The sequence below is a fragment of the Uloborus diversus genome, chromosome 6 (genome assembly GCF_026930045.1).
Source record: "Uloborus diversus isolate 005 chromosome 6, Udiv.v.3.1, whole genome shotgun sequence".
Taxonomy (NCBI): Eukaryota; Metazoa; Arthropoda; class Arachnida; order Araneae; family Uloboridae; genus Uloborus; species Uloborus diversus.
In genome coordinates, this window is record NC_072736.1 from 71700692 (window position 1) to 71772780 (window position 72089).

The window sequence follows — 72089 nt, forward strand, 5'->3', positions numbered from 1 at the left end:
GGTATTTGCAAGGCAGTGGTGGAATTTTACGAACAGCCACCACTAGGTCAGCTGGTATTTCATGTTCATTTGAATTTAATAAGATTTTAGCTCTAAAAATAAAAAACTTTTACTCATTTTGAAGAGAAAAAGGGAATTTAGCATTTTACTTATGCTTTCCTCATCCTTTCTGTTGCTGGGTATCCGGAGATTTATCGTTGTCTGTTACTAGGGGTCGAACTCTTAGCAATTAAAAGCAAAATTAACTAAAGGAGAAAATCCAGAAGTAGGCAAACATTAGATGAGATGGCGTTGCATGAGAGAAAAATAATTTAAAAAGCCTAAATGCACTAAAAGGATCAGAAAATAGAGTTAACCTGAAAGCGATATCTTAAGCATGTCTGTGACTGGTGCTATTACCGTATATTGAACTTTTATGTGCATTTTATGTTTATCACATGATTTAATTTTTTTGAATGATTTTTTTTAAATGGTTTCAGATTACATTTGAGGCATTCAACCGATCGCATGCGAACTATCGGTCACTGATTGAGAATTGTTGGTGTTGTACTTCTTAAACTTCTAAAATATTTGCACCTGTTACGATGCCCACATAGACCTTATAGGAAAATAAATCATTGATATCATTTACCCCTTAGTCTATTGGGTAAAAGGAAATACTCTGCATTGTAAACATAAATCAGACACGATCTTGGAAGATAATGGGCAGCTAGCTAATGTGCCTAATTTCTGCCAGTAACAAATCTGGCAAAAACCAAGAGTATTTTCCACTACAATTCAATTTTTTTCTGAAATTAACCTGGAATATTTTTGATGAGTTCGAAAACCTTCCCAACAAAAGCCAATTACGTTTCTCGAATAAATTAAGAACCTTACGAGAAAAACTAAATATGTTTTTAGTATTAGCATGGCATCTTCCTGACTTTTCGGGAAAGCGCCTAAAGCAAATATGGCCGAAGCTAAGACAGAAGTGCAAGCAAATACTGAACAACGTGTTAGCCAGAAATTCTTACAAAGCTACAATTTACAGAGACTGTAGTTTGTCCTCGTTTGAGGCACAATCGATCGGGAAGGATCATATTAGAGCTGAAGCTGAAGCTCGTACATTTATTCAATGGTAGCTAAAAATGTTCTTCACAACCGTGAGAAGTTTATATTCAGTAAACTTGTATAGGTTCAGTACACTTTTCACAAATATACTTGTTTTTCTTGGAAAGTGATGGAAACCAGTGAAATCTTGGAACGTTGCGCGGAAATAATCAGTGACATTTTGGAATTTTCTTGATGTGGGGTGAATGTGAACGGGGTTTAATTGGCTAACAAATGGTTACAAAGTTTTTCTTTTGTCCCAGCTACTCTCAGACAGAGTTGCAGAAACGGAGGGAAAATGACCAACTCTGGCTCAACTCCAACTCAGGAAATTTTAGAGCTTTTGACTTTGACTTCTACTTACACTTCTTTTCCCCAAAATCAGTTTAACTCCGACTCCGATTTCGCAAGCACTGGCAGAGTTTCTGACTTTGGGAGAAGATGACCAGCTCTGACTCTTGGGATTTTAAACCTTCGACTTCCCTCTCCGACTCCAACTACCAAAACTTAAGTCAGCCAAAAGTCGGTTAACCAAAGTCGGTCAGTTAAACCAAAAGTGGGACAAACTTATACCAAAATCAGTCCGACTCTGAATCCACAGCCCTGCTCTCAGAGTGTAGCTGCTATGGTCTCGTATACGATGCACTATAATCTTCGGCGCAGTGCCCAAAACTTTACATCTCAGTTAATCAAGAAGTTGAAACACTGATTTTGTTTCCATTTAGGGTAGGTTGGGATAAAAATGAAACAGGGGGTGCACGAATGTAAACACTAGTTTTTGACACTAATTTAGAACCTGAACTGATAGTGAATGAAGAATTTGTGACATACAGAAGACATTCTCAGAAATCCGCGTATTTCCAAAATAAATAGCATTAAATGCCCTCATTGCTTGAATATGTGAAAAAGAGTTGCATTTTGTAGCTCAGGTCATACATTTTCCTCTACAGCAGGCCTACAAATGCGAAGTAGCTGGTTTCAATAAGTTTTATTCGTATAGTGCAAGGTTACTAATATCATTTATTTGTAAATTTCATCTTCCCAACTGTTTTTGATGTGCAATTTTCGGTGTTTCGATTTACTCCGTAAGTGCTGTACTATGGGGTAAAGTAAAACAACTAAATTTGTCATTCTTTCTATATTTTAGAAGATTAAATTTTGATATAAATTGCACTTTTGTACGTATTTTATATAAATTCATAGCATAATTTAATGTTTTGAATAATTTTTCGTTTTAAATGATCTCAGATTATATTTGAAGAGTTCTGACGGCTTCTTGCGACCCACGGGCCACAAATTGACTTTGTTGGTGTGAAATTTCTTAAGGGGGTATTCTAGTCTAGAGGCTGGAATTCGAGGCGATTTCGTGGGCTTATAGAAAAACTGTAGCCATTTTTTGTATCAATTTTTTATCAGTTTTTTATTGAAACATGAGATGTATGAAAATGTATAATAGTGGGAAAAAAAGTTCTAAAAAATTTTAAAATATTGTTTACTTTTTTTTAAAAATTCAAAACGTTTAAGAAAATTTCAATTTTTTAAAATCCCTAAGGCTTTTTTATTTTTTAAACTAATGTAAAAAAAGCTTTTTGCTAAACAATCACAATCATCATCTCTAAAAATCTGTGCATTTATTTGCTTTTGTGTTTACTAGAAAATTTTCTGTAATCAATTACATAAAAAATCGTAATTTTTTTCAAAAAAAATTGATTTTTATAGGTTTAACATGCTCTAAACATTTGAATAATTTATGAAATGCTTATCCAATGCACAGTTTTGTTAAATATATTATCATAATTGCAAAAAGTATGACTTTAAAGCTGTATCTTTAATAGAAAAAAATCCTTAGGGATTCTTATTAAACGAATAAACACAAAAAAAAAAAGTATCATCGAGAAAAATCAAGTGAAAGTTTTCTTTTTGCATAAGAACACATAGCGAGCATGACCTAAAACCACTCATAACTTTTTAAATATTTGAACTAAAGCAATGAAACTTTTCCCCTGTGTTGGGACTGGTGTTTAGTTTCGAAATAAGCAATAAAACTTTTTTTGATCGTTTGGTCACTTTTGAGGTACTGTAACCCCTTAAACGAGGATGTAGAATTATCTAGACGTAGCCGATTTGGAAAAATAATTGCAAAAAATGGCGTCTTTTTTAGAAAAAAAAAAAGGTCATTTTGGCTCCTTTTTTCAATTTTCGTAATTTTTTAAGAATAGTAAAAAAACAAAAAATACAGAAACCCGTAAGTGGAGAGAATTTTAATAGTATTAAAAAAGTCTGCCAAATTTCAAATAAATCAGTGCACTAGAACTTGAGATATATTTTCAACCGTATTGAATAGTTTCGAGAAAAGCGTGGTTTAAAGTTTGCAGTCTCATTTCAGGCAGTCTTAGTGGTTTAATGGTGTATGCTATACTCATATTTTTTGAGCAGCTATCCCTGCCTCATTCATTGTTTCTTCCTATCCCTCAAAAGCCACATTTTTTGCAGATCTTTCAGCCATAAGAGCAGTTCTGCCTTCTGTTGATCTCATCTGCTGACTTTTTCTTTACCTTAACAAAATTAACTACAACTCCAAAAATAATTTGAATTTAAGTAAACCGTCTTAGAGGCTTATTCTTAAAGGTCTAAACTTTGAAAATATGATTTTTTTTTTTTTTTTTTGAATTTCTAGACTAGAATGCCCCCTTAAGCATCTAAGTTGATTGTTATATTGTGATTACCTACCTAGATAAAATCCATGGGGATGGTGAAATAAATGGTGTGTTTTCGTTTACCACTTAGACTCTGGGGTAAAAGAAAACCTGAGTTTATATGCTAACAGCCATAAAATCAATTTTTCAGAAGCAGAGTTACTTTCAAAGAGAGTAGTGTTTAACACAATGCACGAAACTTTATCTCTCAGGCCATCCAAAAGAAAAGAAAGGTTCTAAAGTTCAAGTATTAAAATTCTTTTTTCCCTGTACTCCAACTGGCCCTACTAATACTAAACCTACTGAGTAAAAACGTGTTTAAAAACGTTCAGGGGTGCCCCGAACTTAAATTTTTGAGAGGGCAGAAATTCTCAATTGTCGAATAGAGCTCCAAATTTTGCCAAATGCTGATAATTTTGCCGAAAGGATCTCCAAATATCCAAAAATTATGATACTTTTGCCGAATGAAACTCCAAGTTTCGCCGAATGATGATACTTTGCCCTGATAGAACTCCAAATGTTGCCGAATGATGATAATCTTACCAAATCGTGAGACAAAATTTTCTGAATAAAGAAATTTTTGGAAGGTCACAGTGACCCTCCGTGACCTTTGAGAACATTCTCTTAACTAGAAGTTTATCTACCAAACAGAAGAAACAAATCAAAATGTGAAAGATCTTTATTGTCACATCAACACTTATAACAAACAATGCACATGAGATTCAAAACAGCTCAGTTAATTTGGAAGCATAAAACATTGACTGTGTACTTATGTATGAATAATATGCTACAAAACGTCCGAGTTTCAACAAGGTAAGATAATGGTAGTATTATAAACAAACAAGCATTCTAATCAATATCAATCAAATGAGATATTTGTTACTTTCAAGTTATCTACTTGCTGAGTATCTACTTCGTCACACAATTTCTTAAATGTACTTAATTTCACAATTTCTTAAACATATTCAATGACCAACTTCGTCACATTATCTGTACTTCGGGGCATATTTCGACTTGCGAAAATTGCTCGATATCGTGATTTATACATTGATAATGTTTAGGAAAAAGCAAATCTCCACCAGTCACACATTGGTTAACAGTTATTCTTTATTAAGCTGAAATATGCAACATAAATAAAATAATATATTAATATTTATGTTTACGTCATGGTGGTTAAATTCTTCATAAGCTGAATCTCGCATGAAATTATAAAGTTTAGTAGTACTTATTTTCTCGAAAAGGATTGCTGAATTAAAAATAACTATCTGTTCAATGTTCTTAGAATTTTTTCTGTAGTTTCCTCTTGAATTCGTGGTTTATCATGACAAAACTCAACTCCTGATTCAAATGACCGATGTCTTTTCTATTGATACTTTTTTTAATCAGCTACTGATGTAGAAAGAACTGCAAACTGAACCATGACTTTTTAATATTGCAACGTGTCAAAACAACTTTTATTCCGCAGTAATAAACCGAATGTTCCTCTTACTACTTCCATTCAAAGAGCGTCGCGTTCTTCACCAATAATTGTAACCTATATATATTTTTAAATCATCTTACAACGAGTACCAATACAGCGAAATTTCCGTTTCAATGAAATAAATTTTAAACCCGATTTAATTTCCATTACAGTACTTGAATTCTAGCACAACGAAGTTCCCGTTACAGCGAACAAAATTTGCGGTTCCCTTAAGCTCATTGTATCGGAAGTTCACTGCATTAGATCAAAGGTATTTTTAAAAATACAAAGCTGCCCTTGTTTTGAATTCTTTTTTTTTTTCCTTCAACTCCTCACCAATCCTTGCAACTTATGTATTTTTTAACTTGGTTTACCGACTCATCGTTCAATATTAAGAATCTGATCTAATTTTCAACCTTTTTCATTATAATTTCATGTAAAAAATTAGGAATGTTTCTAAACATTTACGTGACATATTAGTGTCTGTTTTTATAGAGATAAAAATTGTGCAATTGTGATGTAAAACGAATGTGGAAAAAAATCCGGTTTGGACTCTCTAAACCCCCATCATCAGAAGTCTTGAATATATATGCGGTGCTTTACGATGGAATAACAGCTGCATTCAAACTTATGGCAAAATCGTCAGTCAAATGAAGAACATGTACCAAGAATTTGAATTGTGAGTAATTTCCTTTTCTCAGACGATTGTTTAACAGACGGGTGAACCGAGTTGTATACAACACAGCATGTAATGTACCATCCATTTTCACGAATGTCCTGTGCATAGTACTGTATACCACTTTAGACTTGAAAATAATCATTCACCATTTCCACTAGATACCGGGCGACTAAAAGTCTTACATTGAGACCAACTAAAATTTCAATCCGCCGCACTGCAATGATCCAACCGACCACAGATAGTTTTTATTTCGTCGATTTTTGTTTCTTATTTATTAATTTATTTTTATTTATTTATTTATTTATTGTTCAAAAGAATTCATTTTTATTTCATTGCATTTAGTTTGTAGTGTAAAAAGGATCCTGTAAGTTCTCACATAGAATTCCACATTGCCAACGGATAAGAAAAACCATCATCCTTTTCATTCTTCTTCCCCGAAGAAAACCAATAACTGGCAAGGTCAAACTCGCGGTCACGTAAAAAAGTTTGAACGCACTTTGAAAGGAATGTAGTGTAAATAAATGAAATTGCAGTTAGGTCTCATATACCAATATTTTCTTCTGTGACTAACATTTTTACATCCAGATTCCATGCTGTTTTCGTTAAAAAAACGTCCCAGGACAACGTGGCTTCTAATGATAAAAAAGTATGTACTAAACTAAATGTCCTCGCCGGCTTTCTGGCGACTAATTAAAAACTTTAATTTTCAGGTATATACCGCATACCTGTCATTCAAATTTTTAGTATTTGTAGATAATGCTTTCTTTTAAAAAAAAATGTTTCTTTTTAAAAAGTAAAAAAAAAAAAAGTTCATTGATTATTTTTAAAACGTGTGCTTTTGTGGAGAAAGAACTGTACCAGTCAATCACAGACTTTTAAACAAACATAATTCTTAAGTAAACGAATGATTTATTTATAGCTTATCAGCAAAATTAAATTAAATAATACATTAATTTAATCTTAATTTTAACTATGCATGAGCTTTATGCAAAGCTCAGTATGCCTTTCTACAGAAGTGCTTAAGAAAAACCATAGGAGAAATTCAAGGAAAAGCATAAAAATAAATACATATTTAAAAGGCATATGGAGCACAAAGGAGTGGAAGAGTGTAAATACCAAAATTAAAATGTGTAGATAACGAGTGCAAATGGTAAGAGAAATTTCTGTCTGTTTTGTGCAAAGAAATGGAAAAACTCGTAGTAGCCCAAGAAGGAACTGCTGTGTAGCATGGTTTAGAAAAACTTTTCAATGAAAGTCTACCTACTTATGGCTAGAATTTTGCACGTGTTTTATATTTAAAACTTTAAAAGTTCACTTTCAACGTTTTGTTTCTCACTACCTCTTGTGCGTGCAACACAAAAAAAAGTTTTTAATAGAGAAACAATTGATATCTTTTCAAATTCAGCTATTTGTAGCATATCATTTAGAAAGAAATTTATTGTTTTGTAAAACGTAAAGCATAGTTTTTATACATAGTAGGCCCACATTGCAGTGAAGTATTGTATTGTCATCACACATGAATTACATTTTATTTCATTTGACTATATACAAAGAAAAAGATGGTATTTCATTCAGCATTAATAAAACATTGGATAGTATATTGTATTGAAGCATCAATATAAATTGATAATCAACCGATATAAGGGTATAATTTTATAATCGAGAAATAATTGAGACTTTTTTATACTCGGCAATTTGTAGCACATTATTAAGAAAAAAAATGTTTTGCATAGTACGGGTAATGCATAGTTTTCATATATTGTTCCACATTGCACTGATGTATTGCATTATCATCACACGTGATGTGTAGATTTTAAGTGCCATTTGATTATACAAGGAAATAGAATGTGTTTGAATCTTAGATGATACATAGGATATTGCAATAACAAAGCATTAGACAGTATTTTATATTAAGGCATTAAAAGAAATAGATAATCAAACGGCATATGTTTACAACACCTGTTGCGTACAATATTATCATTGAGAAAAAATGGAAATATTTTCAAAACTCATTGATTTTCAGCAAATCATTTCTCCAGCATATCATTGTTTTGCAGAATGTAAAATGCAAAGCTTTGCTGCTTGATGGGTCTAAGGACCTTTAACCTTCAAAATTTTCAATTTTCTGAAAAAATATATATATATAATATGTATAGTTTACTTTTGAACAATTTGATAACTTATTTATTACCATACGCAAAAACTTTTCAAGTTGTCGTAAAAATGCGTTAACTTTCCCCATAGAGATTTATGTTAACAGCAGCTGTTTAATATATATTCTTTTTCTCAGGTGCCGGTTTCTTCGCTTTTCTCGTTTTGCTCGCATGATATTTCAGAAAGTTTCTTATATATTTCCGTAAAACTTTAATGTATGTTTATGTGGTTAAAATTTATGACCTGAACCTAAATTTATTTATTTTTTAAAAAATACTTATTTATTGTTTTGAAATTTTGTAATTTAATATCGAAAATTTCCAAAATTTTGGGCAAAGTATTTTTTTTTAAATATTAACTTTCATTTTTAGTTGAAATTTAGGTTCAGATCATTAAAATATACGAGAAAAACATGCATGAAAAGTTTTACGAAAATATATAAGAAACTTTTTGAGATATCATGCTCGCAAAACGGGAAAACCGAAGAACCCGGTACCTGAGAAAAAGAGGCTTAAACAGCTGCTGTTAATATAAATCTCTATGGGGAAAGTTTACGCATTTTTACGATAACTTGAAACGTTTTTGGCGTATGGTAATAAATAAGGTATCAAATTGTTCAGAAATAAATTATGCATAACATATATTTTTTCCAGAAAATCGAAAATTTTGAAGGTTAAGAGTCCTTATACCCCTTGATTCCACATTGTACCTATATATTGAATTTTCGTCAAGATTTAATTAGATTTTAAGTGCCATTTGATTATGCTAGAAAATAGAGTATACTCGTGTTTCAGTCGTCAATGACACATATGATATTGCATTTCTAAAATATTAGATATTATATTACATTGAATAAAAGAAGTAGATAATCGAACGGCATATAAAAGAAGTAGATAATCGAACGGCATATGCTTTAAACACTTGTTGCGTACTATATCATAATCGATAAAATAATTAGAATTATTTTTAAAAACTCATCGATTTTCAAAATATCATTTCGTCAGAAAATAATTATTTTGCATAATAACAAATGCATTTTTTTCCTGCATAGTTCCACATTGCACTGATGTATTTCATTGCCATCTCACATAAAGTCAAGTAGATGTTACGTTCCACTTGAGAGTGAATAGATCATACATTTTTTATGGATAGATATTACATTTTTAACATATTCCTCTACGTTAAAAATTCTAAAAATATGTAAAAAATGTTGAATGAATATTTCAGCAAAGTACTTACCCAGAAAAACGAATAAGTAAGAGCTTTGTATTTGTTTTCATATTTTTGGAACAGCACATGTGTTTTGTTTATAGTTTTTTCTAAGCCTTTGTCTTAGTAATACGCACATTTTCCCCCTTAAAATTAACCGAATTGTATTTTTTTCAGTAAGTTACAGAAAAACATACTTTCGTGAAATAATGGAAAAATCTAAATACGGCTTGTAAATTAAAAACTTGTAAATAACACTTTAAGACATGTAAATAGAACAAGAAAAATCAACGGGATTTCGACGCATTCACATCCAATAACTTGGCAATGTAATGCAAAAATAATCAGTCAACAGTTACATTTAATTCCTGATGAACATTTAATTACAAACACAAATTACCTTTTAGATTAACAAACTTAAATGTTTTTTTTTTTTTAAGTTTGTAAAAAAAGTATATATCCGACAGCATATTGCGGAACCTCAGCTGAATTTGCAAAAAATGAATCAACAAAATGAGAGAGAGAGAGAGAGAGATTGCGTCCAATTTAAACAGCGTAGGAATCCTGCGTCTATATCGACTGTTTATTTATACCTGATTTGCCTAAAGTTTTAGAGTGGTCTACGAAAGAGGAATATTGAAAAAATTCGTATGCAGTGTAAAATATTAAAAGAAAAGTTCCTCTAATTAACTAAATATCAGAATTTATTTTCAAATTTAAAGTAAGTAGGAAAATATTTATTTTACTTCTGGGAAAACATTTTCAAAATATTTTTTATTGCTTATTGCAATTTTTGTTTTATAATTTAAAGACCGGTGCTAATTTGTTATGACTATAATCCTGAAGAAAAAAACAGGCAAGACTCTTGGCTGTTTTTTGTTCACAGGTCTTGGCTCAAGAGCTCTGACAGAGCAGTGAAAATGAATGTAGGTGGAACAAAAAGTAGGATCCAGTTGCTAAAATACTTTCGGAAACAAAGAATGTCAAACAGTCTGTAACTTAGACTTCAGTTGACTATGAAAAATAAATGTTCAATCCAACTTTTTTTTTTTTTTTACAGTTCTTAGTTAATGCATCATTTGCCGAAAGTTTTGCTTCAGAGGAAAACCTCAGTATCTTAAATTAGTTGAAAGAATTTTTATTTATATTTTTTTTTTCTTAATTTATTTATTTATTTTTTATTTTATTTTATTCTTTTTTTTTTTTTTTTTTTTTGGATATGAAGATTTATTCAATTAAAAAGCAATTTTCTGAATAAAAATGTATTCTGTTTTAACGTTACAACTTTACAGAATTCAACTAAAAGCATTTTCTTAAAAATTGTATGACAAGCGTTGAAAATATAATCACAACAATTTTCAGATATTTTGATGAGTTTGTTCCGAAAAATTATAACTTAAACATTTAGTTTATTTTCCTGTTAGGAACGGAAGGAAGTTTCTAGGTATAAGTTAGATTTATCGACGCTGTTGTTAAATGCTATTTCAGACACGTCCTCCGAAAAAGTAAAGTATTTCTTCATGCCCATTTCATTACTTTAATTTGATTTAAGTGTAGTCCACAATCATTTAAAAACATCAAATATCAAAATATGAGCTTATGTAGAATGTTTTGGATATTTCGCTTCCGTTTCACTCTACAAAATGTCTCAATTTACTCACTAAACATTCTCGAATGGTGAACAGAATAAAATTGTTGATTTTGGATTGAATTCTCCATCTAATACTGTTTCTATAAAAATATTGTACTAAGATAAGACGGGGAAATTAAATATATTTCTTCATTGTACTGCATCTCGTATGTATACACTGACTTAACTTTTTTAACATTAAAATAGTTGTCCGATTTTTCAAATTAGATTATATACACGCAGAAACCTTAAGTTCTATCTATAGGCCATTTTCATCAATGTTTATTCATTTAAAACTGCTTTGACCCGAAAAAATAAAAACAACTGACCAAAGAGCATTTTTTTTTTTTTTTTTTTTTTTTGAAACGATTCAAAGAATGGAAAAAAATAGATGATGTTCATTTCATTTCTGATGGTTTTCTGAAATTGAAGAAAAGTAATTTAATATGCTCTAATGGGGTTTTTCCTTTCAGTCAAAAGTACTATTTTTAGTCACAGAAATTGATAAATTAAGCAAATAATAATAATAATAACATGGAGCCAGAAAAAAGTTTTATTTTACCAACAGTTATTTTTTATTTAATTTTTTTAAATGTCCGATTTTGGGGGTAAGGCGTGTCCTTTATGACATCACAAGTGATGCACTTTGGCGCGATATTTTTATACCGCGCTAAATGTTTACGCATTGCTGTCAACCAGCATGCTCTTTCAGAAAAAAAAACATACTTTTAAAATTTCGGAAACAACCCCATTATTGGCAATGGATATTTGGTATTTGGATCACATTCTTGACATCGCATTCTCATACTTTTGCATTACCAAAATTGCCGCAAAAAACTAAAGGTTAGATGAGATAACAACACACATAGGTAGATTCCTATCTCTCTGCACAACATTAGTAAGTCACACGTACTAATTTCTGTTTTTACATTCAACTGTAAGCTCTTATCACAATCACGAACGTTTTTCGAAATTGAAGAGTTCCTCCCAAGGCTCCCTTGGCATTAATATTTCGAATGAGAGTTCGTGAATTCTCCAGTGTTGTTGCAGCAATAAAAATCTGAAAGAAAAAAAATCAAACAGTTAAAATGTTTTAAAAAATTCATATAACTTCGATATTTTTCATTTGGGTAAATTTTTAATCAAACTCTAAACACAATCTTTGGGGGGGGGGGGGGTGCTTGTAGTTTCCATCAAGTTAAGCGAAAAACTTCTGAGCGATACACAGTGTTTCGCCGTACACTTCTTCAGTATTCGTGATATTTTCTCTTTTGGAAGTAAAATTCACCATCCAAATAGTTTTCAATATCAATCTTATACTATTATATCTTCCGTTTCTTTTTAATGCAATGTTTTATGTAGACTAAAATAGTTTGTTGTGAAGAAACAGAGGATTTGCATAAGCAAAAGCACTGAAGTTGAAAATTTCTCCAAAATCAGCTAAGAAAAGATAATTTGAAAGAATTTTCATTTTATTCTGAAGAATATATACCAAAGATGACGCATCTTTTTCCAGAGATATGAAATTTTGCCTCTATATTTAAAGTGTAAACAGATATTCAAAAATATTTTTTTAACTTAACGCAGTGGTGTAGTCAAGGGGAAGGTCCAGTGAATGAGTATACCGAAATGAGTAAAAAAATCAAAAATTAAAAATGCTTTTTTTTTCACTCTTAGTTTTCCCACTCGTATGATAAAAGGAAACACGAATTGTAAAACACGTTTTCTATTCCAGGTATGATATAAATAAATTGAATTTGAAAACATACTTTTACTTTTCTAAATTAAGAAAAACGAATATTATTACACAAAAAATTGCCGTTACGGCAAAATACACCTTCAATGTAGTTATTAAGAAAAAGCAACTTAAAGCCAAAGCATGGTTTAAGTCCTTTTTTTTAAAAGTGAGTTGAGGTAAAAATTATTTTTAAAACCAGAATTTGAAGTTTGTTAGAGGATTTTAAGCAAAATCAGATTTGAGGACACCTGTATGGAGCAGTTTTTCCTTCATATTCATATTAATTTTCAATGTTAATTTAGTATTAGTTTTAGACAAATTTTATACATAAAGTTAAAAAACTTTATGCATAAAAATTGTCTAAAATTAATATTAAGTATTTTCGATACATTGATACAGAAAAAACCTCATCTAAAATCAAGTAATGTCTACCTCACTGACTTATCAATATATTTAAAAACAATTAAAACATAGAAATTGAAGACATTACTTTCGTTTCTGACATTCTAAAAAAATTAGATTAGATATAAACAAAATTTTAAAAAGTAAATTATTGATATTATACAGTGACTAATCTAACGCGCTTGTCACGAATTGTAATTAAGATCTTAATGGGGTCATTTACAAAACTTTAAAAGTATTTTTTTTCTGAAAGAGCATACTTAAAAACTTAGGAACTGACCATTTTTTAATAAATTTGTTTGAGTTTAATATTTAAAAAAAAAACTTAAATCGGAGCCCTTCCATTGTTTACATTTCTTGTCGATGACATCACAAATGATGAAATGCCATTCTGTGTTGCCATTCACAGTGCAAAATATTTAATTCGCATCTTTACTCACGTGTATTGGCAACGATATGGTTGATAGGAAGCGTAGAGCGCAATTTTAATTCGCTGCTTGATTATCATAACGTGGAAACGTAGTGGAAAGATGCGACAAAGTGCATCATTTGTGACGTCATACAGACCACGCCTTGTTTGAAGAATCGGACATTTTAAAAAAATTATTAAAAAAAAACTTTTGAGGAAATGAAAGTATTTTCTTGGTCCATGTTTTTTTTTTTTTTTTTTTTTTTTTTGCTTATTCTATCCATTTCCATGACTAAAAGAAGTACTTTTGACTGAAGGAAACCACCCCATTGTAATTAAAATCTTAATTGTGTTAAAATTGAAATCCTGTATTAAAGGAAAGATGTTAAATAGTTTAATATTGCTTTCAGGGTACGTTAATGTGGAACAAAGAAGATTGTAAAGAACGGAGAAAGAAATTTTCTCAAAGAAAGTTGAAGAGGTACTTTATCTCGGAGATTTATGCAAAGCTCAGGAATTTTGAAGCCTTCTTCAGTAATTTAAATACCCAAAAAGTTATTTTTAGAACTGGATTAAAAGAAGAAAGTTAATAGAAATTTTCTTCTGCAGAAAACTATATTGAACACACCATTTTCTCCGAAATTTATGCTTCCATCACTTAATGAATAATATTAGGATTTGTTTTGCATTTTGAAGTTGAAGTACAAGATAAATTGAAAATAATATGAAATGAAATTTTCTAATTTAGAAACAAAGATGATTTTTTACCAAAACTTTAACAAATGTTTATGGTCTTAGATGTGCTTCAATTTTTGGTACCCAATTAGTTACAGATTCAAAGCAATTTCTTTTCATCTTTTATTGTAGAGTTCTGCAGTCAATTCCTCTCCAATATACGAATAAAAGCTTATTACAGCTTGTTAAAAGTGATTACAAACTTTAATCCTCAGCGCTTAGTTACATGGCTTTTATTATGGAAGATGAAGAGTTGCTTAAATTTGCATTAGGTTTAGAAAACGTTGACCTAATTACATTTACTTTTTGCAATTTTGGTCAAGTTTGTTGAAAAGTTTGAGGAATTTTGTTATTGTAGAATGGAATGAACTCAGGTTTCCAGGGATAGCTGTTCTTGCGAGAGAATAAGGAGCTAATGTTGAGAGCATATAACGCATCAAACAGTTTTGGAAGTGTCCGAAAATTTAGGACCCTTTATTTTGCGAATGGTGATATCTTAATAAAATTATTAAACCTCTGAAACTGATGAAAATGAGAATGTTTTCCGTCGGGGTAATTTCTGAGACAGTTACTAGGTATGCACATACATTTTTTTAAATTTAATTTTCCGTAAAGCAAATAGTATGTGTGACTCAAAATTCTTGTAAAAAAGGTATCTTTCTTTCAAATAAATAGTTTTTCCAATGAACACACGTCTTTCTTTGGCTCTAGTTAGTTGCACAATAAATTTAAATTGGAAAAACCACTTTGGGCCAGGGTAACCCAAACGTAAGGGTAACATTGGCCCAAATTAAAAACAATTAAAAAGGGTAATAATGCTTTCAAACAAAGTGATCAGTATTCAAAAATAAATTAAGAGAACTGTACTGAATTTTGAGAAAAAACCTTTTCTTGTTAGTATAAGAAACAGAATTTGTTGTCACTGGTAATAGCGTGCTGTTTTGCTTCGCTATTCAGCTTTATAACAAGCGATGTAATATATATAATGCCTTGAATATTTGCAAAGAAGTAAGGCATAATCACTTGGAATATATTTTCAGATATTTACATTTTTGTAAAGAATTTCGAAAAGAAAGCGAAAACAAATAAAAGAAACTAACTATATATTAAAATAAAATAGTTAAGTTTATTGTTAATTTCAAACCAAGGAAATAACAGAAAGCAAACAAGAACCTATTCTGATTAAGAGGAAATCGTTAAAGATGATGTTAATAGTGGAAAATAATTGTCGTTTGAAGAACAGTTACAATTAGGCGTAAATAATAATGATTTTTAAAAAAACTACAAACAACACGCGCATTGACAAAAATTATTTTATGAAAACCAAAAAGGACCGAATTTTTGAAGATGAAGGACTTCCAAGCAACTACAGGAGGTGTATCTCGCAATATTAACAGTACCACCGGCCTGCGTGAATTCAGAAAAAATATTTTCAACTGCAGAAAATTTTTGCGCTAAAATGAGTTCCAGGCTTAGTGAGCATTATGTATCTTGTTATTATTGATTTATTATTGTAATATTTGTACCTTCACTTTGTATTTGTTCACACTAAGTAAATAATGCCTTTTTTGCGCCAAATAATAAAATATGGCAACGATACACTTAGTTTTTATTTTGAATGTTTTTTTAGGAAATTTCTCATACCAGTATTAATACCGGTATTCCGGTATCACGTTAAAAAATATACTGATTACCGGTATTGCAATCCCTAATCCTAATTTATATATATATATACAGGGGCGGACTGGCTGACTTTGGTCCAGTCGGCAAAAGAGTATTTTGGCCCACCTTTGTAAATTAAAAAGGTTGAATTAACCAGTACCGGATCTCGATTCTTCCGAGCCGAGCAAAGACATTAAACTACCGCTATAGTTCCTATTTTCCTTTAAGTTTCTAAATCAAGTTTTAAAGTTCTAAAAAAAAAGAAAAGAAAAGAAAATTGTGAAACGTAAAATAAAGCTAATACTGACTCATTTTTTATGTGCCTTCAAAGGATACTAATGGTTATAAGTCTGAAAAGGCACATTTCTAGGCTTCTATACTGACAACATATGAAGGACACGAGGAAAGGGAGGAATCAGGTAAATTCTCCCGGAAATTTTTCGAAATTGGTTGATCTGTATAGGCATAAGGAGAAAAGAATCGGAAGAAGGGGTTCTAGTTCCCTTCCAATTGATATTTTCAAAGTTGATGTCAAAAAGGATAATTTTACAATTTTCGATAACGGTGAAGATAGGAAAAAGAAAGGGTTCTCCCCCACGATTTTGTTTTCTTATCTTTTATTATTATTTTTTTTTCAAAATTGAAGTCTATTTTTGGCTATCTTTGTTTACAATAGAATGTCGAGGGCTCTTCCCAGAAATTCTCCGAAATGGAAAGTTTTAGAATTGCAATTTTAGGTTACCCTTGGTAAAATTAATGAAACAGGGAAGCATCAGTAGCTCTCTACGAAAACGTTTCGACTTTGAAACGAAAAATTATCATTTGTCACGCTTGAGAGAGGAGGAGGCTCAGTGACCTCATTTAGAAGCATTTAAAAACTGAAGTATACTCCACCCAATTTTAATCTGCCTTTAGTTACTATAGGGAATCCGGCGACTTTCCTTCTCAATTTTTCGACACTGAAATTTTAAAAACATAATCTTATAATGTGTTTGAAAACATTAAAAGGAAAGCGGACAGATTTCTCGAGTGTTTCTCCCCACATTTTTTAGGAAGAGGCTGTGCCCTTCCGCTTTTAAGCTTATTTTTCAGCCTTAACTTGATCAACCCTCCTTGCCCCTTAAAAGTTTAGACAAAACTGCACAAAAGCTTTTTTTTTTCAAAAGGTAAAGATTTACATAAGAATGTCCTTGAAACGTCACTCTTTCGTTTCAATAACTTATCTACAAGAATCTGGTTAGAATATATCTGAATATTTTTTATATTACCTTTAAAACTAAACATCAAAAAGCTTTTCAATATTTTGAAAATAATTACTATATTGTATGGTACCTAGAAAACCAAAAAGTAAAAAAAGCACCTTTTCTGTGTTACAAAACTTCTCTAAACAGTACCCTTTTATCTGAAAGCGCACTGGCTCTTTTTTTGTTCTGGGGGAAACACTGGTTCCCTCAGGGCATTTTTTTTCTGAAACTGAAATCAATTTTTGGCTATAGTGCTTATAAAAGGGTTACGGAGCTCTCCCACGAAAATTTCAAAAAATGAAATTTTAGGCTATCTTTAGTGACTTTAAGGGAATGACGAAGGTTGGAAGACTTCGTCTGGCAATTTTTCGATATTTAAATCCAGATTCACTCATTTTTGGTAAGACCAACAAATAACATCAGTGTCCGATAAAAAGGCTAATATCTTTCCCACATTATTTACTAGAAAGCAGAGGGCTGATCTTACATTTGTGTCCCGTTGTAGCATCAATCGGAACTTCTGTAGTATCGGCCACACGCAAAAATGAATTTAAAAAAAAAAAGTTTGGACTGAACTGGTTCTTGCATCAGTCGTCAATTATAGACTTAAGGCAAATATCGTTGGTGACTTTTAGACTACAAAGGAACCTCATATTTGAAATACCTTAGGTACCCCGTTAAGTATAAATCTAGCCCTGATTACAACTGAGGACTAATTTATCAAAGGGAACATATCCATTTTCCAAAAATGTTCAAGAAGTAAGAAAAACGAATTAAGGTAAGGGAGCAAAATAGTTTTATCATCTTTTGTGAGTAAAGAATTGAACACAAAAGCACAGCAAATCATGAGCCACAGTAAGAAATGTTTGTGTAAAAAACCAAGGAGATATCGCCATCTTAATTTTGGATATGTGCCCTTTTGAAGGAAAACCTGAATGTTGAAAATTCCAATTTCACCAAAACTCTAATATTTCACCTTCATATTCTCCTATCTAAGTACATAAACCTAAAAGTAGTGGATTAAAATTTGAGGATTTTGGACATGTGTTCCTTTGGATATAAAAGTCTTCGTACTACAGATTCTTTCAGAATCTGTCCCCTTTTGTTCAAAATAAAACGTCAGAGGACGGATTTGTTACCTTTTAATCAAAAAGCTACACTTTACCCCTAAAAAAAATAGGATTTTCCACGTTTGAACTTCTTGAGCGTAGGTGATTTGATAAAGTTCGTGTGAAAGATTTAGAAAATATCAAAAGAATTTTTCTAAAAATTGGACATGTTCCCTTTCGATAAATTTCTCCTCAAATAATGTAGGTCAAAAAAAAAAAAAAAGAAACCTTGCCCTCCCCAGCGTGCTGAATCTGCCTGTATTCAGGAGCTCTCTTGAAGTCGAAATTTTGTCCTGTTTCAGATTCAGTTTATCGTAGTCCACACTTGCTTTAGCTTTCCGCTTGAATCTCTCCCAACCAGTGAATACCAGGGGCGTGCACAGAAATTTTGGTGCACGGCACAAATGACTTTTACGGGCCCATCTCTCTCTTGTTTACCCCCTACGTCCCTACACATATTTCACCCCTCATTTAAAAAATCTCGGGCCTTCAAGCTCGGAATCGGGCCAACAGATGTACCTTCTTTCTCCCCCCCCCCCCCTGTGTTTGCCCCTGCTCGTGCTAATGTATCAACACCCCAAAGCATGACCCACACATTTATAGCAGTGCCGGGGCCTCTTTGTCTAATGGTGCACGCCCCTTTAATTTTTGTTAATAGACGTACAAATATGAGTTTTTAACTCGCTTTTTTCGTCGCGGGCCCTTTTCCAGGCCACATCGGACCCCAATTTCTTTGGCCCCCTCCCGTTTCCTCAATGTGGGAGCCATGGTCCCCAGAGCTCTAAAAACTAGAGAGAAAGTTGATAAAAGAGGAAAGCATTCGTACGTTCTGAACTTCGGCTATTTACTTTGGTCGCTGCTTAGGGTGGGAAAAAAAACTGTTTCCAAACGCTTTTTTCACATAGATTAAACGAATTATATGTTTTTATTTACTTTTTAATGACACTTTTAAAATATTAGGTGTGAATTTAAATGTATTCAGTTCAATAAAAAAATTGCTTGAAATGGCCCACTCGGCGGTTGGCCCAGTCGGGGAGCCCCGACTAGCCGATCTGGCCATTCCGCCCCTATATATATATATATATATATATATATATATATATATATATATATATATATATTCCCCCCCCCCCTGCTTTTTCCCACAAAATAAAAAAAAAGTTACAGTTAAGCGATGGAAAGAAATTCTCTTCCTACGCAACGTGTGGTCAAAACGTCAAAAAGTTATCCTAAAGTTTTAAATTGAATTAAATGGTAAAAGAAGTGTGTGTGTGTGTGTGTGTGTGTGGGTGAATGTAAATGAGTTTTATTCTGCATTACATTTGTATTTAACTCTTAACATGCTTATTGCTGCTTCATTGTTTTATACTACATATTTTTTTTCCATTGTGGTCCAAATTTACTAATAGTATTTACTGCCCAAAAAAATCATGTAATATAAACTTAATAATGGTAGTAATTGTTACCTCGTTTACTTAACAATAAGATTCCACCTGAATAGCTTACTCGAGCTCTGTTATGTTGAAATATGTAACAAAACGACCGAAAATGTTGAGAAAAGAAGTCTCTTTTAATTAGTTTTCCACTTGTTGTTGTTGTTATTTATATCACTCGGGAACCCGAGCCCTAATAGCAATGTTACTCGATTTGAAGGCAAAGGGGTACGGCTTCCGTTCAATCGAGAGCCTATTTCTATGTGAAAGTCCGATTTAGCTCAGACAACACGATAGATGGCAGCACCATTTATGGACAGATTGATAATTTAGAACCCGACCAGAAGCCGATTAACTTCTGGCCTAGCACCCCCAGAGGATTTGTTTCATTTGAATGACGTTGTGACTAGACCACGAACATATTTAACGTCCCCCAGTCACCCTTAATGAAGACGGTGGAACTTTGACCGGTTAGGATCGAACCAGGAACCCTCCAGTCACAAGTTCGATGCCTCATCGATCAGGCCACACGGCCCAGTTTTCTACTCATATTTACCATGATTTCTTACTTTATTTAAGAGTACAAAAAGCATTGCTAATGCAGATTTCTGTAACTGTTTGAAACTTCCAATTCATTTTGCAAATCGACCAGATTAATTCCCTCCCCACTGTCTCAAAAAATAATTGTTCATATACAGTGTTTTCCATACAATGTGAATGTATTCGAAATTAAAATATACTATAGGAGTCAAAAAGAGGTAAAACCGCTTTTGTAGGATGTGACCCGTCCAATGAGGTCCAAGCAAAATTAAAATGTTTTACCTCTTTGACTAATTTCTTAAATAGCCGCAAGGTAGCGTATTTAAGCTCAAGAGGTGCGAATGAATCTTGTATAGTGATTCAGTTTGTAATTAAAGTGTGCAGCTGCAAAAGAAAGCATCTCCAATTTCAACTATTTCACAAATGCAGATGTTTTTTCCACACCTTTTTTACAGTAATGCTTAAGAAAACCAACAACCTGAGACAGACATAAAGGTTCAAAAAATATCCTCTAAATAAGGGATTCTCAAACGGTGGCTCGAGACTCCTAGGGAGGTTGCGGGATGTGTCCAGGAGGGGTCGCGAGATGTGGAAGAAAAAGTTACAGCAAATTATTTATAGTAATTATATTTTATTTATTTCATTGCAACAATTAATTTTATTTTTTGTGTTTTCATTAAAAACGCGCAGGAGCGTCGATGTCAAGAGTCATCTTTGTTTCTTTTTCGTACTGCGTGCGATGATAAAACTTAAAGGAGCGCAAAGTCCATAATTATCATAAAACAACTGCCAGATTATAAAATCAGTTAGGGCTACTACTGACTCTTATTATAAAATAATTCAAGTGACAAAAATTCATGTTGTTTTTTCTAGTTACTTGCATTTATAAGGACAAAACCCAATTATATGTGAAGTTTTTAGTTTTTGTTTTAGGATTTAGACAGAGTTTAAACTTTGGGGGGTCGCCAAAATACTTAATCTCAAAAGGGGATCGCAATGTCTAAAAGTTTGAGAACCCCTGCTCCAAATTGTTTAAACAAAACAGGATAAGTTTTTATTACTCATATCTATTTGCAACGATAGAGATGTGAGCAGTTCTGAAAAAGAAAAAAAAATATTTTTTGGAGATTCCTACTGTTCCAGAAATACGCACGGTTCAATTCAACGCCTCCTTTATACTAAATGCCAATCACGTTCGCCTCAAAAAGTGATCCTCTGCCGGTACTCTTTCAACGCTACCTGGCGGCAATGTAAGGATAGCGCTGCTATGGCGATCGATCTAAACAATTCAAATCCAATAGTTAATTGGCTAACTTCCAAATTTAAATTTAGAAGCTATCCAATTGTGTTCTCCTCTATTAATTTCTAATACATTCGACCTTCGATAGATGACAGTAGCAAGAGTACCGAAATTTACTTATTGGGTTCACTTTTGCGCTATGCTAAAAGCGAGAAAACGATAGGCATTTAGTATTAAGGAGGCGTTACTTCAACTACGCTATTCATGACTTCTAATGCTTACCTCGATCATCATCGCCGAGATGAGGCGTGAAGTACAAAGTCACGACAACTAGCAACACCGCAAGTACTATGATACTCGTACTAATAACCACTACGACGCACGTGGCTTTGCTCCGTTCTTCCTCTCCTTCATCTTCCACGCCAAATCCATCCTCAGCATGTCTCTTCTTCCCTCGTTTCCGCTTGTGCCGGCCTTCGCTGGAGTGATGTGAAGAGCGCGATTCGGTGTCCTTGTTGTGGGAATGGCGACTTTTACTACTGGGTGAGGAACTCTTCTTCGACCTGAAGTTTCAAACGGAAAATCAGACATACAGTTGAAATCAATTAATACGAAATGTCAAAAATCCATGAATTTGTTCGTATTAGCCGTTATTCGTAACAACCATGAATCTGTTAAATGGGGAAGAAAAAAAGCATGTGTATAATTTACTATGTATGTATTTGTTATGTAACATAATACATTGCCAGTAATTTATATGACGAACGTTTCACGAGCTGATAGTGCTTTTCTTTTTATGCCACCCATCATTGGTTTGTAAAGGATTGCCAAAAAATGCAGCACCGAAGTTAGAAGAAACGTAGATTGTCAGGACAAATACTACGGATTTTTTTCCTTCATGAACCAAAAAATATAAGCTAAGTTACAACATGAAATAACCTGCCTTATGAATGTTTTAGAGGAAAATTAAATATGTGGGTCAGGCATTTTTATTGTGTTAAATTGTATTAGAAATAACTGAAGAACCTATTGGAAGAAAGGTGATAATGGAGCGGGTAAAGGGGCAGGTGTAAATACCCAAATGAAAAGGTAAGTATGTTTTATTAATAAGTAGACCTACCTGTTCAAAGGTAAACAGCAACAGTATGAATTTCAGTCTTTTCATTTTCAGAATAGCAACAGGGGAGAAATGCCTTGACTCTAACAATAGCCCAGCCTAGTCTAATGCAGTTCCGAGCATCTCTCATCCCCTTGAGAGCTAACAAGCTTGAACTCGGGGACAATGGAAAAGTAATACAGTACACTCCCGACTATAAGCGGATTTGGGTGGCAAGGTAATCGCGGATAAGAGAAACCGAGGATAATCCGAATTATAGGTACAAAACGATGCAGGTGTATACAATAGCGAATAGGAATAAAACTCACCCATACAGAAAAGTTATAGCTATAAACAGTAACATTGAGTGTAAAAAATATATGAAAAAGCTAAAAACAAACAATAACATAATTATGAGTCATCACCCTTGAAGAAAAAAAAATGTTAAAAGACCCGCGGATAATCCGAACCATGCATAATCCAACCGCTGATAATCGGGAGTTTACCGTAAGTAGTTGGCTGCATTGACCGCAGTCATTGTCAGTTAAAATTTTCAGTACCATGTAGAAAAGGTAGAATAGCTGTCAGCACTTGATAACTAAAAGATGGGTAGGAAGTTACTCAAAGGATTAGGAATGCACGGTGAGCTTTCTGCAATGACACGAAGTATCAGAAAAAAAAAAGTATTCAATTGGGAAATTTTTCCGTAGAGAGATCAGAAGTTTGGTTATTCTTAACCGAAATGTTCTTTTTGTTATACTTAATATGTGTGAAATTTTTAATGTAGTTCAAAAGCAAACCAAAGTAAATTAACAAAATAATTGTTTTAGCCGTGATTTCGTATTAACCAAGGTCGTATTAACAGAGTTCAACTGTATGTCCAAAGAATGCAAAACAAACCTCGAAATGATACTTGATACTTCCAGTTTGCACACCTACCATGTTTCCAAACTTGTGTAATGTTTTCGAACTAGTATCAAAATTTCAGGTGTTTAAAAACTGGAATGAAATTTTCAGTATGGTGTTATACTGGTTTTAATTTTATGTAGATTTTCATGCGAGTTTCAAACTTTATGCTCAAATAGAGCGACCGGTTTAACCTGTTGGTAGATCAAATGACGGCTAATGACGTCAGTGGTCAGTAACCGGTTGTTTTACTAGTAGATGCTTCCATCGAATGCTTTTGGTTATTAAGCGGATAGTTGAGCAGACGAATAATACGCAGGTGAAAAATAATTTACCTTACTTGGTAAAAAAGGTCACGCGGTTCTATCACCCATCCTAAACTGCGGTCGACCGGTGGATCAACCGAAGGTGGTTGTTTCCATCAGTCAAAAGTACTACTTTTAGTCACTGAAGTTGATAGAATGAGCAAAAAATAACATAGAGCTTCTTTTTTTTTTTCTGCTCATTCTATCAACTTCAGTGATGCAGCGGGGAGAAACGTTTGTTTTCAAAACTTTTAATTTTTAATTAATTTTTTGAAATGTCCGATTTTTCAAATAAGGTGTGGTCTTTATAACGTCACAACTCTCTGATTAACTCGCGCGGCGCGATATTCCACTTGCGCGCTGAATGCTTACGCTTGCTGTCTATCGCGTTTCCAGATTATGATAATTCAAAAGCGAATTAACATTGTGCTCTACGCTTGCTATCAACCATATCGTTGCCGGTACATGTGAGTGAAGAAGCGAATTAAATATTGTTCTCTGCGATAATAGCATAAGTGAATGACATTTCATCACTTGTGATGTCATGTGCAGAAGTTTAAAAAATGAAATTGCGTCTGCGCACCGATTAAAATACTTTTTTAAAAAGTAGTAAACTTTGTCAAACTTTTTTAAAAATGGTCATATCTTATGTTTTTAAGCATGCTCTTAAATAAAAATACTTTTTAAATTTCGGAAACGACCCCATTAGAACAACTTCGGCAACAACCAGTTAAACGGTAGCTCTATTACAGAGCTCCTGGCTAGGCACCAGTAAACCGCAGTCGACCGGTTGCTCTATACGAACATAAAGAGTGTTTCCAATGTGTTTGATAACCGGCATCTAAGTATTTCATCATGGTTTCATACTGCCGTTAAAATTTCTGGAATGATTTAACACCGGCTTCAAAAATGCCTGTATGTATTCCCAAACCAAACCAAAACGAGAGGCACATGGGGCCGCCCATGGGGTGAAAGATTTACTGTGCCCATCTCAGTCTTCCTAACAAAGAGCTTTAAGGGGCTAGGCAGATGCTCCGGTTAGGTGGTTAGCCGAATCCCAATGTTTAGTTCCCAAGCACTCTTGGTGCGCATTTCATCGACCCACTGAAGGGATGAACGGCTGAGTCGGCAATTCCCGACCCGGGGATAGAACCCGGACCCAGGGAGGCTCAACTGGGGGGGGGGGTGGAGGTCCTGGCACATATTGCGCCATTGACACGTTTTTAGGGGGGGTGATGACGGGTATTTTTCTCATTTTTGAGGGGGCTCTTGATTTGGGGGGTGTCTTTGCGACATTTAGAGGGTGCGCCCTTGCTCTTATGGGGTGAGCAGGGCACCCCTGCCCGAACCTGTGGCGTGGAAGCGCGTAGAGCTACCACTGGGCCATTAGACATCTTGTACTCATACCGGTTTTATAATTTTCACTTTGATTTTCCTGGTTCAGAGGGACAGGCTGTCTGAAATTGGGATTGTTCCGTTTAAAATGAGCCGAAAACATACTAAAATGTGTTTCGAATGTGCTCCGTTACAATGGAAGTCTATTTGAATGTGCTCTGAATGTTTCCTGCTCAGGAAATTTCTTAACCCTGAACTTTGGAACTTATTTGAGCACACGTTTGAAATTATCGCTTTATTTCGTACAATTACATTGTAATTTCAACAGCTTTCTTTAACTACCAGTATATACACTCTCGCAATGAATCATTACAGAAATGTGCAATGAATTGCTGTTGGCTGGTGTCAAATGTCATCAAACGGGATTGCTTTCCCTCGTCGAAGACCGTCCCTTGTCCGACGACGGTTGACACCTCCCATATGATATTGCGGTTAGAGTAACAGGAAAACCTAGTGGTATAATCAAAAGAGTGCTCCATAAGTGCTGCAAAAATTGTCTCAAAAACTGCTGGATTTGTGCTCTAAAACAGAAATATGTGTCAGTGTTCAAAAAATGTTCTGAAGAGAAAGAGTAAGAAAGTGTGCTAAACCAAAGTGGTGTTCTGAAAATTGTTCTCAGAAATGTTTTTAAAGAAGTTCCAAACATTGTGTTTCAAAGTGTTCTGAAAAATGGTACAAGTGTTCAAAAAGCTTTCAAAACACGTTCAAAAAGTGAAGATTTCAATGTAGTCACATTAAGTATAGCCCCCTCTGTCATCAAATGCTAGAGAAATAAGTCATAAGAAAAAGATTTTCCTGTAAATAACTTTGTAACTTTTGAATTGCTTGTCTCATATCGTAAATTAAGCAAATTAAACTCACAAGAATCTTCGAGGCAGAAAATAAAAACCTTGAATCAGTGGAAAAAAAAATAGTGCATTAAGTCGTAAAAATCCGTTAATAAGCGCAAGAATAATTCAATGCACGAACTCATTATGCAATAAAGTTAAAATTATAACATTATCCTCTTTCTTTGTCACACTGAATTAATGAAATTCATTATGTTTTCAAAAAGCGTGTATTATTAAGGTCGCAAAGTAAATCAATAATGAGGGTAGTTATAATTAAAAGTTTTTCGTTATCCAATATCTATGCCGCAATAAATGCCTCCACCATGATGCGCTTAGAGTAATAATTAACGGGGCATTAGTTAAATTTACAAAATATTTTGATTTTCGATTGAAAAGCACGTTTTTTCTTTGAAGATATAGAAAATGAAATTTCTTTTTTTTATTAATCTTCTCTTAAAAAAAGATTTTTTCAATTAAAAAAAGCAAAAGTAGTTGAAAATTTTATCTAAAAAATGTTAAATATTAATCAAGTAATTACTTCGGAAGTTTATATGTACACTTTTCGGTGCAGTTCGTTTTTATTTTAACTTTTAATTTTTTTTTTTTTCATTGTACAGTGCTGGCCAAATTATTAGATTAAAGAGTTTTTTTTTTTTTTTGTACACTATCTGTACTAAAATACTATTCATTTTACTGTAGTACATACTGTACACTGATTATTACGTTATTTTAGCATAATTTAATGTTTGCAGGTGGCAGCACTGTCTGCTTTGTTTATGTTCTTTGTTTATCTACGTACCAGGAACATAACCTCAATCAGCTTAAACAGTTCACTAGTTCTTTTTATTAGTGTGTTCTGTTATATTCAAAGTTAGTTTTAGGAAATTAGTGGGTATGTGTATGTGAGTATATATAATAGAGAGTATAAACAATTTTTTACCTCCTTTTCTAAAAAGTGTTAAGAAATGGTGTAAACCTTGTGAAAAGTATGCCAAAAAGACTTAAAATGCTCATAAAGAACAAGGGAATGCATACTAAATTATTAGATAATTATTTCACTGTTCTTTAATGTGTCTATAGTTATGTAATCAATAAAAAATTTGCTTTTAAAACAGTCTTAGTCTAATAAATTGGTTATCACTGCGCATTGGAATACATAACATACATGTATAAATCATTTTAGTGTGAAAGAAATTATACGTTACATTTAATAATAATCAAAAACTGGCTAATTAACACTATTTATGAAGCATTTTAATCGTAAAATATAGACACACGATTTCGGCTGAAATATATTCTTTATACTACTCCATGTTGCTTTCCTCAATGAAAATCTTGCAGAGGATATTTTTCTTTCTATATTTGTTTTCGTTACAAATACATAAAATATAAAGATTTTCCCCTAACTTTTGAAATTTAAAAATCTACTGAAACCTGTTTTTTATTCATAGCAATGATTGAGGCAGAACACTTTTGCTGCGCTGTACAACTTATAATATAGGGGAGAGTGAGGAGAGTGTTGTACCTTGGGACACTTTCCATATTTTAATTTATAACGTCAACAACTTGAATCAAATTTAAAATCTAAAAGTCACATTGAAGAACCCCAAAATACTTCTATGCAACACATTTTTTAAAATTTAGACAGTTTGGAAATAAAATATTGCTAGCCATTTAAAGTAAAAGTTAGAAGCTCTCCCAAGGTACAACATCCTATTGTACCTTGGGGCACATCCTGTTGTACTATGGGAAAATCTTCATGATTAAGGAAACAGCCAAATACTTGAACTAATTTTGCACCAGAAAAAAAATTCATGATAGTGAATTGAATCATGAATACTTGATTATGAATTATTATCTAATATTAAATGCGTTTAACAGACTACATAATAATAGAACATTGTTCCGTGTTTCTAAACATATCTTAATTATTAAGATCCATGCATATATAGTACCTTGGAACGTGTCCTAATACATAAAATGTTTGGCTGTCCCAAGGTACAATCACTACATGGTTTAAGAAATACCAAAATGATGGCGAATCTAGATGAACTATAATTATTTTCTCATAAGCAAAATATTTAAAGTACTTCTCTTTTATAACAAAATAAAATACAGTTGATTAAATTTACAAATACAAATACGGAAAATAAAATAAAAACGAAGAAAAAATTTACTTTGCAGTCATGAAATTTTCTTTCTCTCACAAAATCGTCAATTTAACTTATTTGATGCTGATTGTTGCTATGGCACTATTTAGTGGTGAAGGTTACTATTAGAGATTACGAAAACCTGGCTACCAAAAGCAGTAGAAGCCTTTCTTAGAAATTAGCAGTGTCCCAAGGAACAACATTCTCCCCTACTATGATACACAACTTTAATCGGTAGGTACATAACATAATATAATTATGATAGATATGAATTCATTGTTTAGCTGTCATGCTTAGAACAAAGCAACCTATTGAAAAATAAATATTTTGCAAAAAATTACGTTTATAAAAATAATATAACTTTAATATAAAACAATATAAAATTTACGTTGTTCTTCACCTTACGATTTAGATTTTTAGAGATCTTATTGCATCTGGAAAAATTCCACTTTATTAGTAAATTATATTTTCTCGTTCTCTTATTTCTCGCTCTCTAATTCTCTTATTTTTTCTCGTTCACTTATCTATTGTCGAACTTTGTGCTTCTTCGTTTTTTTATGCACTGAAGAAGGGGTTTGATTTTATAGCTCCGAAAGAGTTGTTTGCAGAGTTTTAAAACTCTTTTTAAATACTTTTACGTGTATACACATTGTCATATTTTTACTCATTTCATTGTACACAGTTTTCGGATGCATCTTTTACATATAACGTTTATAGTTTTAAAAATTATACAAAGTGATCATCTGGACAGTTGTTTTGCATGGTTCTCTGAGACATGGACTATGAGTAAGCGTGAGGAATAGATGCTGAAAGTATGGAAGAGAAGGATTTTGAGAAAGGTTTCAGAACAGTTAATGTGAAAACAACGATTGGAGAATCAGACTAAATAAAGAAATGTATGATCGTTATAAGGAATAAGATATTGTCATCGAGATAAGGAGAAATTGGATCCAATGGCTGGGTTATGTGGAAAAATGGAGTCAATCAGAATAACAGGAAGACTCGTTAAGGAAATCTTCAGTGGATCAAGAACGAGAAGAAGACCAAAATACAGGTGGAGAGATCAAGTTTAAGAAGATTTCAAGAGACTGAAAATAATTAACTCAAAGCAAAATTTAACAAGTCGTGTGGAATGGCAAAAGGTCTTGTGGGAGGTTCGAGGCTCTTCTGGAGATGCAGCACCATTGATGGTGATGATGATGATTTTTAGAAAATGGAAGTTTTAATTGGTAGCACCTGCAGCAAAGCCTTTGTAAATAGAAAAATATTTTAAATATTAAGGGGATTCAGTCCCTATACCGTCAGCGTTAATTTGCACAGGTTCATGTACTTTTTTCTGAAAACCTATTAAAGATACAATTATGAAATCTTTTCTGTACCTTAAATAGACTCTTTCCTCTATACTGAAGTAAAGTTTTACAAAAAGAAAGCTTAGTTTTTTTTTCTTTTTTTTTTTCATTCTAATGTGTAAGTCACGGTATTTTTTTCAAAAAATGCCATTTTGCAACACGAAATCAGCTCTATAAAAATATTTTTCGATTAAGAGAAAAAATTTACTTTAGTATATGCAATTAGATGTATGGAATAGGTGGTAAAAATTTCGAAGCCTAACACAATTTAGTTTCTGAGAAAAAGGAACATTTAGTTTTTAAAATACCATTTCGAGATGTTGCAATTTAAAGGGGAAAATCATAAATTATCAAAATAGGTTTACATTTTTTTTAAGCTTATTTTAACTTACTTCTAATATGAGCACGATCAAGAAGTTTGTATCATTAAAAAGGAATTGATATAGAGGTTCAAAACATATAAAAGTATTTAGGTTATTGACTCCCCTCAACAACATCTTAGTATCGTTTGAGAGCTGAAGGGATGGAAAACATTTTGAAGTAAAAAAATAATTTAGTATTTTCGACCATTTTTCCGTTTTTAAGTGTTTACATGCACTTTAAGTACATATTTTTAAATAAAATATCATAAAGTAGGCTCATGAAATAGGAAATTGTAAGCAATAACTTTTATAACGATTCATCTTTCTGCTTGTTATCCGGTTCAAAACAAACACAAGCAAAAAAAAATCAGCCTTGAGTCGGAAATGATTGCATTATTTACTACATCCTTGGTGAAAATTACGGAATAAATTTAGACGCCTCTTTTTTTTTTTCCCCTTCTGTTACACTCTAACTTTTTCTTTTTAAATTGTCTTCTGTATCGCTTCATTGCTTTACTAGGAAACCTTACATTCCAAAATCTTCTCCTTCGTTGCATGAAAAAGGGTTCCATGAAACTCCAAAACACATGTATTGAATCAATTTGCTAATTTGTGCTATGTCTAATTGTTTGATACTTTTAACCTTTTCTTAGTTTTCTTGTTGGGAAACATATGCAATTAAAATGTTATCCTCTTTCCCTCACGCTAATAGTCTATCGTTCACTTTTTCTTTTATCATCTGAGTTAAATTGAGTTAAACTCCTATTATTTGTTTGACACCTTATTCGAATAATGTCGGGGTCTATCATTAATATTGCCACTATCGATCCTGATTACCATAACAATCCCATTCAAAATGAGAACAATAAGAATTTGCGAAAATGAATATTTATGAAGCAATAAATATTCATAAATGCTAAGCTCTTCCCAGATCACCAGATCAATAAGTTGTTTTTTTTTTTTTTTTTGAAAAATGCTAATGAATTCTTTTTAACGTCAAAATATGTAATTCACTCGGCCGAAACAGCAATGTTCAAAATATAAATGTTAGAACTTGAATTTTTCTACTTCAATTATCATTCTTCTTTTTTTTTTATTCCACTTTAGTTGATCATATCTTTTTGTAAGCATAGTACTATGTCTGACTTTCTCAGTAATATACATTCATGGATTTGATTTAACTTATTTATCTCTAACTTTTTTTTTTCAATTTTGGTTTAAAATTCTTGCCTTTTTGACATGAAATCATCATCTAATTCCAAATAATGTAACTTGATATTCAAAACAAAGTCCAGATCTTAAAATACAATTTGAAAATGAGAAATACGAAACTAATTGAAAATGTCTTGTTCAATTCAGTTTCCATAAAAAAATTTCGTAAGAATTCCCTTAAAAATTGTAAAGGGTATGCCGACAGATACAAGCATTTTACCATCGTTACCTATATACGTAATTTTAGAGGAAATAAGAAAGTTTTTGTTTCGAAGTCTTTACTTAAAGAAAGTCTTTTTTTTTTTTTTTACTTTTCTTTTTCAGTTTTTGATTTGTACAGATTTTCAACTTTTAAATCCGTACTGATTTAACTGTGTTAAGAGAAAAATTTTTCGCATTAGGAAAATAATAAAAATATTGTCTAAGATCCGTTGTTATGAAATTCTTAGAACAATTCAACGCAGATAAAAATTTTTCAGTTTTAATCTTAAAAAAAAATATTAAGTCATTCATTAATGAGTTAGTTGATTTGCTTTGATGTTTATCCTCAAAATACATTTCGAAATAGACAGCTCTAATATCCAGAAGGGACTTAAGCTCCCTTCTGCCCTCCCTTCTTTATGGGGACCATTTTCCTATTTCGTAACACTTCTTTGATTTTTTTCTACTTTAAATATCCATTGAATTACCTTTTTCACTTCCTTTTACAAAAAAAGGAAGCATTGTATTCGCAAAAAAATTTCACTCAAAAATCGACCTTAATTTCAATTTTGCTCACCCCCGAATGAATGATAGGTTTTTTTTTTTTTTTTTTTCGACTCGACCACACGTGGATAATGCCTAAGAACGTATAGACACGCGAAATATCCATTTTGACGATTCCCGAGTTAGTTACAACGAGTTTTCTCGTGACATCTGTATGTAGGTATGTATGTATGTGCGCATGTGCAGATGTACGTATGTATGTCGCATAACTCAAGAACGGTATGTCCTAGAAAGTTGAAATTTGGTACGTAGAGTTCTAGTGAGGTCTAGTTGTGCACCTCCCCTTTTGATTGCATTCGGAGGCTTATAAGAGGAATTTTTACCCCTTTTTAAAGGGAAATCATTGTTAATTTCGATGTAAACTCAAGTGGTGCTATAATTTGGCGGACACTTGGCGATATATCGCTAGTCTTTTGGTCGCCAAGTTTTGTCGCCAACTTGGCGACAAATTTGGCGGATTTTTTTTTAATCTGTTTCAATATGGCCACTTTTGGTGATATTTAGAGAGTAAACTAGTGAATCATATTAAAATTGCTAGTAATGGGGAAATGACATTATATTGGAGTAAAAGGAAGTCAAGTGATGCACACATCAGCTCGTTTAAAATTATTTTGTGGTTATTTACATTTTGATATAATTATAAACCATTTTCATCAAAGGTTTTTTGCTTGAAAGTAATAAAAAGTTGGTAACCCCAAATAATACCCATAAATTAGAGCAATACTACATGTGAGATCCCACATGTGCATAACATTCCACATTGAGTTTCAGAAATAAAGCCAAAAAAGCGAAAGTCCACATTTACCGTCATTTGTTTTGTTCACGACTAACAACAAACCTCAAATATAGCACATTGGGCGTCTTACAACTATATATAAAAAACTTCTTATTACTCTCGAAGCTTGTGGGTACTGTGGGCGGGTCAGAGTTGTTCAATCTTCCATAAAGCTTTGGCACACCTCAGATTGTAGTAAATTTTCACAAGTATTTGGGCAACCTTGTTTTAAAGCATAGCAGTGTGCTCTCTTACAACATGAAATAAAAGAGACAAATACATGAGATAAAATTAAAATGGGTAACATAGCAAACAAATGACCATGAGAAACAAAGACGAAATGAATTCATTTAAAAATGCTTAGTATAAGTAATCCTCATATACATAACAGCGAATAATCGAGTAGCGCTCCTGAAGTCATCAACACTGAAACTCGGGCCACGACATGATAATTTGACAATTCGCAACTCCAATAAACTATAGGGGGCGCTGCAGCCACTGTCCAATGGCGGATGAAAGAGGTAAAACAAACAAATGCCGGAACTTTATAACTTGCTTTGACGCTTAGTGAATGACAGAAAGTTTTCATCGTGTTTGTGGGAGGCTTTCTTTTTTTCTTCTGAAATTACATTACACCACAAACTGTCTGAAGCCTGTAATTTATCCCAAAGAAAACACGTGGAATGGAATGTTTTAGCTTTTTCGGTAGTAGTGCTAATCACCGCAATTTAGCGATTCGAGCTCTGGAGTTGCGGATATATTTTGGTAATGTTTGACATGCAGGGAAATGCTTAGTTTTGACAAGGCTGAACTCGATCCGCAACTAAACAGTTTTACAAGTAAGACTGTGTCATTTCAGGGAATGATGAAACGGAAAAGTGGTCGACAATGAACGCTATCTACCGGAGTTTAGGTTTAATCCACTGGCGTTAGGATTAAAATTTCAATTACCAAACTATCACCAAACAGACAGTTGCTTCGTTGAAATTTAGAAACAATTTTCATCCGTCATACCCTGACGGACGGTTTTCTAGTTCTTAATAAAGATTTAAATCAAAGAACAATCATTTACAATGACCCTATCTAAACGGTTATTGTAGAAGAATAACATATTAAATCTCTCCATCGTCAGACGACATCATTTTCGATACTCTCGCCACATAAAGCAATGTATTCATATCAAGACTCATTAGCTACCCATCACAAAAGGAATAAAAGCTAACAATTAGCCTCGGAAAAATAAAATTAGTAAGCAATGTTAATTTCTCAACAAAAAAAGTTGTATAATGCGTACTATTTTTTTTCCTTGAAGCTAACGCTCAAAATCATTAACAGGAAAGCTATAATATATTTCAAGGACAGTACAATAATCAAGAAAAATAAAATGAGACTGTATTCAAGGGAAATTATTAGCAGGAAAGCTATATTATATTTAATTTACTATCTTTCAAGAAAATATTGAAGTAATAAAGTCGGAGGATGTGTTGCTAAAATTGAAAAGTGTTTAACTAATGTCCACAGGTATCCATCGCACGTGGAGGGCAAAATTCGTTTAAGGAATAACAATTCAAAAAGAAATTGAAGAAAAAACTGCTTAACAAGTTACACAAGTGAAGTACTTTCACTAATTCAACAAATTGACTTTTATCATTGAATAATATGTACAGATATAAAAATTTTAAGCAAAATCTAGCTCAATTGTCCCACAGCACGTGACGATGGAATCATCCATTAGACAAGAAAAATGCATCTACAGTGTCCAACTGATTCGTCAATTATTTACTAAATTTATAACGTTTATTTAATATTACTTCGTTAACTACCATATAATAAAAATGATTTATTACTTTGAAATGCAGTTTGGTTAGTAAAGTTCAGTTTTTAAAAGCTTAACTGCAGTTGTTTTACGAACTCATTTAATGTTGCAAGTGTTCTCAAGTTCGCCATAGCCCCTTGCGTCCAGGCATAGTTAAGAAAATTTTACGTTTGCTTCACAGGACGATTATTTATAACCTATCATTTAAGTTATCGGGGCCCTCTTAAAATGTTCTATTAATAGAAAGCCATAAAGCAGTATTGCTTCATTTTTGGAGAGGATGAAGCTTTTGAAATGCGATGCTGGTTGTACTGGCATTAGTGTCTAAGATGTTAACAAGCTTCATGAAAAAGGGAAGAATATCTGTTATATTCACTAGTATTATTTTCTGGTGTTACTAAAGGATAAAATTCCCAGTAACACTAAAAGATGACTAAGATTGCATACCATGTCAAAATTAAATTATTGCTTAATTACTTACAGATATTTTAAGGACTTAATTTAGAAAAAACCTACTTTATGAGTGAGAATTCGCAACTCCTATAAACTATAAGGGGCGCTGCATCCACTCTCTAATGGCGGATGAAAAGGGTAAAACAAACAAATGCCGTAACTTATAACTTGCTTCGAAGCTTAATGAATGACAGATTGATAATGATAATATTTCATCGTGTTTGTGGGAAACATTCTTTTCTATTCCTTTCAAATAACATTACACCACAAACTCTCTGAAGTCTGCAATTATCTCCAAAGGAAACACGTGGAACGGAATGTTTTACCTTTTTCTTTAGTATTGTTAATCACCGCAAGGTAGCGTATTCGAGCTCTGGAATTGCAAATAGAAAGAGAAGAAATGTGAATTTGTATGATGTGTAATGAGGAGAATTCTTAATAGAAGTAGTCTGACCAAAAAGTGTAGTATTTATTTGTAACTTGCTATTTCCACATTTTGCAAATTTTTCGTTTACTTTGTTTATAGTGTTAAAAACTTTAATCTTTTTCACTTTCTTACTTCCTTTTGCATAATAAAGGAAGTATTGTGTTCGCGAAAATAATTGCCCTCAAATTTCGACCTGATTTTATAATTTTACTCTTTCCCGAATGAATGTTGAGTGGTTTTTCAACTCTATTATCATTAATTTAGTGTAAACGGAAGTCATGTGATGCACGCATCAGCTCGGTTTGTTATAGCAGTTGTTTTTCTGGAAACGTATGTTAGAACTAAGGTTTGTACAGCCAGCGTCAATAATATAAGCATTTTCCGGTCTTGTAGGCCGTGTTCCATAGGAGACGCTGCTGGCTGCACCACGGTTTACAAGGCTGCATTGTTTCATTAATCTACAATGGCATTGTAAAATGGGTTATAATTATCAAAACGAGAAACCGGTTTTTACAGTAACGTTAACCACGTTTCATTTATCTGGATATTTGTAACGAACATCTAAAGCGTTCAATTGATGATGTAAAATTAAATCTCAGACGAAATATTTTTCAACTTAACTCAATTTTCAAGAAACAATAGTTGCACAGAACTAGCCTCATAAGTGATCTACATACCCTAAATATTAAAATTCTTTCTTGAACAATATTTTTCATAAAATGGATGTTTTAATTTTTTGATCAGGAATTACCTCATCCCTAATGTTAATTTACACTGCAGGTTTTTTTTTTTTTTTTGGTTCAAATTCTAATTTTTTTTTTGTGTTTAAAAAAAATTATTAATATTTTTAATACATTTTTCTTGACTGATATTCTTTGTTCAACAGCTTTTCGATTCTCTCTCTCTATCATTCTTTTGCTAAAGTTAAACTTTCAAAAAATAACCTAAATATATCGTAAATGACGAAATAAAGCGCTCTAATCTTTTTTATGCTTCAGATATTACGCAAGCAAAAAAAACTTTTTTTCTTATAAATTTGTGCAACTTCTTCCATGAGGTGAAAAAAATATCATCTACGTTTTAAAACATTATTAAACATTTCCCCTATTTAAAAATTAATTATAATAACAAATACATAGGCTGGTAATTTGGTCAAAATTCAGCAGCAAAAAAAAAATACATTGCAATTGTTATAGTTCTTTAAATTAAACGATCTATAACATCACTGAGGATCTAAAATCACATATTTTTGTAATGGGTGTACTTTTTTAAAGCAAGACTGGGATATAAAAACTTAAAGTTTTTTTTTTTTTCACTTAATCTTTCGTGCTAAATTCTTGATTTAGTACTTCAGTTGAGCTATCATCTGTGAAATTAGCGATATTGAATTGCGCTTGTGTTTACCTCCAAAGTATTAAAGATGAATACGATCGATATTTTTCAAAGGAAAAGTGTAGGAGTATTTATTCCTTATTTTATTCTGCTCTCCAAACAAAAAATAATACAAAGCGGAAATTTCAGAAACCAACAATTCTTTTGAATTTTTTTATTGAAGAAATAGGTACAATCAAATTAACATCTTTCCTAATGTTCCTCATCCCTGTCAATTGTATTAATTTCCACTGTTAGTGACTCTCTAATACGAATTTTGCATTCAGCGATTTTCTCTAATACTAAGCGTTACATGATTATTCATTCAATGCAACCGATTTATGTTTTGCACCTTGTTCATGTCACACATCTATCCATGCTCATATCAACCATCTAATTGTCTCACAGATTTTGAACACTATTGAAATTCAACCTGCAAATCCAAGAGTTAAATAAAGCATAAAAATCTCCCCAGCAGTAACTGTAAGCTCTGACACAAAAACTAAGATTATATTTGCATAAACGTTGCAGGAATTTAATTCGTCCATATCAGAGCAACTTGCGAAGGTAAGTGTGTCAAATAAAGCAACCCATTGCTTTATATCTCGCTCGTTTATGGTTCAATTGGTTCCAAATTTTGCTCATTCATGAGATGACTCATAAAAAGTAAGAAAAAGTAATCTCATGTGAATATTTCAGTTTGAATTATATGTGGTTTTCAGCAGTTTGAACAAAGAAAGGTTATTTGGTCTTATTAGAAATATGAGTCCCCAATAAGGATGAACCTGAAAAAAACTCCAAAAAGTGCTGTCAAACTGAAAACATTGCAAAATTCTATATTGTCAGTAGGGAAAAAAATCAAACCACATTTAAAAATCAAAAAATACATTTAAACAACTTCATATTTGCTTCAATGGAAAGGATAAAGATCAATCGTCACATTCGGGGTAAAAATAAATCATTGTTTTCTCTCTTCCTCGTTCTCTTTTGAACTCAGTTTGTGCATATATGTGCAGCTGCAGCATATGCAAAAGAAGATCACATATTCCACTCATTCTTCTGATGTACTAATAAGAACAGCGGTGTCTTAATGAGACAACCCATGGCCTTATTATGCTACAATCTGCTTCTCTAGGTTATCAAATCATGGGGTAAATGATGATATTTTTGGTTTTGAATTCCACAACTATATAAATTAGGCTGCAAGAACAATAAACAAGTTTTTGTAAGTTAGGAAAACATAGTGAACCATATTCAGTAAACTACAGCCCATTAGCTACGGCTAAAGCAGAAATACATGAAATACACCGCCAGCTCAGTCATTTCTAGCCGAGGAATGCAGTTTCGTGCTTATTAACACTCATCAGCCCGGAATAGGAATAACATGAGCTGGAGGTGGAAACCCTCTTAAGGAAGCCAAGAGTGCCAATAAAACTGGTAGCTAATATTATCAGCACAGAATTAGAGTCATTAGAATTAGCACAGAACAGGCGAGTGACCGAAACAATGATTCGGTTTAACTCGAAGATTGAAGGCAAAGCATGGTATATTCAGTAAACTACAGACCATTAGCCAGGCTAAAGCAGAAATACATGAAATACACCGCCAGCTCAGTCATTTCCAGCCGAGGACTGCATTTTCGTGCTTATTGGCACTCATCAGTCCGGCTTAGGAAGTGACTGAGCTAGAGGTGGAAAACCTCTTAAGGAAGCCAAGAGTGCCAAACAAGCACGAAACTGCAGTCCTCGGCTAGAAATGACTGAGCTGGCGGTGTGTTTCATGTATTTCTGCTTTAGCCCTGGCTAATGGGCTGTAGTTTACTGAAAATACTATGTCTTGCCTTCAATCTTCGAGTTGAACCTAAACATTGTTTGGGTCACTCGTCTGGGGTCTGTGCAAATTCTATATCAGCTACCAGTTTGGCACTCTTGTCTTCCTTAAGAGGTTTTCCACCTCTAGCTCAGTCACTTCCTAAGCCGGGCTGATGAGTGCTAATAAGCATGAAACTGCAGTCCTCGGCTAGAAATGACTGAGCTGGCGCTGTATTTCATGCATAGAAAACCATGATCAAACACGCCTTAATGAAAAATAAGACCAGGTAATATTGACGTTCTGTACGAGCACTCTTCTTCGCACGTTGTTTGTTGATAATGAACTGCTTGTCGAAACCCTTTGTCACTAGTTAAGCTCTTTGATGACGAGAATGTCCGATATAGCAAATTTTCGCTACACTACATCAGACATTGCGATCTTATTGGCCTCCATTCCCCTATTTGGCGCACCAATCTAATAAAATATAGCCAATGATTTTGTGCCACAAACAAACAAAAAAAAAACATTTCGCTCATTTGATAAACTACGAATCCCTTCTTCCAGCGAAATTTGGGTTCAAATCAAAGTGAAAACGGTGGCCTGACAAATAAATATAGCCGCCAAAAAAAGTCATCTATGTTTACTGCTAAATACAAATACCCCATTACTAGTTCCCCGTGAGAAGCATTTGCGAAAGAACGCAGCCAAGCAGCCAATGACGTGTTAACGTAGTCAGTGTATCGTTAAATTGTAATTAAACGCGAGATAAAATTAGTAAACGCATTAGATCAATATTGCTCGACTTCGATATTTCTCGATAAGTCATAGATTACAATATATTGTAAATTCGGTAAGTGATAAATTAAGTTAGGGATAATTTAAGTAACGTCCATCTCTTAATTTCTACTTTTTCACTTCTTTCCAGTTTTTTTTTTTTTTTTTTTTCAAAGCTCTTGAAGAAAAAACAAACTTAAAAATATTTTTACAATATCATAAATTTTTCAAAAAATTAATGATTTTTACGTGTTACGGTGCGACCGTATACCCACAACGTGTACAAATTGCTATCTTTAAAATGCTATAAAAAAATTTTTTTTAAGTTTATGCTTTATTTATGACACATAAAGATTCATTCTGTTCGAACAAATGGAAATAAAAAGCTGAATTTAAAACTCCGGAAATAAATACGTTTGTGGTCAAAATTTGAAGTTTAACCAATGCAAACTCCTATTAAATGAGCTGATCGAATATGAACTTTCATTAATTTAAAAATGTGTTCTTTAAATGCAACTTTTAACTATTTATTGAACACATAAATGTGTGCAACAAACATAAGAATCTTCGTAAATTTAATTTACCAAGAATTTTTAGTTAGATACTATTTCTAGAAACAGTTTCGGGTAGCAGCTGCTTTAAAAGGTTGATCCAGAGTATTATTTTATGAATACCATTCTATGTTTGTTTTTTTATTTTTTATCACTAAATCCACGGAATCCACTATCCATCATATTAGTTGAAAGGTATACCAATTAATGTAACATGCATGATTTTGTGAGGTAAAATCCTACGGAATCAAAAGCTATAAAAATCTACACTAGATAACACCTAACCATTTAAAATTATGTGAAAAAGCGAAACAAACAACTGTTGAAATTTTTCGACAGAAATAAAACATTAAAACCACATTAACTTAAAGATGCTTAGTATGGTATCTGATAGATGTAAAAAGTTGTGGACATATATTTTTTTTTTAATTTTCTTCTGTTTATGACACGTGTTAAGACATTATGATTTATTTACTTTTTTATTCATCTCTTCTAAAGGCCTGAACGGTAACGACGGCCAAGTTTCTGAAGAAAACATTGAGGGACGACTCCAAAAAGAAGCGAAAATATACAATTATTTGCATCCCATGCAAAGAATAAATACAGAAAAGTAATAAGTATGCAATTTATATTATGATACAGATGGGTTTTTTGGGGGGAGGGTGAATTTGGAGAAAAAGAAAAAAAGAAGAAAAAAGATGCTCCCATGTTTTTGAGGCATATACGGGCACATACAGAATGGACCACGAACAATCAATTCCGTTTGTGAACAACGAGTAAATATTTCTGAATTGTAATCTACACTACGTGATATAATGCAGGCAATCGATATGTATATTTCCTACTATGCGTAGTATACCATATGGCGTAAAACCAACGCTGTGCATCTAAGTACTGTACATGTCTTGAAAATACAGTAACGTTTTTTATGTACTTGCTTAACGTAGCTAGTTTTGTGCCGACCACCGCACCCAAGATCAAATCCAAAATTTGATACAACGTTTAAACAAATACAAAGATCGTATTTGTAATCAGTAAACCGGTGTTTTGTCTTCCATGCATGTAAGGCTTGTGAAATATCGATTTTCAAAATGAATTTTATATTTCTACCTTTCATAACGAAGTTTAATAAAAATTAGTTTCACAGACGGGCGTCAGTTATATGATCAAGGACCATTGTGAGATCAGTTCAAGGTTTCCTATTCTGATTAAGAATCCATGAAGTGTTTTGTTAATGCTTACCATTCTTTAATGACTATTCACCAATAATCTTTTTAAAATACCTTCTAGCTAATGAATTGTTAAGTCATTATAGAGCAAACTGATCTTTCTGGTATTCTGATTGTAGTAGCCTTACAAATTGAGGCGAGGCTTAAGATTGTGTGGACTCTTAATTTTTGAAACTTATTTGATACATATATGCAAGGAAGGAAATAAAAAAAATAAGAGCTGTCAATGAATGGCATAGCACCTTGAAATTTCAAAATGATGTTCATACAACATCATAAAATCATCAGTGTCAATAATCAGTACAAAATTATTTGAATACAGCAACTAGTTAGGGTGACGGTGGAAGTAGTATTTTTCTCTTCTTTACAAAGACTTTTTGAAAAATCTATGTTTCTTCACCTCTGCAAATTGTAATATGACTTTACAAACTGCCCATTGGGAGTATATCGTCGCCTATAAATTAAAGTAAGATATATTACTGCTATTCCTGGGAATAGATGTCTTACTGTTGCTCTGAGGTGACGATATATGGACACGATGTACAACGATGTTTGAAATTAATAATTAAACATACGTGCACTTACTTGTTAGGTGATTTTTTATTCCTTCCGGGGGACCTTGGCCGATGTCCATGCTTCTTGGAGCCAGACGATGAATCTGTGTCTTTGCTCTCCGTCGAAGTCCTGGTTACGAGCTCGTTCCTTTTACCACCACCGCTTCCACCAGAGTGGTGGTGATGGTTGTGGTTCTTGTTCAGGTTCTGGCAAGACCTGTTAAGATTCTCCGGAGACAAACACAAAAAGTTCTGCTGCTCATTTTTGTCGTTTTGGTCATCGAAAGAGTAGTGAGCTTTCTTTGTCTCATTGTGTTGGTGATGGTTCTTACGATCTAAAGACATAATTATTGTTTCAAGCAGTGAGATCTAAACATACCATTAAGTGTGCGTTTGCTGTGCACAAGACAATTCTGCGCACTAATATCATTGAAATAATCCACTGTTATGTGAGCATCCTATGAGAAAGCTGTAAATTTCAAAATGTCACTTCTGTACTCTTCTCCGGAACATTTTAGTTTCGAATAATTGTAACTATTACTCGTTAATCTTTCTTCAATCAAGAATTACGTAGATCAAAAGCCCTACCAGAAACAATGCAAATGAGTTGCAAGCTAAGACACTGAAAACTAGTTGCAGCATTGTGGTCCACGATAAAGGTTTTAAATATCAATGAAAGTTATTGTATGAGAAACAATATATCATAAATCATTGATATTGATTGTCAGAAGTATCTATTATTTCTAATAAACATTTATACTATGTATTTTTCAGCGAGAATTTCCATAAACACGAAAGAAAATATACTTAACTGTTTCGCAAGAGTGTTTTCACTTTATAAAATTCAAAGTGTAAGTATTAAAGTGTGAGTATTTCGCTGTAGACATCAAGTCAGAAATAAAAATCCTTTTTAATTTCAAATATGTTTGTTGATTCAAAAACAAAAGGAAGTTCTGTGGGATATTTAAAGTATTATCGTGTTATATAAAAATAAAAAAAAACTTGAGCACTTTTACAGGTCAAAAAAATAAAATGTTATTAATTTGTAAAAGCGTAAGGGTTGAAAGTTCCTGCTTAAACTTTTGCTTACTTGTTCAAATATTAATCTGAATTATTAAATAAATGAAATAAACTTTATGGTATCTTTTAAGTTCGTACTTTATCACATAAACTATTATCACCTTTAAAGAAAAGGATTACTTATGCTCACTTACAGAGCTTATTTTACTCCTTATTTAGAAATATTCTTTATTTTCAGCTCCAAATTAATAAAATACTTTTCGGAATTTCATTTTATTTTATCTGTGGTTTTAATCATTTTAATCAGTTCAACCATTTTTTTTAAATTTTTCAGTAACTCAAACACAACTTGCGTCTCAAAACCTTTTAACTAGTATTAGTACTTTCGAAACAAGTAATTTTGTATCTCCTAAATAAATGAGACCTTTTCGTTTGACCCAAAATATATGCTGTATATAAAATCTGTACTCAACATTTCACAAAAATGACCGTGGTTTAGCAACTGCTGTCCAACTGAAAAAATCAAAGATAAACGTATTTAAGAGTTTTTCACCTTACGTTTCTGAAAGAATAGCATATGCTGAACAAAAGTATTTCTATTCCGCTCATAAATAAAAAGAATTTCAAACCTTCGGTGTTTAGTTCGCGCCAGTTCCTCTTTGGTAAAGCTCAAAAAAAAAAAAAAAAAACGATTAGAATGGGGAAACTTAAACAATGAAACGTGATGTTTTACTATTATTACAAAAACATGTCATGTACTGTTCTCGTCCTGATACGCAATAATTCGTAATCAATGTAAGTTTTCACGTTTTGGTACAAATGTATATATTTCATGACATAGCGTTTGTATAAAATTGATAATATGCGTAAATATTCTTAAACCATATATATCATTCAAAATTTTCATTAATTTTCCACCAATGTTAATTTTGAAAAAATAATGGAATTGTAATTACAAGTTCAATATAAAAGAGCTTTGCAGTTTAAGAGCAAAATCTTCCAAAATTTCCTTTTTTCCTAGAAAAAATGTTTAACACACTGACATTCTATGTGTTATATGTACAGACACAAAATATCTGTTTTAATACAATCAACCATTTTTAAAACGAAGCTCCATCAAAATACTTCCCTAATTAAAAATTTTATCTACCTTTAAGGTTCTGCTATTATTTGTTGTAAATCAAATCGATGTTCAAGAAGTAACAAATCTTTGAAATAATCAAAATTTAAAAATTGTTTTTCATAGATTTCATGAAAATAGTTTTCACTGGATCATTTCACAATTATATATCATGAAAATTTTAACTTACGATGGAAAATTAATTATTTTTCCGTATAAAAACAATGTTTAAGGAAAAATATAGCATGCCATTTTTCTTATCTGTATCCCTGAATAGAAATAGCAAACACAAACTCATAATTTGAAATTTACTTCAATTTTAAATTTTTGGTCATAAGCTGTTCATATAATTTTTATTTATTGAAAATCGTTCGCAACGTTTTAGCTACACACTTAAGGAATCTTTCTTGTTAGAACAGCACTTTAAAAAATATGTAGTCTTTGAGAAATAGTAACTACATACTTCGTTAAAAAATAATCCAAAGTAAATTCCAGTAGCACCAAATAATATTCTGCAGGAATTTTTTACAAACTATAAAAGCCACGTGCACTTCAAGCAACACAAAAACTCACAATCCGGTCTTCATTTAGCATGAGTTTCGCTTACATCACTTGTTGAAGAAGGAGAAATAAATCAGCCATCACCTCAGTCCACTCGTTTCGGGTGAAAAGGTTTTTTTTTACCACAGAAGATAAGGAACAAGCACAAAACGGTAGGAGTATTTTTTAAGGGGAAGAAATTTTAATTGGTCCGGCGCAACCAGCCTTTCGATTCCTGGACGTTATCCGAAGAGCGAATGATTGTTGAATCCCGGAACACGCGGCCGCTGTTTTGCTCATGCGCAGAAGAATCGCCTGGGAGTCCCCGGGATGCCCACCTGTTGAGGGCACGTCTCCCAAATGAGAAATGGTGACTGTAAGTCGCAATTAAAAATCGATTTATATACAATCAGATGCAATGAATTATCACACAAATTGTTTTATAAGCGATTCGGATTTTCCTGACTTAACAGAAATGTCCCAATATAACTCTAGTTGATTTAGGATCAGTTGAATATGTTCTTCCAAAAATACTCGTAAATGATTCAATTTGCACGATAATCAACTTAGCGAACTCTGCAGAAAATCGCGATATTAACAAATTTTTATGCGCTTCATTTGGAAATCTTTAAATGAACAAATTAATATCTATTACATTGTAAGTAATCAAGAAATGCATGGTTTCGTGCATTTTGCTTTTGATGTGTCACCGGTAATGCTTACGTTTCTGTTAAATGTCAAAGTATTTTCAAAGTAATATGATACGAGCCGCTGTAATAGAAGTCTAATCCCTTGAAAATTCTATTTCAAAAGTTTTTGCAGGTAACACTATCAAAAAGTCCTTTTTTCTCTCTTCTGCAGTTACTGTCGCTTGCGTTGGTTCTTGAAAAAAAGGTATGTTAAATCAATTTAGAGACATTATTAAAGAGAGCACGTTAAATTTAACGTTATTTTTAATATTTAAAGCATATTGAATTTTAAATATGCCAAATGTATACGCATGGCCAAATCTTGCTACCTATTTTTTTTTTTTTTTTTTTTTTCAAAAAATGTATTCCAACAAATGTACATTCGTCTTTTATTTTTTGAATACAAATGGATAAAGATTGAATAACTTTACGTGGTTTCAGAATTTACCTTTTGATTAAAAGTTGTTAACTCTTTATAAAGACAAAGAAACCAATCTCTACAAATGTTAGTTTCCACAATAAACTATTTAATCCCATCGATTAGTTAGTACCTTTCAAAAGGTAGGGTAGAAAAATATCTCAATGTATAAATATTAGGGGATATATTTCCTAGTCCTTATTCTTTAAAAAAAAATTAAAATGGATCAGAAGAAGGCGTTGGGCTACAGTTAAACTGTTTTAATAGCCTAAAGACCTGAATGAATTTCTTTTTTACCAATCTCTTCCTTGAAAATTATTTCAATATACTACTTATGTTAAAAATTGTCTTAAATTCAAAGTTTTTTGAAGTTTTTTATGCTATTAGTAAACACTTATACTAAGGAGTAATATGAATAATTTGTAAATAATATTTATAATTTGGAAATTGACAAACATAAAGTAAAAATGCATATAATGTGATGATGCATTATTAACTTTGATAATTGATTAATGGTTTTCAAGTTGGTGCTTGCACTTATAGTGCTTGTGTTTCTTGTTTGCATAACACTTATGCCTGTAGATGTAAGAGGCATTTTAAACGCGATTATGTTGCAAATTTCACTTTAATTTGAGTTTATCTCCGCCAGATGTTATAAGCTTTCTACCTCATTCATTTCGGTTACTTTTTAGTTGATCAGTCCTTCTATGTTCTTTTAAAATCTTTGAGACTGTCGATTGTAAAACGTTCATTGATTCCAAATGACTGTTTTTTTTTTTTTTTTTTACTTTCAAAAATGCTACAAAAATCAACTTAGTTTTCTTCGATTTCTCATGTTGACGACCCATTTTCAGCAAAGGAATAACCTAATATTTCCGAGCGCCAAGTTTTGTACTTGTTTAGAACCTATCGGTTAACAGGCATGCACATATTTTCGCTGCTTTTCAAATTCACATTAAATGCATTGATTATTCTAACTTTTTGACCCAGATAAAAAATTAGCAATTGATAAAATAATTTCTGCAAAGTTGTTGAAATATTATCATCCATTCATTGATAACATGCTTTACTTTGCTTAATTTGCATGTGTTCATTTTACCTGACGCATTGACAAGTTCTGGTATTTTATCATTTTGAATTTGGGTAGTATATTCTGCCGAAAATATACAGGATGGGTCAAAAGTTTTAAGAGCGTTTCATGCTTAAAATAAAAAAGAACGAATTAAGGAACGTATTGCCATGGGTTGAAACTGAAAATTATTCGTTTTTTTTTTTTTTTTTTTGCTATCTATTGTTTGTTAGCTTTATTACACAAGCTTGCTTATTTGGTTTTGCAGAAAAAAGTAGGAAAACGAGTCTTATTCCAACATTTCTTTATTGCTAGTATTGAATACATAACACTTTTCTTCTCATTAACTCATTAAAATCCCAATTTCTGCAGCTACTGCCGTTTACCTGCTCACTGCAGTGAATATGTTTCCTTTCTTATTGGAAATACAACATAGAAACAGTTTTATAGGACAAAATACTATGCATTAAATAACTTTCAAATAGCCAGTACAAGTCACGACAGCATTTCTTGGGGAAATTTAGTGATTGCGCCAGCCTGCACACGGCTACGGTACAGGAAAAAACTGTGAGTTGTATGGTATCATCAGGGCAAAACTGTTGTAACCGTGTAAACGCTACAATTACGGATTTGATAAGCTTAAACAATGAATCGTTCAAGTCATTGCAATACTATCTGTCGAAATGATGTAAGTACTAGAAAACTAAATATTTTTGTGTACAGTTATATACAACGTAATTAAATGCACAAATTTGTAAGAGATTGCATTCACGTGTCTTTGGTTTTTAGGGAACTTCTTTCTCAATGCAGAAAAGTCTTAATTTTTGTATGTGAAGTCATCCAACGAAAGTATAAATGGAATAAGTTAAGTTATTGGCTTTTTGTTCGATGACTTAACATAGACAGTTCATAATTTCTGCATTGAAAAAAGGGTCTTTGAAACTCTAAACACGTTTCTGCAATCTCTTACGATTTTTTTGCATTTAAACGCGCCGTTATTACTTACGGTTACTCCGTTATTCACAAAGTTATTCATACATTTCTCATTCCTGTCTGTGTTTTGGAACAGAAATGTTGGTGCTGTAATACACTTTGCGTGAATTTAATTTCCCCTTGATATTGTATTTGTTACTAAAGGAGTTCATGTGGAACATTATAATATTTAAAATTGTGTTGTATAAAATTGAATAATGCTGTTTTTTTCAATAAACGAGCTGATGTGTGCCTCACATGACTTCCTTTTACTCCAATTTAATGTCATTTTCCCATTATTGGAAATTTTAATGTGATTCAATAGTCTACTCTCTAAATATCACCAACAGTGGCCAAATTAAAACCAGAATTGAACCAAAAGACTGGTGATATATCGCCAAGTATCCGTCAAATTGTAACACCACTTGAGTTTACATCGAAATTAACAATGATTCCCCCCAAAAAGGGGCAAAAGACCCCTTTAAAAACACCCGAATACAGCCAAAACGGGAGGTGCACAACTAGACCACACTGGGAATCTACGTACCGAATTTCAACTTTCTAGGACATAATGTTCTTGAGTTATGTGACATACATACGCACATCCGCTCATACGCACATACGCACATACATACGTACATACGGACGTCACGAGAAAATTCGTTGTAATTAACTCGGGGGTCGTCAAAATGGATAGTTCGGGTGTCTGTAGGTTCCTAGGCATATATCCACGTGTGATCGGGTCGAAAAAAAAACTCAACATTCATTCGGGGGTGAGCAAAATTGAAATTAAGATCGATTTTTGAGTGAAAGTTTTTTCGCGAATACAATACTTCCTTTTTCGTAAAAGAAAGTAAAAAGAAGCATTTACGTAGCTCAAATTGTTCTTTTTTTATTAAAGCAGGAAATGTGATCATTACTTTTGGTCTATCTACCTATGTATCTACATATCAAGAACGAATTACAGCTTGAATATTATTCGAAAATATCACGAAAAAGGATACATTAAGTAGAACTTATCTTGTTCTCCAGAATCTGATATTAATTGAACATATACGTATTTGCGCGTATTCCTGAGTTTCAGTTAATTAACGTATTTAAATCATAAAACTTTACGTAAACGTTTAAATTGAAATGATTATTCCAAATTCATCCCCCAAAATTACAAAATCTTTTGTAGTTTGTCTTTAATTTCTCATCTTTTCTTTGCCTTTAAAGGTATACGAAACCTCTAAAAGAATCAAATAAGTGCAGTCCAGAACTTCTTAAAATCCCATTCAGATTTTTAATGGAAACTGAATAAAATAAATCAAACCTTATAAAGTAGTTTTTTAAAAAAATTTCAGGCCGTTAACAGTTAGATTACTAAAATGGGATCAAATCACTCCTTGCATCGAAACACGTTCGGAGATAAAAGCATTAGCTTGAAAAACTTAGCTTTCAATATAACTTGTTAGAAAAGCATTCCTCTACAGCATTTTCGTGACTGTTCGTGACTAAATTTCGTGACAGTTACAAAGTTGTTTTAGCCTACCTAAATGAATTTAATTACCTTCCGAAACATAAACTACTTATTGTCTTTTCAATAAATATAACATTGCATATTTAATTTCAAACAATCCTGCTCTAAAACGCAGCAAGAACATGAAATGCGTAATTAACTTGGTGCATCAGAATAACAGTAGGAAACAACAATGTGTTAAATCCAAAAATTTCTTATAGAAGACACGTGTTTTGTGGTTTCAAGGAGCCCTTTTTTCAGTATAAAAAAATGTGAGCTTTTAATGTTAAGTCTTTCAACAAGTAGCCAAAAGCTTAACTAATTAAATCTTTACTTTTTGTTACGTGGCTTTACATCCAAAAGTTCACTCTTTTTTGCACTGAAAAAGAAATTCCTTTTAATCTCGAAATACGTTTCTGCAATCTTTTGCAACTTTGTGCGTTTGATATGTTGTTTTTGTTACAGTAGACAAAAATATTTGAAATTAAAAATTTAATTTCCCAGTATTTCTTTCACTTTTGCATATTTACTCATTTATTTTTAAATCCAACGTAAAACATTTCTTGAAATCAGTTATAAATGTAATCATTTATTAGCTACTTGAAAATGGAAGACTTTTAATCAGTAGTCATTATAATACTCATTCTGCCTTTTGACAGAAATTCATCCTTACTATTAACATTGACGGAAAAAACTCTCTAGCATAATGTTTGCCTTATCTTTCTTAGATAAAGCAAATTCTGTTGCTGATTTAACAGCAGCGCAAACTTATATGCATGATTTATAAACGGCAATTGCTAAAATTTGCGTCAATGTGTTCAAAAATATCTTTGATGCATACATTTTTTTTAGAATGTTCTGGATTAAGCTGTTCTGGATTCTCTAACTAATCAACAGAATAAATAAATCTTAGGATTAAATTGAGAACTATAAAAATGTATATTCAATCTTAATATTCGATTAGAGTAAACAAGCAACAATGAACTTTAAAAGGTTCAACAATAAAAAGAAAAAGTTTTGAAAAGCAATAATTTTTGTATGGTCCCAATATTAAAAGTAGGTAGTGGAATGTGGAACAAAGTGAAATATTTAAGATAACTTACCTTTTTCATATGAACAAATTGGAAATTTGTTTTGAAAATTGCAATAAAAATTAAAACAATGGATTTAATAATATCCTTGCACTCCAATGTTTTTATTTTATTTATTTAATTTTATTTATTTATTTATTTATTTTACTTTATTTATTTTATTTGTTTATTTTTTCGTAGTTATTTTTTTTAAAGGAAAGTTTTTACTTTATTTCAAAAAGCGAAAAAAAAAACTTTTAAATATATTTTAACAAATGAATGATTAAGTATGCAAATAAATGAATAAGTGAATGAATAAAAAATAAATATATTTATTAATTAATGCATGAGAAAAAAATAAATGATTGAATAAAATTGTGATTAAAGAAGAACAAGTAAATAAAGAGAAAAATAAATCAACAAATCGATAAAGGAATTTAAATGAAGTAATTAATGAATGAATGCTCAAGTGATTTAATAAATATATGAATACCCAAATTAAATCAATTTCTTTACTTTGTCCCAGGCACTTTTCCCCGCATATCCTTAGCAAATATTATTAAACATTTGAAATCAAAACCTGCCCAAAATCAATTAAATAAGAAATGCACAGGATATTAAGAGACCTCAAATTATACTTAAAATGTTAATTACAGAAGCTGTATTATTTTATAATGCAAAAATTATTTTTAATAAGCCACAAAATATTATAATATATGTATCAAATTTTTGACAATGACTTATATTATTATTTTCATTGATACGAACAGCTATATATTTCTTCACTGGAATCAACAACAGGTTTGCGAAATATTAAGGTTAAATATAGTTAGATGTATTGCGCTGCAAACGGAAAATATTTTACCATTTCGCTTTGCGCCACTATTTCACTTAGCCCCACATTTCCCTATAACAAGGAACTCACACATGTATTGTATAAAATGTGTTTATTTCCTGATCGACAAAGGAGGTGATCTCTCCTAAATTGCATCGTCTCTACATCTACTTTTCTGAGAATATTTCATATCAAACAGAATTTATGATTTATTGTCATGAACAGCTCAGAGTTGAATTCATCTTTGTGCAAATAAATCTCTCAATCCGACTGTGCATTCTGATCAACTTTTGCAATATTTATCAATTTAATCTTTACAGGTTCGATGTGACTTCAATGATAATGAACTTTTGAATAGTACTGTGTGCATTCAATAAAATATGGAATAGAAACATTTACCGTGTTGCTATTTTATCCAAGATGGGTGATTTATATGTAAAAGTTCGAATCAAATGTAATTTTTGCGATACAGTTATTACATTTAGAAAAATAATTATATTAAGAAATCGGGCATTGACATTTTTTAAATAGTATACGGAAAAACGCGGCATGTGTGAACAATTCTTTTCATTTCAATTTTTGAAAAAAAATGTTCTTAATTTCTCATAGCAAAAATGTCTGATTGAAAAGTCTTTTCTTCGTGTCATGGAAATTTTTGAGATTTTTTTAAAATTCCTTGCTTTATTTTTTTAAATACTCTTATATTATTCATTCGTGCCCCTATAAGGAGCCCAAACAGAAGCATATAGGAACACAATTAATAAATGCAGGACAAGCATCATATTTTAACGAAAAAACTGTTTAATATGCAACATATGAAAATACATAAATTATATTAAAATAATTGTAATTTATACTGCGTGAGTTTATATTGTGCAGTAATTGAGTCATTGATTTTTTTTTTTCATATAAATAGCTCTGCTCACTGTCAAATTTTGAAGTTTCGTAGCAGTTGTCCACAGCTAGTCCACTAGATGGTCAAGAAAAAATTTGTACAAAGAATATTTTATAAAGTTAAGATTATTCTTATTATATATTTCCTTTGAACGTGATTCAGAGCCAATACTGTATTTTCAAATAACTTTAAATTTCCGCGAAATTAATTGAATAGGCTAGAACAAGAATGTGAGTTTCTTTAGCAATGCTATTATAGTAATTTCCCATTATAGGGTTGATTTTGCTTTTTCCCTTTTCCCCCAGATTTACTTTCATGAATGAACAATAATATTGATCAATACTGTAAATTTTGGTTGCTATTTGCCGTTCTTTTTTCAACGTAATGCAATTTTTTTATTATTCAACTGTAAGTTATCACCCTAAGCCAGGACTAACACCGAACTTCAGTCCTATATACTTATAACCAGGTTACTGAGTATTTTTTCAAGTTAATGTTTCCTTAAAAGTAAAAGTAAACATTTCAATTATTGGCACATGTGACCATAATTAATTTTTTTGCCATTCTTACTCAAAAGTGTTATTTAGAATAAATGATAAAACATAAACTAAATTTGGCAAACGACAAATAAAAAATGCAGCAGTGGAATAGTTTTATTTTATTACACGTTTTGTTTTTGTTGTTATTGCTGTTCAGTCGACTCTTTCAAAAGCAATTGTTCCGTTATTCATTTTCTCATTTTAGTTTCAATCGAGTTGGTAATTTGAAATTTGGTTGTACTGTAAAAAATTAAGTATTTTAATTTTACTGAATGCTTTTATTTGTATTTCCTGAAAATAATTAAATTCAGTTAACGTGACCATTACTAGGTTTTAGTGTGCCCTTTACTGAGCGAGTGTGATTATAACTGATTCAATCAGTGTAAGAAAAATAAATACCTTTGTGCTGAATAGTAAAGTCAGACCAAACAACGTAAGTAGAAGCACAAATTTGTAAATTACAGCAGACACGTGTTTCGGCGTTACAGGGAACGCCTTTTTCAATGCAAAAAATAATGAGCTTATGGATGAAAAGACATCCGACAAAAGCCAAGAGCAGATTGCATGCTTATCTGCTCTTGGCTTTTGTCGGATGTCTTTTCATCCATAAGCTCATTATTTTTTGCATTGAAAAAGGCGTTCCCTGTAACGCCGAAACACGTGTCTGCTGTAATTTACAAATTTGTGCTTCTACTTACGTTGTTTGGTCTGACTTTATCAATCAGTGTGTTTAAGTTTATTTCAAAGGATATGTATTTACATCAGAGTTGGAAAAGACATTTTCACATCTATAAAAGTGCAATACCTAAATTCTAACAACATGAGAATTAGGGGAGGGTGGCCCAAAGCGGGTAGGTTTTCGAAGATCGCTAAAAAATTGTAGCTTTTGGATTTTTATCACAATCTCGGCTTTATTTCCTAACAGGGTTCTTGCACTTCAAAATAAAAAGTGATTTTTGTATTATTTAAAACCAAATATTTATTTATTTTCAAACATTCCAAACATTTGAAAAACCCGCTTCACCCTACCCAAAGTGGGTAAGCTTAACTAATTGCGATTTGGTACATTCGCCAATCAAATATGAAGTTATAAATGATTAAAATAATTGACTAGCTACCTGCCATTATAAAAATATATACATAAAAAAAGTTGTTCTTATCCAATTTAAAGTCAGCATATTTGTTTATAAAACATAAAGAAATAAATGATTAAATTAAAGACAAATTAATTGCCTTCCTAGAAAAATAGCTTTTTGAAATTATACTTATCCTATCGAAATAGAAAATCTAAGTCAGCAGACGAGTCAAGAAATTATAAATAAATATATGATTAAATCCTATGATTAAATCCTATACCCGGTTTGTCCGACCCGTTTTGCCTGAAGGCACATTTTTTATTTCAATAATTATAACCTTAAATTTAAAAAATAAACAAACGAAATGACTATCGTAGTTTGTATGTGGATGGTGTCAGAATAACGTAATATTATTGACAGTCAAAAAAATAAGTTGGTCTTCGACTAATCACAAGTTGCAAAACTTCCTTTTTTTTTTTTTTTTTTTAGAAATGTAATTATCATTTTTTATTTTAAGCCTGGTTGCGACACGCCGCTTCACTACTGCTTCGCTGGGACTGATTAAATCTCGGGGATGTTCATGTAAACATGACATATGTATGCATCACCGCTTACACACCATTGAGGGCCATACGAAGGCCTACCCACTTTGAGTGACCTACCCGCTTTGGGTCAACCTCTCCTAGTTTTTTCCCATGAACTAGAACTGCAATATCACAGTTCAGCATTAATCCAAACTTTTTTTTTTTTTTGAAAAAGCCTTAACCATGTCCATAATCGATCATTCTCCCTAAAAAGTATACTTTCTGTTGTGCTGGGAAGAAAAAAACAGTAACACATACATAACTTGTGGGAATATATTTATCAAACCAAACGCATTGTTTGAAACAATTTTATTCTCGTAATATAATTTAACCCAAAACTGTCAAACGCTACATTTTTGAGATTTGAAGAACGGAAAGAGTCCTGTGCAGTCAAACAAAACGTTTTAATTAAGTTTCGAAACTTGCAAATCCGTCTGTCAGATGCCTTCTTGAAACAATCCAGTCAGCTGAGAAGCATTGCTTCCGATCGGAAACGAACATTCGAAAATGTTTATTCTTATACTTTTCTCTCAACAACATCTGGCTGAAGTATTGTTTCTCAAGCCACGGAATGCCACAGCGTTCACATGCTTTACACATGTCTTCGTGTTTATTTGAAGAGGAATAGGTAACTCGCAAATGTTACCTTTCTACTTTGAAAGGAACAAGAAGTAGTAAAATACGTTTCATTGACGTCTGATGTATACAATACATATGGAAAAAGCAGAAAAAGCTCTAAAAACTGATTTTTTAATCTTTTAATTGAGTTTTTGCAGAAGTTATTTTCCTGAAAATGTAAACACAAAATGTTTTCTAGCTGTTTCTTATTTATTACTTGTCTTTTCAGATGCTAAATGCTTCAGGAATCATTAAATCTTCATGCGAATCTATTCCAGTAAAATATTATGAAACGATTACCCTCAAAAATATTTTCTTGGTATTGTATTGTAAATATGCAGCAACATATATTTTCATTTTAAGCGTCTATAATGCCATATACCAAGAGCGACAGCTTTTAACGATCTTTAAATCTTCACGTGAATCTAGTCCATTATAATATTATGAGTAGATTACTCTTAGAATTATTTTCTTGATATTGCATCGTAATATGGAGCAACGAGCAACACCTTTTTTTATTGTAAATTATTCAGTTATTTATTTATTTATCTATCTAAATATTTCAAAGCAATTTCTGAGAAGTATTTTCATCTTAGTTAAAATTATTTAATGTATAAGTTTTTTTCTCTGGTAACTATTTTTGTCATTATGTGAGAGGCCCTTTGCTTAAAATGAAAGTAATTTTACTTATTTAAAATGTATATACGTAAGAATAACTGCAAAGAATTAATATTTAAAAAGTTATATTAATGGTTACTTTTTTAAGTTAATTAATTACCTCATTTTTAAAAGCCAGTGGGTGAACGTTTTCTCCCTTACAGCCCCTTGCCGGCGTTCGTGGACATAAACTTGACATTAATAGTTTTAGTGATGGATTTTGTAGTTACTTTCATTTTAATTATTTTTTTAAGTTAAATGATTTTTTATTAATTTTATGTAAATACATTTCAAAAAAAAACAATTAGAAAAAGATTTCAATTTATTTCAAAAGCCAGGGGTTCAACTGCTCCATTGCATCTCCCTGCCGGCCACGACTCCAACAAATAATTACAACAAGATTTTTCTAAATAGAATTTTGTCGTTTTCCTGCAGACTTTTCTGCTGTTAGTACTTGAACTGGAAAAGGAAAAGTTTCGATTTTCAGTTTTGCTGATGACCAACTTTGACGTTATAAAAGCTTCTTGCTTTCGGGTTTAATGTAAGAAGTTGTTTTTACCTTTGGCAAAAAAAGCGGGAGGGTTGTCTATTTTCTGTTTATTCGTTGTTTTCTTTTTTGATCACAAGTACAATCTTTAGCCGAAAAAAATTCCATACCGTAAAACGGGGTGACTTCGCCCGATTTTAATTCAAAGTTTCTCTTCTTAAAAACAGTACATCAAGATCCCACTTCGAGGCGGTAAGATAGTGCAACATCATCTCTGCTTTGTGTAGAATGCACGAGAAAGGGAGAGATTGATTATTTATAAGTTTTCAGTCAAACATGTTATTTCAATGTCTGTAAAGCAATGCAAGCAAATTTTAGTGTGCTCAGAATTACATCTGCGCTGTCCACGTGTTGAGTTAGTAAGTACCGCCTGTTATCCTTATATATTATTTCTGTAGCCTGTTTTTGGTTTGTACGCCAGATTTTCCTCAATTCTTGATCGATTTCTTTGATTTACGCCTTATTTTAAAGCTTATGGTGCTGGCTACTGACGAAAAATAGACCCACGGTCTAAAAATTGTATTTTTCAGCCGAAAAACCTGTTTTAAAGAACCAGAATGAGGTTTTCGGTTAAACTTATAACTTTAATTTGCGCTATGACCGACAGAGCTGAATAGCTTGATCGGCAGAGCGTTCTCTTCGTAACCAGGAGAATGCGCGTTCGGACCCACGTCCGGACAATCTGCAACAAAAAATTAGAGCAATATCGCGCATTACATGAACACTTAACTAAGTGAATAACGACTATGAAAGAATAGAATAAATGAGAAGGAAACGCTCTTTGCTGATATGGAAACTTGAAGTGACTTTGGCTAAATTACTTCGGAATTGTACGTTTTTTTTTTCTTTTTAAGCTTTGGCTCTGGTAAGAAAATTAAAGCATAATGTAAGCGAAAATATAAGTAACAGGTTTAAGATTTCAGACTACAATAGAATTGTTTTTTGTTCAGAAAAAAAAATAAATCGTATATTAAAATATATATTCTTCTAATGAGTTTTTGACTCTTTGTACAAATAAAAAAATTACTACCTAAATTTAAAGGGTAATATATATATTTTCTTCTTTTTGAAAAAAAACAAATAGCTTATCACATTTTTACTACATTCGAAAAGCTACGCTTAAAAAAAGAGCATAGTTCAATTTATTTTGTATTTTAACCGTTCTGTTAAATGATGAACACGTGCTGCCATCTAAGTCATAACGGTTCAAGCAGCCTGCGGTAACAAATTGTAAAAATTTTCAAGGATAAAAAAATTTTTCTTGAATATCTTATCTTATATATTATTCCCTTCTCATTTTAAAACTTATCAGGCTGGCTAATGAAGAAAAATAGGCTTACGGTCGAAAAATCAAGTTTTCGAAAACGCCCCTTGCTGTTTCAAAACCTTGATGCTGCCTGTAGTTCTTATTTATTTTTTAAAAGCAAAGTTCTAATGCAGTTTTCCATTTTTTACGTCGCTTTCAGCAAAAAAAAAAAAAGCCTGTGTGTGTGTTCATATTTTAATAAAGCTTAAAAGCAATGAAATTAGTTGTTCGGTTAAATTGATAAGTTTTTTTCGGTAGAGCGTTCGGCTATAAACTATTCGAACTTCGGGCAAGTTTGGGCTGTCCGAAAGAATATCAAATTTATATTAGTATTACGCATTACATGTACTCATAACATACAAACGTAATAAAATAAATGCAGTGGGAATGCTGCTTAGTGTTTCGACTCCTTTATGCAGGCTACAGTTATCATTCGGATAAGTTGACTGTTAATCGAAGGGTGTTCTTTCCTTTTTTTCAAGCTTTGACTACATCCAGACCACTCAGCGTAATGTAAGCATAAACAAGTATTAGATTTACCTAAAGGAAATCATTTTTGTGCAGAAAAACATTTTCATTGTATGCTGAAATGTAGATGTTTCTAATAGCAGTGTTCGATCTTTTGTACAAATGAAAAATACTACGCCAAATTAAAACTACGAGTTTCAATCAGTAAATCTTTAATTTTTTATTCGCGCGAATACGATATAAAGCATTAAAATTATTATCAACTTCATTAGCAAGAAATCATTTTCTACTCCTCTGCTTTCTGCTGAAAAAAAAAATACATTTTGTCTACGTTCGAAAAATTACATTTAAAAAACGGACTCAGTTCAACTGTTTTTGGTTTTGAATTTTAAGTGTTCGATCAAAAGAGAAACATGTGCTGGCATTAAAAACAGTTATTTTCAATCTAATTTATTACTTCTCTAGAATGTTTGTTTCAATCGCTACGTGAGATCTTCGTCATTCTTTAATCAAATTCCATGCTTTGCGAATAATTTTAAATCGTATCATGCTGTTTAATGACAAAACATAGAAGCATGATCTTATTATTATTATTTTTTGTATTGGCAAAAAGCTTTTTTGCTGTTTTTTACTACGCATTCCTTCAATGAATAGCTTTCGAAAAGAAAGGCGCAATTGCTAGGTTTGTTGGGGTGTCGGGCTGTTAATCAGAATGGCGCCAATTCGAATCCGTGCCAATAAATATCTCTTTAACGTTTCTTTTTTTCCCGTCAGATGCTAACATGGGCAGGACTGTATTTGCCACAACCTGTTTTTTTACATGCACAATTATTGCTTTTTCACGAGTCCATACTCAGCCACACTTTTAATGATATTTATGTTTGAATTGAAAATATGTACGACCAAAAGGTGAGCGATGATCAAATTATCACAACGTTGTATTTAACGAGGTTTTGTTACTGATGTCTTTAATTTACATGCCTTCTCTTCTGCGCTTACTTTATTTTCGGTTCTTCTTCATAATGTTCTTTCTTTGAAATTCTTAAAGAGCGAAAACCCTTATGAAACGATTCGAAGCACAGTGCGGAGTTCCGCACGGGTCGACTAGTATTTTCCTATTGCTCTTATAATAATGATGGAGTAGCATTTTCATTTTTTTTTTTTTTTCAAAACTATACACAATAGGAATAATCCCTGCGGCCAATTTCACCCCGGCAATTAGAAGAAATTTGGAGTCACTTTGTCCACTTGATCTGTACAAAAATGGATACTTACTTGAAAATGTATTGATGAATTATGATTACAATTCGTATATGTATGTATTATTATTTGTTTTAAACAATCTTAGGGAAACGCCATGCACATTTTAAGGAAAACTGGGGCACCGCCAATATGTCTTATAAACGAATGCTGTGCTCGACAAGGAAATTTTTGATGGTATTGACTAGGGGCTGCCGATTTGGTAAGGTTGTCTGTTGGACTGAAAAGCATGAGATTCTCCAAATAACTTAGGGAAACCTCAATATAAAAACATTAAATAATCTGGGGAAAAACATGTTTGTCAGTGCCAGAGGAAAGCGAAATAAACAAATTAATTTGTGTGTGCTGATTAGGAAATGTCGCTGTCATAAATGCATGTACGGCTCATTGCTAAACATTACTTGTCTCGAGCTGGCAGAGTGTGTGTGAAATTCAAGAATAATCTTCCTGTAAAAGATAAGTTTAAGTCGTTTTTAAATCGTCTGAAAAAGGAGCTTTCAGAGAGTAAATTTTAAAATATATCCCTATAAAGACCCCAGTGGAGGTCCTGAATCTATATCTTCTTATTTCGATCATCCGTATGAATCCTTACGTACCGTTCCACCCGAAAACACCTTAAACAACGATGAAACTGATCTCAGTAAAGACCTGGGTTCCAATTTAATGATTTTTTGACGCGGAGTGAATTATCCTGAAATCAGTATGAAGAGTTCTAAGTGTTATTTTATGAAGTATTCTAAAGGGGATTCTGAAGTAGTATTTATATTTATTTATTGAGGATTCTAAAATAGTTCTAAAGATTACGTTATCTCTAATCTTTGCTATTACTACTGCTGATGAACAACTACCTTGATTTGGAATGTATAAAACAGAATGGTTTTTCCCCACCATTTTTCTTGTACATTTCAACATTCTGTTCATTTCCTGCATTCCCTTGTTCAATAAATGTTTTTAACTAATAGACAGTGTGATTTTATTCACCCCTGATCAGGTTGACACTGCCCAACAAAATACAATAATTCGCGATAACTCGAAGTCCGACAACTCATAGATTACTATAATTCGAAATTTTTATCAAGTCTCGAATCCTTTGTCTTTAATTCCATGTTAATTATTCTCAATCTCTCGAAGTTAACTTCTTTCACTCGAAGATGACTCGAAATTTATTTCGAAAGAACGAAAAAAAGAAAGAAACAAGTAACTATGAGAGAAAAATTCACCTTCACTTGCAATTCCTGCACAATAGACCTCTAAAGCAAGAACAGCACCTGTTGAACCAATGTACGATAAAGGAGTTACACATGTGGAAATGAGTTAGCTTGTTTTCTTTTGTTGTACTGTACTGTTTCCACTTTGCCAAGTTGATGGACTATGAATTTGCTTTTAAGCTGTAAAGTTATCAAGTCAATTGATTGTCACTTTACTCAAAGACTGGCCGAAGTTAAGATGCTTCTCCTTCATTCTTTATTTCGATTATTTGCTGATAAGTTTCTGAGAGACAGGGTGAGTTTTCTTTACTATTAAAGATGTCTAAGCAAGTACTCTGTCGACGACATTAAAAGAAAAAGTGAAACTTCGAAAGCGGTAGAATCTCTGAATCCGAATTTGAAACGAATGAAGATGTGCACTTTTACTGAAGCAGAATCAACTCTATTCAACTGGTTCCAGCAGTATCGAAATCAAAACCATGCTTTTTATTTTTTGCTCTCAACATGTTTGGTTAAACTGCATATTGTGCTTAAAAGCTTTTAAATTCTGTAATTTTGTCTGTTATATGTACATACTAATTAAAATTTTGGATGGTTTTTAGTATTAAAATGTCAAAAACCAAAACTAGCGGTAAGTCAACTTCCTAAAATTCGAAGTTTTTCGTCGGACCTTTTAGGTTCGAGTTATCGCGAATTGACCGTACTTGAAGGCTTTTTCCTATGAAAAGTATAAGTGGACAAAGTCACCCCTTTTGGCGGGTTGATTTTGCCCACACCCAGTTTTTCATTTCCTAAAAATATATCGAGTGAGTCAAAAATGAAATGGCACTTACGATCTCGAATCCTTTTATCTTCGCCCAAACCACAAAAATTTAATTATTCCAATGTTCTTGCAGCAAGTATAAAAAAAATTGACTGTTGACAACTGAAGTTGAAAACTGGACGATGTCACCCCGGTTTACGGTACTTATTAAAAGCGAATCGCTGTCACACTTTATTGGTTCTAAAAAAAACACAATCAATTACTTTTCTACTAAAATTGATTAAATTTCACCATCAGGTAATGTTTTCATTGCTGACTTTGAACTGTAGCATTCAAATTTTACGTTTAATCCTCAGTGAATTGCAAGAAACATTTGCTAATTAAAATAGTAGTGAGTTAAATGTTCGTTATGTTTTGCTAAATCTTGTATATGTTGTAGTAATGAAGAATATAAATAGTTAACTTAAATCTCTAGCATTTAACTCTCATAAATGGTGCACAAATCCTGATTTGCCTGCTGTTGTTTTTTATTTATTTACTTACTATGCTGAACAAAGCATAATTTTTGCTTTCAGCTTCTAAAAAGAGAAATATATCATAGTTAATTATATCATAATTTTTTTCTTATTTAAAAGAAAACTTTTATTTAAAAATATTATTTTTCTATAAAACGCGTGAGATTTAAATTTTCCATGAAGTGTTTCTAGTTTAAAGTTAAATCAGTTTTTTTTTCAACTATTATTTATTATTCTCGATTTAATCAATAACTATTGTAGGGAACATTATTTTCTTACGTTAGCATTCGTTTTGGAGTGTGCTCTCTTCTTGAGACATTTATATAAAATATGAGCTTTTTATGTTACATTTTGATTCATAAAAGAAATAAATCAATACCTTTGCTCCAAAGTAAAAGGAAAGCAACGTTTAAGAGTACACGGCTTTTATAAATTCGTGTGTTTTTTTTTTTTTTTTTTTTTTTTTTTTTTTTCACGTTTTGGAATTTACTTTGACTTGATCCATATTTCATATGTTTCTTTCTATTATCTCATTCAAATTTTCAAAAAAAAAATCAAATATTGATAAAGAACTATTTTTTATTTTATTTTAACACAACTTTATTTACTTACACAACTCACAAATATTTGCAGTACAGTCAAACACTTTTTCACGAACATGGATAGTACGAAATTACGGCTAAAGCGATCATTTTCTTTCTAAAGTTTGGTTTGCTTTTTAATTACATTAAAAATCTCACTTATAATACGTATATTAAAGGGCAAGTTTAGGCTAAAACGAACAAAATGTCTGTTTAGTGTCACACTTCAAATTTTATGTTTTTGGCGGGATTCAAGTTTTATCAAAAACGAGCTGATGTGTGCATCACATGACTTCCTTTTACTCCAATTTAATGTCGTTTTCCCATTATTGGTAATTTTAATGTGATTCAGTAGTTTACTCTCTAAATGTCACCACCAGTGGCCAAATTGAAACCAGATTTTTTTTTTTTAAATCGCCAAATTTGTCGCCAATTTGGCGAAAAAACTTGGCGACCAAAAGACTGACGATATATTGCCAAGTGTCTGCCAAATTATAACAACACTTGAGTATCCATCGAAATTAACAATGATTTCCCCCCAAAAAGGGGCAAAAGGCCGCTTTAGAAACACCCGAATGCAACCAAAAAGAGAGGTGCACAACTAGACTCCATTAGGAGTCTACGTACCAAATTTCAACTTTCTAGGACATACCGTTCTTGAGTTATGCGACATAAGTACGCACATCCGCACATACGTACACACGTACATACATACATACATACATACGTACATACGGACGTTACGAGAAAAGTCGTTGTATTTAACTCGGGGAATGTCAAAATGGATATTTCGGATGTTTATACGTTCTTAGGCACTCTTATCCGCGTGTGGTCGGGTTGAAAAAAAAAACTCAACATCATTTCGGAATTGAGCAAAATGGAAATTAAGGCTTAATTTTGAGCGAATTTTTTTTAGCGAATACAATACTTCCTTTTTTCGTAAAAGGAAGTAAAAACTGTTCTTTCTTCATAAACTGCAATTTTCAAAAAAATTTCCAATTTTTTTCCTTTTTAAAAAAGGCAAATTTACTTAATTATTTCACTTCGTCCCGCTTTCCCCTTCTAATTAAATAGTAAACTTTCTTTTTAAAACCGAAGTGTATACATTTCTTCATTTTGTCAATGTTATACTTATTTACAGTTGTTACGAATAAGGTATAATGCGAACAAATTCGTGAATTTTCGACATTCTTGGATTTTCGAATTAACCAAGCTGAACTGTATGTTGGAAATTGCAGCAGTTTTGACTGTAAATCACCCATTAATATGACAAGCTACCGTATTCTGAATCGCATGCAAAGATGGTATGACAAGTCATGAATCAAATCTAGTTCAGGAAAGACTGGTTACTGTCTAACTTAATTCCAATTAAGTGTCAGTTCGCTCCTTTGGTGCTAGCACCTCTGAAGACTCCGACAGATGGATTTCCTTTTAGTTATGCCAGCGCCAATCGCTTGCGGCTCGTCTCAAGCTTTGCACCGATAATGTATCACCGCTACTAAAACATCAGAAAATGAATTTATCGATTTCTTCTCTGAGAAGGTGTACGTATTACGTGAAATAACTTGATGAGATATTTCTAGAGCTTGGCGTAGTAACAAGCAGAGATATTTTTAAGATCACAACAAGCGTGTTTGGGCCATTCCACAGAAAACGGTAGTTTTGTTCCATACGTGACGCCTCATATATTTCGTTAAATGTAATAATTTAAAAGGGTAATGATTAAAATTTTGCTTAACAAATTGCAAAACAAATGTTTAACAAATACAAAAGGATGTGTGACTCCTTAATCAAAAGATTTAGTTATTACTTTTTTAAATAATTACTGTTTTTAATGAAATATAGGAACCGCCACTTGCGGTCCGTCACAAAGTGACTACCTTTTCGTGGAATGCACAAATACATATTTTTTTCAATGGTTTAAACTGCTTTTTCTCAACACATGAGATGTTTCCTTTGCATGAGAATCTTTGCTCTCAAATCTACAATTTATTTTAGCATTAATGTATTCATAGTACAAAAATATTAAATCTTTACTCATAATAAAACTGAAAATCTCTCTGTCCGGATCTCTGTCTGTCAGGATCTCTCTCTGTCCGGATCTCTGTCTGTCAGAATCTCTGTGACGCGCATAGGCCGTTTGGCCGATTTTCATGAAATTTGACACAAAGTTAGTTTGTGGCATGGGGGTGTGCACCTTGAGGCGATTTTTCGAAAATTCGATGTGGTTCTTTTTCTATTCCAATTTTAAGAACAAAATTATCATAAGATGGACGAGTAAATTACGAAATTATCATAACGTTGAACCGTAACATGGGCACAAGCCAATTGGCGAGATATGACATTATCATAACGTGGAACCGTAACATCGGTACAATCCAATTAGCGAGAAGATTCACCATACATTATTTGTAAATATACAGGCGAACCAAAATATCTTTTAATTTTTCTATTACGGGCAAAGCCGTGCGGATACCATTAGTAATTCATAAGCAAGTTACAGGAGGTTGACTTTGGATGTCCCGCATGTGACGCGTGCAAAAAAAATAAATTTTAAATAATAACAAAGTTTAGTAAAATATAACTGTGTCAGGAATATCTTTGTATCAAATGTAAAGACTAAAAAAAATGCTTACCCCTGTTTTATTAAAATACTAGGAGATATCATAAAATTAAATGAAATTAAATGTCTTCTTGTCTAGCACGTGACAGTGGAATGGCCCATTTCACGCATTGAAACGTTTAGTCAAGCGTACTCTTTCACGCTTTTTCCAATTAAAATTTCCGAGATGTCGAAAATAGAGGAAGAAATGAGAACTGAAATTTTTTTTAAGTTTTTGCATTTGAATCTTTTTCAATATTTTTTTTTAATTTTTGATTATTTTTTTCAAACTTTAATAGACTCCTACTTTGAGGTGTTAATTTATTTACTTATTTATTTAACTATTTTCATTATAATTGTTGTTGTTTTATTTTACTTACATATATTTTTTTTCTCTATTTTTCTGTTTTATTCATTTTTTCAATCATTTTCAGTTTTATATTTAAGTATTTATTTTTACTTTTATTTTTTTAACTATTTATTTATTTTAATGTCAATACAAAATGTCTAAAAGTTAAAAATCGAAATCATACGCGTTTATTTTTTCCCTACCATCTTCCATTTCATCCCCTCAAAGTCATGTTCACTTATTCATTTATTTACTTAGTTGCATATTTATTTATTTACTTATTTTTGTGAAATTAATTTACGGTCAACACTATAATCATTTCACTCTTTCGAAATGAATTTCGAGTCTCTAAAAATATTAAGGAATATTTTCAAGACTTGAGAAAAACTCCAGCAATATTGCTGCCAATAAGCGATCCCGTCCAGTGGCAAAAACCAACATGAAAGTTTACTCGACGTGTATGCTTTAATTCTAGGAATATCGATAACTGTCCGAAAGATTTACACAGTACTTTTTCATCCATCTCGATGTTTTTCGTTCATCAACCTTTCTTGAGCTGACTTTTTTTTAACGAGCCATGAAAGTATGATTTAGCGAGGCCATAAAAATGAAAGATAGCATTAGCAACAGGATATTTGTTCCTTCAAGACATTTGTAGAGTACTCTCTCCTCACCTGTTCTGGAAGAAATTTATTTTTTGGGATATTTTACTCGATATCAATTTCAATCGAGTAATAAATCAGTCTTATTTTCAGCCTTAACAGAAAAAGAGAGAGGGAGAAACATAGCATTTTTTCAATAATAATAATTTTGGAATATCATTTTAGGGGCTGTCCGTAATCGTCAATGTGTGATCATCACGAGACCCACTCCCCTCCGTTACATGTCTTGCTGTGTTATATAAGCATATGCTTGCTCTACAAAAACATATTATTCAAATTGTATTTTTAATAATGTGTTTTATTGACACACACACTTTTGTAAGCATAACAATAATAATGATTATATGAGCACTCATTCAGTATGAATTAGGAGTAATTTTACAACAGAAATAAATTAATAATCTTTTCTAATAATAAAGCGGAAAGTCTCTCTGTCTGGATGTCTGTAGGATGTCTGTGACGCGCATAGCGCTTAGACCATTCTGCCGATTTTCATGAAATTTGGCACAAAGTTTGTTTGTAGCATGGGGGGGGGGTGCACTTCCAAGCGACTTTTCGAAATTTCGAAAATTCGATTTTATTCTTTTTCTATTTCAATTTTAAGAACATTTTCCGGAGCAAAATTATCATAAGATGGACGAATAAATTACGAAACTATCATGGCGTGGAATGGGAGAGCGAATGAACATAGCCAATTGGCGAGAAATTCGTCATCCATTGTTTGTAAATATACAGGCGAACCGAATGAGCTTTTAATTTTCAACTACGGGCAAAACCGAGCGGGTACCACTAGTTCAATAAATAAAATACAAGAACAGCAGACAGTAGTACTTTAGAGTTTAAAATAATGTTTGATAACTTTTTCTTTAAGTCTTATATGGGTTAATCTTAATGGGTTAATGGGGTGGTTATTGGGCCATTCCACCGAAAACAGTCATTTTGTCCCGCACATGACACCTCATATACATGTATGTCATTAAAAATAATACCTAAACATATTGTAGAACACTTTTTTTTTTTTTTTGCTTCACAATTACAAACATATGTGTGATTTCTTAAGCAAAAAATTTCGTCATTACCCTTTAAAATGATTACTTTTTAACGAAAAAGATGAACCTTCACGTGCGGGACACGCGGTTGACCTTTTCGTGGGATAGCCCATATGTACTTTATGAACACAAAATACGTATAAATAGATTGCATACAAATTTTTTCAATTTAAATTAAAACTTTAACTTTACTTAGACCTTAATCTGCATCCATGTTTTTCGTTACGAAAAAAAAATCAATGAAAATATGAAAAAAAACGATCGTAAATAAAGTTTTCCCCTTTTAAAAATAAACAAAAGGGTGAAAAAATATATGCATAAAAGCATATAATCTGCTCCTTTTAAATGTTTTTTTTTAATCAAAATGTGTGGCTCACTTTTTGATAGCCCCTCATTCCCGTAGTCACAATTTTAATACCCTTCCCTCAAAGAGTGACATATATTTGTGAATGACCCCTTAGATACATTAGCACATTATTTTGGCTATAAAATACAAGGCAAACGAGTTCAATTTTGAAGACAAACTGAAAATTATGCTTGTTTCCCCTCCTTGGTGCCTCTTGAATTTCAATCAGTGGGCAGTTGAGTAAACTATGAAAATAAATTACTTAAGACTTACATGTTTTTATGAGAGGAAAAGTCTGGAACTTAGTTTTAGAGCTGCAAAGTAAAGGAAGTGCGACGGTTATTTTCATGCGTTACATTTATTTTTATTTGTTTAATTCAGAAATGTGTAGTACGCATAATACATCAGTTCATTATTATATAATAGTTGCTAACATTATTATTTGGGAAGTTTTCATTGCCTTTGTAAAATATCTTCCTATGAAAATAGTACTAAAATAATAACTCAAAACTGTCAACTATAATTGACAATTTTAATGATATTGTTGGATATATATTATAGGAACGGATTACCTAATGCTATTAAAACGCATTTTTTAACTTTTTCCGTAAACTTTAAATCTTTTATTGTACTTTTATTAATGAAGCATTCGGAGCAAAAGGGAATCACGTCTATTCCGACTTAATCCACTTTAGCTCTGAATACCTCCTGTGCACCCTGTTCCCAAAATATACAGAAGTATAAAATACAAATCACAGTAGAAATAAGAATGGAGGAATTTTTATTTCTTATACAGGGTTCATTATGATAAAATGAGCATTTACTGGCAAAATATATTTATTGATCGTAATTTGTACAAATGTTCAATATTCTTCAAAATACATTCCTCCTGCATGAATACACTTGCGGAGACGTGTTTGCTACGCCTAAAAGGCACCCTGAAACTCTTCCAAGGGAATGCCTCTCAGGAACGTTGTAACATAGTGTTGGATGTTTCCCAAGGTTCCCCAATGTTTTCCTTTCTTCTCTCTCTCTCTCTCTCTCTCTCTCTCTCTCTCTCTCTTGAGTCGCGGAAACAAAAGGAAGTCACATGAAGCTAAGTAGGGACTGTAAGGTGGTGAAGGATCACCGAGGGTGGGACATCCATAACGGGGTTCGTCGGCGACCTCCTCCTGGCTCTCTTTGAATGCCTTGTGCCACTTCCCAGACTGTGATCTTGAAATGCAATCGTCCTTGAAGGCTTCTTGCAACATCTGGAATGTTTCGGTTGCATTTTTTCCAAACCTCACGCAAACCTTTATGGCGTATCATTGTTCAAGCGAACGCTCCATTGCGTTATGTTACAAAAGTTGAAAACATACTTCAAGCGGAGGCACTTATCTCCGCTCACACTGCTCGAAAGCAACTGACGACTGGGTGCATTGAAAGGGCATATCCCGCACCACATTTCCCAGTCGGTTTTACCGTGCTGCCATCTATCATCGCGTATCAATAACATTATGCTCATTACTTTCATAATGGACCCTGTATGTATAATATTAAACAGACCATGAAACACAAGTGCGGATTAATTTATTTAAAAAAAAACATTACACTTTGAATTTTATTTAGAGAAACAGAAAATAGGGTGTGCCATAATGAAAGTCAATTTTTAAGTTGTAAATTATATTTAAGGATCATAAACACTGTTTCAAATGTTACCTCCAATTAACGCGGGTTCCCATCGAAAGTATCAAGTTTTGTGTCACCTGTGGAGAGAGTTCATGGCATGCTTGTTTTACGGCTGCTTAAAGGTCCTTGGTTGAAAAATATTGTCTCATATATATATATATATATATATATATATATATATATATATATATATATATATATATATATATATTTGTAAATGTTCGCACACGTTTCTCATTATCTTGAAGTCGGATTGAGTGATGCCCGGTCCTAGCATCTGATAATATTCATATTGAACTACACATTTGTTGAGTTAGGCACAATAGATCATTGTCTTGATAAAATACACCAAATTGTTTTTTTTTTTTTTTTTTTTTTTCCCAATAAAACCTGCACTAAAATGAAATTGCCCTTTACTGTTTGCTGATAGTCATGGCGGTGCCAAATAATATATCAGTCCTAAAAATGAAAGCTTAATTTACAATAATTATAAATAAGATTAAATGCATATTTTTCCCAAAAGGAAATAATATTCAAGAATAATATTGATAGATAGGCCAAAGTGCTTTAATTCCCAAATGCTATGCTTTTAGATTTTTATAACCACACCACATGTAATAGAAGACGTGAAGAAAAAAAAACTATTTTCGTATCAGTGCTCAACAGCGTTCTAGAGATCAAAACAGAGTCAAACTGAATAAAAGATCAAAGGCTTTGCGAGCACAGAAGCGACGCTTGATGAGATAGATGGTGATCAAACAATGGGGAAAATATTCTGTCTTTTTTTTTTTTTTTTTTTGCCTATCTTGTAGTTTTGATGTTAGAAGTAATGTAGAAAATTCGCATATCTTATTGCATTCCTTATGATTCAGAAAATTTATAAAATATTTTAAGAAATGAGAATTGTACATTCGGTTATTGATTATGTTTTAATCAAATGAAGAGAAAACACTAACGGTAAAATACATTTCTACAAGAAATAATAGAAAATAACGCTTATACTGTATAAGTGGAATTAAATTCATCTAGGAAGCAGATGATTCAAAGCATGGATGTCCTGTTTTGCATGCATTATTCGTTTCTTATTTACCATACTCATGTTAGTTTTGGGCTTGTTTTACTGAAACATTTTGAACAAAGTTCATTTTTCAAAAAAAGGAATAATCAAAGTCGTTTGATTTCCTTTAACAGTACCCTTGAAAAAAAAACTAATAAAAATGATTTAGAAAGATTTTAAAAAGATATAGTAGTTGATTTGTAAAAAAAAAAGCAAACGTTTTAAAATAGAAGATGAATAAATGCCTTTGCTCGGAAAAGTAAAAAATAAATTGAATACCTTTGTAAATGCATAAGTTTCGGTTAAAAATGTGTATTATTTACTGGAATTAGGTAAACTGACGATTAAATGTTACTGTCAAACTTTATCGTACATGAAATTTAACGAAAAGTATGGTTTCAAATGTTTCTTCTTAGATGAATTGAAAGTAATGGAACAGGGGAGCAGATGCAAACCTTTTTTTTTTTTTTTTTCATTTCTTACTTTCTCAAGATCAGAGACCCCATTATCTGCACTGAAGAATGTTATTGCGAAACTGTTGAAACGTCTATAATCGCACTATTAGTCAACTGAAAAAAAAAAAAATCACGCTGCTATTGGACATAGCTTTATGAAGTCCTGTCACACATCCTGTTTCTTTTGTCTATATTTTATTTGTATTAACTTTCCTTTGAATGGATTACTTTATATGTGTCTCCATTGGTTCAATCTATAATTCTGAACTAAATCATTAGTTGTCGCTGTGCTTACTCTACTTTAGTTCTTCATACACTGTCATTGGCTATGTAATTGCAATTTCTTATCTTAATAAATGTGCTTCCGTCCAACGGTATTTAGTTTAATCTCAACAGAAACAAATTTAATTTTTTCCTTTCGCAAATGAAATTCTAGTCAGAAAGAACTAATTAAATTTCTTCGCGGAAACAGATTCAAAACTAATATACATTTTACAGACTAATACAAATTAGCATAATTGCTTCAGCAAAATATGACATTAAAAACAGATTTTCTTTGCAGGTAACTGTGGTTAAAGGATTCATTAATAGATTGCAGCAAAATGATCTTGTTTTGCCATTAATGTTAAAATACTAACAGAAAATATTGCAAAGGCACATCAGTAAAACAGCAAAACATTTATTAATTTTGAGGTATGTATTTTTTTGTTTTTACTTAATACTAAAGTTTGCTTTCATGTCAATTTAAGAGCAATGTATAATGTGTTATCTAAATAAAACTAACGCATTTTCAGTTAATGCTCTGAGGATTAGTTTATGGGTCATTCTCGAGAAAATAGTACAAATCATGTGTCTGACACCTTTTTTTTTTTTATCAACTTTAATAATGGGGTCGTTTCCAAAATTTTAAAAGTATTTTTTTCTGAAAGAGCATGCTTAAAAACATAGGATCTGACTGTTTTTAAATAGTTTATTTAAGTTTAATATTTTTAAAAAAATTACTTAAATCGTTGCGCTTTCATTGTTTACACTTCTGTCGTGTGACATCACAAATGATGAAATGCCATTCAATGTGTCCATTCACAAGACAAAATATTCAATTCACATCTTTACTCACGTGTATTGGCAACGTTATGGTTGATAGCAAGCGTAGACCGCAATTTTAATTCGCTGCTTGATTATCATAAATTGGAAACAGAGTAGACATGTGAGCCAAAGTACACCATTTGTAACGTCATGAAGACCACGTCTTATTTTCACAATTGGACATTTTAAAAAAATAATTAAAAATCAAGCGTTGGGAAAATGAAAGTATTTTCTGGGTCCATGTAATTTTGTTTTGCTCATTCTATCCATTTCAATGACTAAAAGTAGTACTTTTGACTGAAGGAAACCACCCCATTACCACCAATTAAGGGGAGCTGATACTCCGAATCTTTTTTTTTAACTTCAGATTTTATGCATTCAAAAAAGTCTAATCAAGAGCTTTCAAGCAACACCACGTACATGTTTCTATGTATATTAAAAGTTACTTGGTTTAAATATGAATGGAACAGTAATGTATCAAAATGTGCGTAGGGAAATGGGGAGGAAAGTGAAATAGCAAAGATGACTGAGCTTTTTTAAAATGAACAAATTGGAAATTTGTTTCGAAAGTTGCAGTACATAAAGAATGATCACCGTATTTTATAATAAATCTTGCTTTGAAGCATTATTTTTAATTTTTTGGCAGTAAATTAGCCCCATCAAAAAGAACTGGAAAATTTTCCCTTTTTTTTCACTGGGCAAAGTGAAAGATAAAATATTTTGTTAATTAAATATTTTTCATTCGATTATAAAAAATTTTGTTGATGAAATGAATCATTAAATAAAATTTTGAATGAATAAATGAAAAGATAATGAAACAATAAACGAAATATTAAATGAATAAATTTATTAATTTATGAAGAAAACTAAATGAGTAAGTAAAACAAGGAATGAATAAGAAAATAAGCTAATGAATGAATGAATAAGTGAATTCCTTGAGCCATTTTAGGAGAACTTTGTCCTTTAAAAAATACGTATTAGAAACAACAATAAAAGCAGAA

The 72089-nt window shown here is 32.1% G+C and overlaps 1 protein-coding gene across 1 annotated transcript; it reads right to left on the reverse strand.

Annotated features, from left to right (window-relative positions):
* Positions 1 to 10505: 10505 nt before the first annotated feature.
* LOC129224811 (DNA topoisomerase 1-like) lies at positions 10506 to 41905 on the reverse strand. Its single transcript, XM_054859359.1, has 3 exons — positions 41592 to 41905; positions 21711 to 21991; positions 10506 to 11976 (listed from the first exon to the last, which is right to left on the reverse strand). Exons 1-3 carry the CDS (start codon positions 41903 to 41905, stop codon positions 11921 to 11923), a joined length of 651 nt encoding a protein of 216 aa, XP_054715334.1. The 3' UTR covers positions 10506 to 11920.
* Between the last annotated feature and the right edge of the window lie 30184 nt (positions 41906 to 72089).

Bases quoted from the DNA above. Each gene is read 5' to 3' on its own strand.
- LOC129224811 (XM_054859359.1), bottom strand. From the start codon at position 41,905: ATGTCTTTAGATCGTAAGAACCATCACCAACACAATGAGACAAAGAAA. The intron at 21,992-41,591 runs GTAAGTGCACGT...TTGAAACTTCAG, and splicing joins AATAAAAAATCACCTAACAA to GTCGAAGAAGAGTTCCTCAC. The intron at 11,977-21,710 runs GTAAGCATTAGA...TTTTTCTTTCAG, and splicing joins TCTCGGCGATGATGATCGAG to ATTTTTATTGCTGCAACAAC.